The sequence below is a fragment of the Lactuca sativa genome, chromosome 7 (assembly GCF_002870075.4).
Source record: "Lactuca sativa cultivar Salinas chromosome 7, Lsat_Salinas_v11, whole genome shotgun sequence".
NCBI lineage: Eukaryota > Viridiplantae > Streptophyta > Magnoliopsida > Asterales > Asteraceae > Lactuca > Lactuca sativa.
Window position 1 is genome coordinate 200,372,824 of NC_056629.2, and position 71,941 is coordinate 200,444,764.

The 71,941-nt window shown below is 33.5% G+C and overlaps 5 protein-coding genes and 1 long non-coding RNA gene across 13 annotated transcripts in view; 4 read left to right on the forward strand and 2 right to left on the reverse strand.

Moving 5' to 3' along the window:
- The window catches only part of LOC111905685 (probable LRR receptor-like serine/threonine-protein kinase At1g56140), a 14,119-nt gene extending 8,032 nt beyond the window's left edge, over positions 1-6,087 (forward strand). For 2 of the 3 annotated variants that reach the window (XM_023901384.2, XM_023901385.2), the window contains 6 exons: positions 1,336-1,534; positions 1,628-1,804; positions 1,911-2,029; positions 3,573-4,102; positions 4,519-4,669; positions 5,487-6,087. In XM_023901384.2, the coding sequence (XP_023757152.1) occupies positions 1,336-1,534; positions 1,628-1,804; positions 1,911-2,029; positions 3,573-4,102; positions 4,519-4,669; positions 5,487-5,873 (1,563 nt within the window). In that variant the 3' untranslated portion in view covers positions 5,874-6,087. The remainder of the gene's footprint in view (positions 1-1,335; positions 1,535-1,627; positions 1,805-1,910; positions 2,030-3,572; positions 4,103-4,518; positions 4,670-5,486) is intronic. The other variant, XM_023901386.2, reaches the window with a different exon arrangement.
- Positions 6,088-9,542: 3,455 nt separating this feature from the next.
- On the reverse strand, positions 9,543-13,392 carry LOC128127086 (uncharacterized). Its single transcript, XR_008225142.1, has 2 exons — positions 13,259-13,392; positions 9,543-9,702 (listed from the first exon to the last, which is right to left on the reverse strand). It is a non-coding gene; the product is annotated as an uncharacterized LOC128127086 (long non-coding RNA).
- Positions 13,300-26,023, forward strand: LOC111905684 (probable LRR receptor-like serine/threonine-protein kinase At1g56140). 4 transcript variants are annotated; one of them, XM_023901382.3, is made up of 23 exons: positions 13,300-13,436; positions 15,143-15,335; positions 15,439-15,510; positions 15,634-15,705; positions 15,813-15,884; positions 15,990-16,061; positions 16,201-16,272; positions 16,556-16,627; positions 16,706-16,777; positions 16,865-16,930; positions 17,029-17,100; positions 17,196-17,267; positions 17,354-17,419; positions 17,525-17,590; positions 20,432-20,520; positions 20,750-21,117; positions 21,611-21,809; positions 21,909-22,085; positions 22,182-22,300; positions 22,621-22,831; positions 22,921-23,152; positions 23,516-23,666; positions 25,482-26,023. In XM_023901382.3, the coding sequence occupies exons 1-23, from the start codon at positions 13,358-13,360 to the stop codon at positions 25,848-25,850; spliced, it is 3,033 nt and encodes a 1,010-aa protein (XP_023757150.1). In that variant the 5' UTR covers positions 13,300-13,357; the 3' UTR covers positions 25,851-26,023. The 4 variants fall into 4 exon arrangements, with proteins under 4 accessions (XP_023757150.1, XP_023757151.1, XP_042752233.1 ...); XM_023901383.3 differs by lacking the exon at positions 25,482-26,023 and adding an exon at positions 24,424-24,642; XM_042896299.2 differs by lacking the exon at positions 25,482-26,023 and adding an exon at positions 24,431-24,642.
- Positions 26,024-30,999: 4,976 nt separating this feature from the next.
- On the forward strand, positions 31,000-42,693 carry LOC111905683 (probable LRR receptor-like serine/threonine-protein kinase At1g56140). The gene is made up of 23 exons (XM_023901381.3): positions 31,000-31,158; positions 33,027-33,219; positions 33,306-33,377; positions 33,495-33,566; positions 33,659-33,730; positions 33,827-33,898; positions 34,024-34,095; positions 34,313-34,384; positions 34,458-34,529; positions 34,639-34,704; positions 34,795-34,866; positions 34,955-35,026; positions 35,113-35,178; positions 37,379-37,444; positions 39,069-39,157; positions 39,375-39,778; positions 40,251-40,449; positions 40,540-40,719; positions 40,795-40,913; positions 41,423-41,633; positions 41,730-41,961; positions 42,047-42,197; positions 42,280-42,693. Exons 1-23 carry the CDS (start codon positions 31,074-31,076, stop codon positions 42,610-42,612), a joined length of 3,042 nt encoding a protein of 1,013 aa, XP_023757149.1. The 5' UTR covers positions 31,000-31,073; the 3' UTR covers positions 42,613-42,693.
- A 22,015-nt stretch (positions 42,694-64,708) lies between these two features.
- On the reverse strand, positions 64,709-65,638 carry LOC111905682 (uncharacterized). Its single transcript, XM_023901379.3, has one exon. The coding sequence runs from the start codon at positions 65,551-65,553 to the stop codon at positions 64,927-64,929; it is 627 nt and encodes a 208-aa protein (XP_023757147.1). The 5' UTR covers positions 65,554-65,638; the 3' UTR covers positions 64,709-64,926.
- Positions 65,639-68,347: 2,709 nt separating this feature from the next.
- LOC111905681 (uncharacterized) lies at positions 68,348-70,476 on the forward strand. Of its 3 annotated transcripts, none has more exons than XM_023901377.3 (4): positions 68,348-68,633; positions 68,705-68,916; positions 69,097-69,285; positions 69,790-70,476. In XM_023901377.3, exons 2-4 carry the CDS (start codon positions 68,752-68,754, stop codon positions 70,162-70,164), a joined length of 729 nt encoding a protein of 242 aa, XP_023757145.2. In that variant the 5' UTR covers positions 68,348-68,633; positions 68,705-68,751; the 3' UTR covers positions 70,165-70,476. The 3 variants fall into 3 exon arrangements, with proteins under 3 accessions (XP_023757145.2, XP_023757146.2, XP_023757144.2); XM_023901378.3 differs by having other exon boundaries at positions 68,348-68,602; XM_023901376.3 differs by having other exon boundaries at positions 68,348-68,916.
- The last annotated feature ends 1,465 nt before the right edge of the window (positions 70,477-71,941 follow it).

Below are 71,941 nucleotides of genomic sequence, written 5' to 3' on the forward strand. Positions count from 1 at the left end.
TAAAATACGTTCTCATAATTACAATATTTGAAAGTCTAACGGCTTGAGTTGTTAGATGACAAAATTGCAAGAATTGTCCTTGTGGTTAGCTGAAAAATGTCACTTTTGTCCAAACAAGTTTGGACTAGCACTAGATGTCCAAAGTTTTCATTTTGTTACGAGTTTGGTCCAAAGCATTTTTAAAATTCTTCAAATGACGAATTCTCCCTTTCTGTTTGTTTTTTTCCATTTTTTACTTTACTATTATTTAATTACACAGGGTTCCACCTGTGTGTGTGTGATTGATAAAAGCTACCATTTATCTGGGGAAGAATCTTCAACCTCATCTTCCACATTTTATATTATTTAACCAAATTGCATGGACTATCGCATCAGCAATTAAAGATTTTGTTTTTTATTTAATGTTTGTGCTTTGTATCCATCATCTGAGTTAAACTCATTTCTTCACCTTCATCTAGAATATAAAACCCATATTTCTTCATCTTCATCAGAAACCCCGGTTGTTTCAACCCATTTCACATGACAACAAATATCGTCTATCTTTCTTTCTGCTAATCGAACAAGCATACACACCAGACATCGGAACTCAACTAGAGATTGCATTTGATTATACGATTCCATCCACAAAATTTAACCGGGTCTGACATTTGATCTGGTTATATCGTATGTGTGTGTGAGAGAGAGTGTGTGTGTTTTCTTTTTTCGTTTTTAATTTCTGTAATAGAAAAACTGAAAAAGAACATATCAAGGGCAAAATCGTCTTTATGAAAAAGTTAAAATCAAATTTGACCGAACTCTCAACAAAATGAAAGATTTGGACCTCTGGTGCTAGTCCAAACCCTCTTTGGACCAAAGTGACAATTTTCAGCTAACCATAGGGATCATTCCTGCGATTTTGTATCGTTAGATTGAACGACATAGGGATCAAGTTTGCAACATCAACCAAAATTGGTCCCCGAGTATAGCCAATATATGCAATTTTGGTCCCAAAAAAGTTTTCTCTTGCAATTAAAGTCCTTGTTTATGGTTTTCATATTGTTTTGGTTCCAGTACCAAATAACATGCCTATATTTTTTGGACCAAATTTGCAAGATCGGTTATACTCAGGAAAAGTAATCGTTTTACTTGTAACATGGACTAAAATGTTACAAAAACCTCAAATAAGAACCAAAGTTGCAAGAATAAACTTATTGGGACCAAAACTTAAAAAATCAACGGACCAAAAAACAAAATTTATTCAAATTAGAGTAAATTGAATTTTTGGTCTCTGAGTATAACTGATTTTTTATGCCCTAATTTCTATATGTTAGTTTCTGAAATTTTGTGTTTTTCAAGGGAAATCGGGTGTTTGAAGATTTTGATATAAAAAGGGAAGCAGGGGGAGCTTCATTTAGTCCTGTTTCAAGGGAAGTAACAGTCCAGGTGTCACATAACTACCTTGAGATACATTTCTTTTGGTCTGGAAAAGGGACTTGGGCTGTACCTGACCAAGGAACTTTTGGACCACTTATCTCAGCAATCAGTGTCACCCCAAGTAAATATTCTTTCTTGAAATTTGTTGTTAGTTTTTGGTTTATCTTTCTACTTAACAAAATGACAAGATCGTCCTTTACTTGTTCTTGTACAGATTTCATACCTACTGTGAGCAACAATCCACCTTCCAACAAAAAGAAGAATAATACCGGTTTGATTGTGGTGGGGCTTTTGGTTCCGATTGCAGTTGTGAGCTTGTTGACGTTATTAGCCATTTATATTCTTCGTCAGCAAAGGAAAAGGAAGGATAATAATGACAACTATGATGAAGGTGGTTTTATTGACTCTTTTTTTATTACATAGATGAAAAATGTTTTTCATTGTTGATTTATTTCATTTTGCATTTCTTTATGACTTTTTCTTTTCTCGAATTGCAGATTTTTTGGGAATTGAGGCAAGACCATATACTTTTGGTTATGGAGAATTGAGAGATGCAACAGATGATTTTAGTCCTGCAAATAAGCTTGGGGAGGGTGGTTTTGGACCTGTTTACAAGGTAGTTTTATACTCTTTTATCAAAAATCTAATATATGATTCTTGAAGTCGGACTAAATTATTATTGGTTGGATGGAATGGAATGAGAAAAGAATGGGATGGACCCAGTAATGGTATAAGCAAAGATAACGGAATGGGTCATTACATTCCTTTCTCATGCTTGGTTGGCCTTTATGATTAGATTGAAATTTCATATGATTTTTTATAGTATGTGTAAATACAATGTATTACTTTAGCTCTACTCTATATAATACTTTAAGAAATAATCACTAAAGAGACCAACATGGGTGGTGCCCTATCACAAAATGACCATTTTTTGAACAATTATCACAAAAACCACCGATTTTGCAAAATTGCTTTATGAATGATACGCTAGAATAACAAATTGAGGTTTTTTTAGTGGGGACATTCATAAAGCAGTTTAAAAAATAATATTGAAAAGTCCATTTCGCAAAAAAGGGATCTTGCAAAATATAAAAAACTTAATGTTTTTGTAGCAGGGAGCTTTCATAATGCAATTTGAAAAGTAATATTGCAAAGTCCATTTTGCAAAATATGTGGTTATTTTGTGATAAATATTCAAAAAAAGTGGTCATTTGGTGACATGATACACCCATGTTGGTCACTTTTGTGATTATTCTCTATTTGAATTAGATTAAATTACATTTTTGGTCCCTGTGTACAACTGATTTTGGCAATTTGGTCCCAAAAAGTTTTCTTTTGAAATTGTGGCCCTTATTTGAGGTTTTTTGTAACTTTTTTGGTCATCATATATAACTAATGTTTGCAATTTTGGTCCAAAAAATATTTTCATTATACTTGGAACACCGACCAAAAACATTGTATAAACCTCAAATAAGTAGCAAATTTGCAAAAGAAAATTTTTTGTGAATAAATTTAAAAAAAAAAAAAAAAAAAAAAAAAAATCAGCTATGGAAATTGAACTGCTAGAACAAAAACTGAAAGATTGAACTAGAAAAAGAAAGATTCCAAATGGTTCTTGGCATCCGGGAGGCCAAGTCTCTCCCAGAAGTGTGACTTCCACCAACTTTTTCAAATGATGCTCACCGACTCCCACCATACCCCCATTTGCTCGCCCTATCTATTAGAATGTCCAAAATGCCCCTCCTTAGCTCCTTTATTACAGATATTGTACTTCTACTTATTTCCTATCCTTAGACTACAAAAATGAAAAAATTAAAGATAGTGAAAGCTCTTAAGAATCGAAATTAACAATAATTAGTTATTCTAAAAAGTATAACTAACATAATATTTTTTAAAGTGCTTGTTTTTTTAAAAAGTACATAAATAAAAATGGGTTATATTTACAATTCTTCATTCCATATTCCAGGATGGAAAATAAAATAAAAACCATCTAAAATGGAACAAAGAATGTTCTCATTTTTTCTGAAATGGTCCATTCCATTCGATCAGGCAAAACAAAGAGGTCTTTTTCATTCCTATGGAATGAATTCACCATTCCATTCCTTCCCCAATTTCATCACACAATATCCTATCTTAAAATTCTCTTTGATGAGAAACAGGGAACACTTGCTGATGGGAGAGTAATAGCTGTAAAACAACTATCCATAGCTTCCCACCACGGTAGGAGTCAATTTGTGGCAGAGATTGCTACAATATCCGCAGTCCAACACCGTAACCTCGTGAAATTATTCGGATGCTGCATCGATGGAGCAAAACGACTTCTTGTCTATGAGTATCTTGAAAACAAGAGCCTCGATCAAGCATTATTTGGTATAAAAAGTTACATATTTTTAGACATCAAATATAAGGTACTAAAGTATAATGCTATAATGTTACATTTTTTGGTCTATGATGTAGGAAGGAAAAAATTGTCACTTGCATGGTCTACCCGTTTTGATATATGCATGGGGTTAGCACGCGGTCTCTCGTATCTCCATGAGGAATCTCGCATACGGATTATACATAGAGATGTGAAATCCAGCAATGTTTTGCTTGATTCTGATTTGAATCCTAAGATATCGGATTTTGGTCTGGCTAAACTTTATGACGACAAGAAAACGCACATGAGTACTCGTGTGGCAGGCACAATGTAAGATTATATACTTGATATAATTTTGTATAAATTACATTTTTGGTCACTAGTTTAGCTGTTTTTTTCAGTTTTGGTCCGAACGGTTTTCTCTTGTAATTTTTGTCTGAAGGGGCTTCTCTTCCATTTTTGGTCCTTATTTGAGGTTTTTATAACATTATTGGGACATGTTCCATGTAAAATGTCTATATTTGGTCCATTAGTATAGTTGATTTTTGCAATTTTGGTCCCAAAAGTTCTGGTGCAACTTTGGTCCTTATTTGAGGTCTTTGTAATTTTTTTCGTCCCGTTCCAAGTAAACTGGCTACAATTTTTGATTAAATCTGCAAAAATCAACCATACTCGGGGACCAGAAATATAATTTACACTTAAAATAAGAAGCTGACAAAGTCTTATTGATTCACTATCATATGTAGTGGGTATCTGGCACCAGAGTATGCAATGCGTGGACACCTCACGGAAAAGGCTGATGTGTTTGGGTTTGGAGTTGTTGCTCTAGAGATCATCAGTGGAAGGCCCAATTGTGATTCAAGTGTGGCAGATGAGAAAATATATCTTCTTGAATGGGTATGTTTAATCTTCATCTTCTTCACAAATGAATTTATGCACTCAACAAAAGGGTTGATGTCATAGAATGGCATCCAATTTACTAGTTAAGTATTTTTAAGGCCCTAATCATTTAATTCTACTTGGTAAGTCACTAAACATCCAAACCGTATTCAATTACACCATTGGGATCAATTTCAACAAAGAGTTGATCACAAAATTTACCAAAAGAGGTAAACATATAACACCAAATGATCGTTTTCATTAAGAAGACTTATTTCGTGAAAAAATTCGCAAAATTTTATTCTTTTTTCGCAAAAAGTGATGTTTGTTTCTTTAAAAAAAAACAAGTAGGTTTTTAAAATATGGTTTGGACTTTCCAGAGGGCACATCTTTTTCTAATGCAAAGTGTTCATCAAGTTCCCAACGTGTAATCACTAGCCACTTGCCATTATTAGATTTTCAAAAAACTTAAGTTCATCAAATTACCAATACATAACATAAACATTTTTTTAGTAATTTTAAACAACCAGCCATACTTAATTTTTTTATTTTGCAAAATTAACATCCTTTTTGGGAAAAAAAATTGTTAGAAAAAGCAATTTCATGAATTTGCATTTCTTTTTGCGAAGTAGGTGGTCATTTTGTGAAATATGTTGAAAATGTCATCATTCATTTGGAGTTATGTCTCTATCTAGGTGATCATTAGCTCTCTTATAAATCCCATGTGGCATCTACATGGCAAAAAATGTTCCTATGTCCACATGGTGTTGACATGGCATCCACATAGACTTTTACACGTTCGCATAAAAGGTAACTGACTTTGGTATGATTTCAGGCATGGAATTTACATGAAGCGAACCGTGAACTCGAGTTAGTGGACGAAGAACTGTCTGAATTTGACAAAAACGAAGTGAAAAGAGTAATAAAAGTTGCCCTTTTATGCACACAAACTTCACCCACATATCGACCATCAATGTCGCGTGTGGTGGCCATGATTTCGGGTGACATTGAAGCAAGTGGTGAAATTACTCGGCCTGAGTATTTGACTGGTTTCAGTTTTAATGATACTACAACTTTTAAGAGTGCAGTTCCTGCTTCATCTACAACTTCGGGTGGTGATGGTATGGCTAGTACGAGTAACTCAACAGCTTCACCATCACTGCTTTCCCCACTTGATATTTACCGACCCATGCTTTATAATATTAAGGGAGAAGGTAGGTGATGTGATCACCTAAATTCCATTCATGGTATATATGTAAAGTTCCTTGATTTAGATTTTAGACTTTAACTAGTGGATGGCTCGCGGGTTTATTAATCCTATATTTTAGACACAATTACTATAATATTCCCTTACACGGTGGGACCATTTCTATAAGTTTTATGAAACACATGGACCATTTCTATAAATTTATAAAACATAGGAACTATTTCTGTTATTTTTCTATTAGGTAGGGACCATTTATGTAATTTTGTGAAACACATGGATCATTTCTATAGTTCTCATATTGGAAAGAGACAATTTCTTAAAATTTGTGAACATAGGGACCTCTTCTGTTATTTTTCTATTAAACATGGATCCTGAAGGTGCACACGACTTTATGAACGATATTAACTGTTATAAGTTGGTGAAAATATAAATAATAATGTATAATAGATGTGTGAAAAAAACGAAACGGAAAAAACAACGTTTGGTGCCGGAAAATACAAAAATATGAAAAATTCTTAGCTAATATATATATATATATATATATATATATATATATATATATATATATATATATATATATATATATATATAGGGTTAGGTTATTTTGTTTTTCGTAACTATTGTGTGTCCGAATGCACATATCTGAACCATTGGATGGAATATAATCAAAAATCATAATCTGAGGGTCTATGATAGTAAAATAGGATAACATATACCATATAATCACACAAATTTGAGCATAAGGGCATTTTAGTCAAATTAACCTATATTAGAAAAGGAAATTTTCGAATTTTTAAAGATAATTAATTCCTTTATTTTTAAAAATCTGAATATTTTAAATTAATTTAAAATTAAAAATCCGATTTTATTCTGTCAGAATGATAGAATTTGAACCATAAACTAGTAAATATATTTTTCGATTTTATTCTGTCAGAATGACAGAATGTCAACCATAAACTAGTAAATATATTCTGAAAGAATACACAAAATCGATTCTTGAACTAATAATATACCAAATAATTACATTGTATGATTGTGATTCATTGAATAATAACAAACATTTTAAAAGAATAACAAGTATAATTCTTAAAAAATAACAACATTCCTTAAACAATGAGTGTGATTATTCTTTAATTCATTCTTCAAGTCTTTCCCGTCAGGTCTTCAAGCCATTCTTCAAGCCATTTCTATCAGAAATTCATTGCCAAGTAATTTGTGGTGATACACTTGTGTTTGCATTCTGATATGAAAAAAAAAAGAATAAAATTCGAGTTCATCTTAGAGAACAATCATTGTAAAAGAATAAAATTAAAGCTTCCCTGCCTTTTTTGGTTGTCTAGGTCTTATCAATTTGCAGGATTACATGTGAAGAATATTTCCCTTCTTCATTCTAAAAGAATAGTAGCCTTCTTCAAACTAAAGCCCTCTTTATACTAAAAGAATATTGCCGTCATTCTGAAAGAATTTTTAGGTTAACATTCATCTGGTAAAGCAAACAAGTTATATTACTGTAGGTGAAAATCAAAAATTATAAAGTTTGAAACCATTTAAAGCTAAAGTTTGCAAACCTTTAAGTATTACTCAATTAACTATGTAGCACCTAGTTCCTGGTACGTAAAATTTATCTTAGTGTTTTTCATTTTTAGCCTTAGACTCGACGAGTTGCAGGTCCGACTCACCGAGTAGAGACGGGATCCGGAACACGTTTAAGTTGGCGACTCGGCGAGTCCCCGCTGTCTGATGAAACCCTAAATTTCAAGGATTTGCACCCTATTTAAACCCTTTTATCCGCCCCCAAGCTCGCCCCCATTCACCCTCAGAGCTCTATACTTCGTTCAAGCCTTGTTCCTTGTGAGTTTGAAGCTTTTTGGTGTGTTTTCTTGAAGATTTGTTGAGGGAAGGAGTGTGGATCAAGAAGAGAAGAAGGAGACCATGCATATTTGGGTTATCTCAGTGATTTCCTAGAGGTATAACTTAGTTTCCCTCTGTTTTCATGCTTATTGTCCTATGTAGCTTCATGGAAGTCCTTCTTGAGCCTTCCCCCAAGCTTGTTTGTGCATTGTGGGTTGTAATAAGTTGTTAGCCTCCAGATCTAGGCATGATTGAGCTCCAGGAGCTTGGATCTACTGCCTTTATGGAGCCATATTGCATGAAAGCCCTAGATCTACTCTTTTGGTACATTTTGAGCCCTAAAACCCTCATGGGTGTTTATTTACACGTAAAGTTGGAAACTTTACGTGTTAATCAGGCCCTAGAAACCCAGATCTATGATTAACATGAGTTGGATTCAAGTAGAATCGCGTGTATAGTATTTGCATGTGGCCGACTCGGCGAGTCGAGTCGCGAGTCCCCGAGTTTTCCCCTTTCGTGTTTGCGGGGTGGAGTAGTGAGTCATGGGTGTGACTTAGTGGGTCGGAAGCCAGACTCACTCATGAAGTAACTCGGCGAGTCAATGCCATGACTCGGCGAGTTCAAGGCAATCTTCTTGCCTCAAGAACAACTCGGCGGGTTGTTCATACAACTCGGCGAGTCACAGCATAGAGTGTTCTTCGAATGAAGATGAACTCGGCGAGTTGTTCATACAACTCGGCGAGTGGGATGAAGGACTATTGGCCTTGGGTTTAGAAGGAGAACTCGTCGAGTCAATGCCTAACTCGACGAGTAGAGACGGATTTATGGTCAGACTAAGGGACAGGGACTCGGCGAGTTGGCAAGCCAACTCGGCGAGTCAGGTCAACTGGTAGTTGACTTTGACTTTGACTCTTGACTTTGACTTTGACGAGGAATAGGAAGTAAAGCAAAGATCCACAGATTCTGAGTCTATGACGTCTTAGATACATATAATTTTTAATGTATCCACTAAGCAACTATTGACTTACTGATAATCTATTTAGTTCTCAGATAAGTAATTACAGTAGCACCAAATACCTCTATGGTATTTCATTGTGGTAGTGTTGGTAAGTTTTTAGACTTGTTGCCACATCACAACCATTCTTGGGCATATGCTAATCACTCCCCGGACCAGCATAGTTGATCAGGATATGCCACTCCCAAGACTGACCATACATCCCCAAGCTTACTTGTGATATTCAACAATCGTAATACTTTTGTTCTTGTTGTTGTGACACTGATTTTAGTATGAATGCAGGCACGTATACTTTATTAAATATTTTATTATTTAAAAGTATTAACTCTTGGTTAGAGTGTTTTAATCTCATTGTATTTATAGTATGAATGCCACTCCCAGGACTAACCTACCTACCCACTCCTACCCCCCCCCCCCACACACACACACACCCAAAAACACATACCTCCCCCAACCCCCCCCCCCACACACACACACACATAACGACAAACATACACCCACAAACACACATGCACACACCCACGCCCATAAACACACACACACAGCACCACTACCACAATCACCGACCTACCATCATCATCACCATCACCACCACCACTACCCCATCACCAGCATCACCACTGTCGCCATCATCGACACCACCACTGCCCCCCCCCCCCCCCGGTCGCTGCCCCCACCTCCACCCTACCATCGCTACCGTTTTCTAAAAATAAAAACCGATACAAATATACATATCTGTCACACCCCAAAACCGAGAACGGCGGAATACGTTCTGAGGTGGAGGACATCATGTCAAGTATCACAACAATGTAAAGTAGTAAACAAGCAACAACATCATCCATTGCATTAATAGTATAATTTTTATTACAAGTGTGTTCTTTCATAGCATAAACAACATAATGAGTACTTAAAATAAAAGACGAGTCTTGACTGCTCCGTCTTCTCTAAACCTTGCATCAGTACCTGTCTATTTGTGACCTGAGAATACAAGTTATTTTGAAAGCGAGTATCAGCAATAAAGCTGGTGAATTCATAAGTATTTTAGTGTCATTTCTTGTGAAAAGTTGTTATGAAAGATTCGTAAAGTTTGAGAAAATCGCTTTGTATAAGTGTGAAAAACCCTAGAAAATCCCATATGTCCTATTAGTGTAAAAAGTAGTTTTCTACCAAGACTCGAGTGTTTTGAAAACATGAACCTCTACTTAAGTGGAAGTTTACATTGTACAACTATTATTATTCAAATCTAATCTACCTCATCGATTATGTGAAAATGACACACAGTAAAGGTAATAAAGAAAAATAATATAATAACAGATAGAGTATCCTTTTTACATCAAGATATTCACGGCGTGGAAACTCGCCGAACAGTACACCTGTAACTATGTGAATGTGACACACAATAAGGGTAATGGTATCCTTGGGTACTAGGATATTCACGGCATGGAAACTCGCCGAACAGTACAACCGTAGCCATCTGCTGATGTGCCTTTTCCCTACTGTAGTTAACAACTTTGGGGCGGAATGGTAAGTCCCATAGTGTATATAATAGTGACCACCCATACAATATATAATAGTATCTAAGCATATAGAATCTATGTAATCGTATCTATGTACAAGTATCCATGTAATAGTATCTCTACATACAGCATAATAGTATTTCTATATACAACATATAGGTAATCGTATATAGGTAAAGGTATCCATGTAATAGTATCTCTACATACAACATAATATTATTTCTATATACAACATATAGGTAATCGTATCTAGGTAAAGGTATCCATGTAATAATATCTCTACAAGCAACATGTATTCGTATAGACTGATGAATGAACTGACTCTAGTGTTATCCCTTGTACTAGGAATGGCAAGTAGTATCTCCTAACTATACCTATTATAGTTACTAGTAATGTACGAGTATAATCGGAAGTACCCAAAGGTACTGAACTGACTGAGGGGACTTCTATGACTATATATGTATACATGATATATAACTAATAGTTAAACGACCTTCGGACAGATAACCGAAACCTTAAACCACATCCCAACGAGGAAAAGGAATTTCAGCGGGTTAGCCTTCCTAAGTCCTTTAAACATTACTTATATAACTATACATATACAGTCATGCATATAACAATATAAAAGTATAAAAGAAGTTTTTGTAAAACCTTTGAAAATTTTAAGAACTAAGAAAAATGACTTGATGTCAGTTTATAAATGATTTGAAAACGGTTTGATAAGATAGTTTAAGTGAAGAAAACCTTTGTTTGAAACACTGCTGTAACCGGTTCTGAAGGAAAACATACAGCACGAAAGACAGTTTGAGAAAAAGATCTAAACAAGTAAAAACGTTTTGGAAAACCATGTGAAGTAATATATTTGGTAAAACAGATGAAAGTGTAATAAATCCTTTTGCATGCGGGTTATTAATCACATATGATTGATATGATAACTAGCATGATTCAACTTGTATCCCCTCCATAAAAGCATTTAAAAACATTTAAAAGGTTGATTAAGGGGTATGAACTCACCTGTAGCGAGTGGATTGGATGGAAATGTCGGGTAGGACGCTAGGTGTCAAGTGAGGACTTGAACACACACACACGGATCCTATGAAACATGTAGTGACACATAATGGTGTCTAATTAGTCATTTAATCACCAATTAAGTAAGTAAAGACCCTCTAATGCATGAAAACACCTTGATTCAAGTGCTAGAAGTGCTAATGGTTGTATCTAAGGAGTATATGGTCTCACTATGGAGTTTACACGTCAAATGGTCACCCCTAAGGGTGTTTACGGTTGGAGGACCATTTCCCCCATGATTTTACGGCCATAAACTCATGGGAATGGTGTGTTTGTGTGTTTTAAGGTCTCATGTTTCACAAAGAAGTGTCCTAGGGTTGATTCAAGGGCTTAGGAAGTGGTTAGGGCTCGAAATGGTATACTTTTTGGTGTTTACGGTTTATGGTCCAACCTTGAGTAGTTTACGGTCGTAAATACTAGGGTTTACGGTCGTAAACCCAAGTATGCTTCACCCTTTTCGTGTTTTGTGGCTCCTAGTTCGTTCATGCAAGATCCTAGTCCATAAGTCATGCTAGAAAGGGAGTTTGGGGCATCAAAACACCCTTTAGGGGTGTTTACGGTTTTGGGAGATCCCCAAACCGTAAACACTTGTTCTTGGATGATTTTGGTGTTTAATCCATGGTTTTCTAAGCACACTAAGTAAACAACTAGATAGGAAGAGTATACTTACTTCTAGGAAGCTTATAGGAGTGTTTAGGACCCAAGAACACTAGTGTGTATTCTTGGTGTTTTGAAGAATGCTTGAAGATCTATGTAAAAATCGAGAATTCATGGATGAAAAGATGTATAAACACTAGATTAAGTGTTGTGGGAAAGAATCTAGGCAAGAAAACTTACGTTTTTGGCGGATTTGGAAGAATGGACTTATGATACTTGAGAGAAAAAGTCTTGTGTTCTTGAGGTGGAAAATGGAAAGTGAGCAAAAAGGGTGTAAACTCATGCTATATGTATGAGTCCCTTGGAAAGGGGTGTTTACGGCCCAAACACCAATTGTTTGGCCGTAAACTCCTAGATAATGTGTTGGTCGCTCGGTTTGTTACACCTTACTAATAACGACACTTTATTTTATTAAATCGTTTGACGAAAAATAAAATAAATTACCAAACGGGCTTAAATCCGGCCAAAAATGTACGAAAATGTTTTTGACTATTATTTGAAGTGTTATGACTGAAAGAATTATACAATTGAAAATTTCGGGTTGTCACAATATCTAAACGCGTTTTCTAATTTTCTAAAACTGAAAATGAAAAATGAATATGTTTTAACTAAATGCATTTTCTAAATTTTCTAATGAAAAATGAAAACGAAAAACAAAAACTGGAAAGGAAAAACGAAAAACAGAAAATAAAAATTATTTTTCCATAATTAAACACAACCTTATATTGTCGGTCACATAGATGTGGACATTAACGACGGCAATTGGTTGTTGACCAAATTATATTATTGGGTAATATGGTCTTCTTTTATCATTATGGTAAAATCTAGATATGCTTATAATATAGAAAGGGCACTAGTTGCATGGTTGGATCCATCCATGTTGATTATATGATAGGCGCCTTCTCAACACCTTTTAAATAGTCATTACAAATTCACAATTTGCCAAAGTTTCATTTAAACCCCTCCAATTTGTGTAAAACCTTTAGCCAGTAGCCGTGAATGATTCAAAGTTATAGCATGTTCCGCTTCTATAATTGTGTTGATTGGGTAACATCTATTATATTGTTTAGGCAAGATGTAGGTGGTAAGTTCGAAATGTGAGGTTATTTTCCTAAATCACAAAAGTTTAGGTCGTTTTGATCAACAGCCTCATTCCTGGGGGTTAGTTTCGTCAAAATCCTTTTTTCTTTTTAAATTATAAATATCACAAAAATCAACTTAGAACACCCAATAGTGTTTTGAGAATAATAATTATAAAAACGGTCGAGAGTTTGAAATAATGGAGATGTGACCTCTGGGAAGAAAAGTCTGTTCACACAGCAAACACGGATACATGTTCAGTGTACATACTATTGCACACATCGCCGCCGTGTAACAGAGCTCTGAGCATTATGGCATCTCGGCTGTGGTTGTGCTTGACGATCATCGCCACCGTAGCTCGAGCTCAAACCACCACCGATCCAGCTGAAGGTACTCTCTCTCCAATTATTTATGATCTCCGATTCTCCACAGATGCCATACGTTTCTGCTCTGTGTGCTTGTGTGTATGAGAGAGAGAGAGAGAGAGAGAGAGAGAGAGAGAGAGAGATTAGTTCCCATTTCCCAAGAGTTCAATTAAAACGGTCTGTTTGGAAAATCAAGTTGTTTAATGGTTCTAATCTTTGAATTAGTGGCTAAAAGAATATAAGATTGCTTAACAGTTCATAAACAATTTCGATGCTTTTGATTCATTCAAGATCGTTTAGAGTTTGCATAAAATGCTATGAATGATGAATGGTTTACATTTATTGGGTGTGTTAAAACGAAGTGAGGTATCATAAGTAAATTTTAGTTTTTGATAAATTTCTATTTTATATGTAAAAAAGAATAACTTGTTTAAAACTCTTTATTAGTACTTCAAGTAACTAATCCAAAACACCCCTACAAAGATTACCAAACAACCCTTATTAGTTTACATGTTCGCCTGTATTGGAAGATGTTATTACGCACATCCACCTAACAACGAAGCTTTTGCCAAATCATCCAATAAAAAGTTTAATTAAAGTTCGCAGTCGCCATTTTCAACTTGAAAAAGTTCAAAACAAACATTGTTTAGTTTCTTAGGCGGTGCGAGATTTAAGAGTTTTTAACATTAAAAAAACTTGAACAACAGAAAAAATAATAATAATAATAATAATAATAGTTAGGGAGTACGGGTTTAAAACCTTTTATATTAAACTAGTTTAAAACCATGAAACCATAATTATAAAATTAATTAAATTTTTATAATAAAAATTTATAATTATTAATCAATTATTTTAAATAATTCATTTTAAATCAATTATTAATTAAGAGATATATATCAAAATTTTAAAGTTATTATAACTTCAAATTTAACATATAATTAGAAAATATAAATTTGAATTTTGAATAAATTGTCTAATATATCTACATGACACATGTCATAGTTTTAATAAGAACTTATATTAAAGTGACATTTGATAAAATAAGATTATAACTATTTATTTATTTGAATTAGAATAGGAATGAGGATAATTAACAATTATAATAAGTTGATTGAAACTTATTTATTTTCCACATTTAAGTTTTTTTTTTAAGATGGATAACGCATGCATCTACAAATTTTACTTCTAAATCTATATTTTTTAAAATTTACTTCTAAATTGTATCTTTTATCTTCTACAGAACTTAAACAAGGAACATCTTTCTATTTTAATACACCTAATACCGGCCATATACCATTTGGTCCCTAAATATAAATAATTTTAACCTTTATTACCTATTGTCAAAACTCTTTAGAAATAAATTCATAACCCTAATTGAGGGTCTTTTTAATAACTAACTAAAAGTAAAGGGTTGGATTTGACAATTTGTGAAGTAAATATCCACCGACCACCGTCCACCGACATTTATTTTCCCGCTCGAATGGGCAAACGCCGGTAGCAGCACGGCGGTTTATTGGAACGACAGTCGTAGATTTTGGCATACGAATGATGTGAAACTCTGTACGAAAATTTGAATTGTGGCCATTCAGTTAAGTAACATAGTTTTGAAGACGAAGATCTCGACCTCGCTGGTGAATTAAGTTTTTGGTTTTGTTAATTTGAGGATTAGGGTTACTAATACCATGATTACGATTTGATGTTGAATGTAACTGAAGAAAATTGGTGTTACAGCGCGAGTTATACATGCAATGTTCAGCCAATGGGGGATACCAGAAAGTGCAGCAACAGCGAGGGGATGGAACCTAAGCGGAGACCCATGCACCGGCGCCGCCGTCGACTCTACCAACTTCAATGACGGCAATTACAATCCCGGTATCAAATGCAACTGTAATTTCCCCAATTCTACTTGCCACATCACTGCACTGTGAGTGTTTCTCTCTGTTCTTTCCCCTTCAAATGTCTCCGAATAAACTTTAGGAACATCATCTTTTTAACAATCATTATTTCAATTCCCCTTAAATCATCAGGAAAGTTTATGCATTGGATGCTAGGGGCACAATCCCTGAAGGACTCTGGACTTTGTTTAACCTTACTATTCTGTATGTATTCAGCTGTTTCTTCACTCTGTTAACTACTATTGGAAGTTATATCCTAAAAGTATCTATCCATGTTAAGAATATATATGCTTGTATAAAACTAAATAATCAGATTGTTTGCTACAGAAATTTGGCCCAGAACTATTTGACAGGTCCCTTGTCACCTTCCATTGGCAATTTAACTCGAATGCAGTACATGTAAGGCATCTCTTTTTGATAATTTAAACCCTCTATGTCTTTGAAGTTACATCTGAGATTTCAGATTTAGAAGTTATATAATGATGAATTTTGAATCCTTTTTATAGAACTATCAGCATCAATGCATTATCAGGGCAGGTTCCACGAGAGATAGGACAGCTTACGGATCTTAGATTACTGTATATACTTTCTTCCTACTTTGTTTACCTTTCTGCAAATCTGCAATCAATCATCAACTTCTTTTTAATTATTTGTTGTATTATCTTTACCTTTTTATGTTGCAGCTCATTTAGCGGAAACAATTTCAATGGTTCCCTGCCACCTGAAATTGGAAATTTGAGAGAATTACAACAAATGTAAGAACTAAGAACACCCATCTTGAACTCCTCTTTCATTACTATTGTCTCACTGTTGCTTTCTGTTGTGCATATCAGTAAACAATATCATTGGTTACATCATCTAATATCATCTTCATATATGTTCATTTTTTGTCAGTTACATTGATAGTTCTGGAGTTACTGGTGAAATACCTCCTTCATTTGCTAATTTACGGAACTTGCAGACAGTGTAAGAGAGTTTATATTTAATGATATTTCATGGAACTTCATCCATCACATGGTCCTTTGGCAATGCTTAATTAGAAGTTCCATTCTATTCCTCAACAAAGCTTAGAAGTTCTATGAATAAATCCACGATACTGTTTATCTTCCAAAAATAATATTCATTGCAACAAAATCCAAAATTTAGGATGTTACACAATTTTCTTTGAAAAGGAGCACCATATGTTTATTCTTATCAGCCTTCAATAATTTGTATCATTTATTGTGGAAAACAACTCTTGGTTTCTCAGATGGGCTTCTGATAATGGATTCACAGGCAGAATACCAGAGTTTATAGGGAATTGGTCACAGTTACAGGCATTGTAAGCAAACATCTAGATTATTTACATGTTTTTCACTTGGAAAATTTTCAGTATAAGTTATTGTTGATGTTTCTATAGGAGGTTTGAGGGAAACTCTTTTGAAGGTTCAATACCATCTTCATTTTCTAGACTGGCCTCTTTGCAGGAGTTGTAAGCCTTTGTTTTCATAAGCATTCATTATTATATTTTGCAAGTTTCTATTTTTGATCTTTTAATTTGCTTTCTATAATGTTACAGGAGGATAAGTGGTTTATCTAATGGAAATCTTGATTTTATTCAGAATTTGAAGTCCTTGAGTGTTCTGTAAGCAAGTATATTGATCTTTTTTTTTTTAAAGAGTCTACCCATGCTTCCTTTATTATCCTGGAGCTTAATATATAACAAGATGTTACCTCTTGCAGAATGTTGAGAAATAACAGACTTTCTGGCTCTATTCCAAATGACATAGGAGAACATGTAAACTTGACACTACTGTGAGTATTGAGTAATGGGAATATATGGATTTACTTTCATAATATGAATATAAACTAATAAAGAAAAGCTCTCCAATTGGGTGTCTTCTTTTCAGGGATTTGAGTTTCAACAATTTGAGTGGGGAGATTCCAAGAGGATTGTTCAACTTGAGTCAAATGTCTTTCTTGTAATACACATATTCTCCTTCTTTGATAAATAGTATTTGGTCAATAGGTCTCGATATTGACTAGATTTACATGTCATCATTCTCAGATTTCTTGGAAACAACAGTTTAACCGGTACTCTTCCCAATGCAAAGAGCACAACTCTCCGCAATATGTAAGTGGATTTTGTATTTGCAAAATTGGTTATAGGTTAGTTAATCAAAAAGAAAATGATTTTTTTCTTCTAATTTCCTTACAATTGTCTTCTTGGCTCTTGTAGTGATTTGTCATACAATGAACTATCTGGGACACTTCCTTCTTGGGCCATTGACCCAACATTACAACTGTACGTGCTTCGTTTTTATATATCTTTGTGCCTTGTCTATTTTCTATTAAAAAGTGGCAAACATGCATTGCTTTTTAGCATAAATTTTAAAACTAATTTTACATTTCTCATTGTTAGATATATACCTTTCTGATTAAATTGTAATTATCTAGTTGTATTAGATTAGGATTCCACTTTCCATAGATAGGTCTCATCTTGTGTATAAAATGAGAGTTTTGAGATTGTAAATATCATCAAGGAACTTAATTAACTCTTACATGGTATCACGCCTATAAGATCACCCCTAGCCACAGATCCCTATTTCCATCTTTGGCGATCAACTTTCCCCTATTCTCACCTCTCTCTCTCTCTCTCTCTCTCTCTCTCTCTCTCTCTCTCTTTTCTTTTTCTTTTTTTGCGATCAGTTCATTAATGATACCAAATTTCACCCCACCATCATTGTTTTCAAATATCAAGAATCTGGTACCTATCGCTTTGGAGATTGGAAAAGAGTCGATATACTTCTTGGTCAAAACTATTCAAGATTCAATGTTGTGGCTATCAAGTTATCGACCGTATCATTCCATGCGCTACCCTCCCAAATGTTGTTACCAAAGAAACATGGACTCGTCTGGACTCTTGATGCTTTTGTTCTTCAATGGATTTAGTGTTGGGAAATATGTATCCAAATGAAAGAACAAACAATCAACAATATCGATTAATGAGAAGTCATCAACCGAAATACCCAAAACCCTTGGTCCCTAAAAGGAGGGTCAACTCACAACCAAAATGGAACAAATAGGATGTGGAATAACAAAGATAACAATGTCTTAACACAATCTAAACAAACAATATAACAATAATCAAACAAAATGAGATTTAACGTGGTTCCATGACCGAAGAGATTATGTACATCCACAAGGGAGAGATGGCATCTTGTACATGCAAAATCTACGTCTTGTGCTCCCACGGATCTTGCACAAACCATGCAAGCTATGTCATTCAACGTTGTTGATGATAACCAAAGTGTTGATAACCAGACATAGACATAGACATAGACATAGACATAGGAGCCTTATCACTTGAAAGGAACTCAAGGTAAGCTTCATGACTTTCAATTTGAGCAACTTAAATAAGCACATAATCGTCGATAATAGACATAGGTAACCTTCTAAATTACGGATATGAACATTTGTCCATCCTCCTCATCCTCCTTTTCGATTAAACATCTTATTTTCTCCTCGTCTTGCTAAAAACTTAATATTTGTTTGTCGTCTAGCCTTTGATAATAATATCTCTCTTGACTTTGACTCGTTTGGTTTTCTTGTGAAGGATTACCCGACGGGGATGCCTTTAGTGCGATGCAATATTACCAAGGACCTTTACACGCTTTTCTCTCCTACTCTCCAACAAATTCAAACTCCTCAGGCCTTGCAAGCGTTAAACAACCTCTAGTATTTGTTAGTTGTGTATTTATGTGTCTTTGGGAAAGAAGTAAAGTTACCTTTTTAGGATTCAATGTCGTTTATTTCATCTCCTCTCGATATTATTCATGGCGACTTGGAGACATCACTGGTTTTGAGTTCCAGGGACATCTCTACTATATTTTATATTTTGACGACTACTGATATTCTATGGACTTTTCCCCTAGGCTATAAATCTAACGTTTTTTTCGACTTTCATAGGATTCGATTATTTTACTCGAATACTTTACAAAACAAATTAAAACATTACAATATGACAATGGTATGGAATATAATAATCATTAGTTTCACAATTATTTTTCACAAAATGGAATGGTCTTTCGTGTTTCTTGCGGACATATTTTTCCCCCAAATGGCAAAGCCAAACAGAAAATCCATGCCATAAACATCATTAGAATTCTTCTTTCTCATTCTCATGAACTCGTCAAACGTTTGGCACCATGCCCTTCAAATGGCAACATACCTCTTCAACATCCTTCTTAGCAAACTATGAACATTTATCTCCATTACCCAACTATTCTATCATAGACTTCCCTTTTATCACCACCTTCGGGTATTTAGATGCCTATGTTACCATCTCATACCCTCCACCACTGCCAATAAACTTCAATCCCGCTTTTCACCTTGCATTTTTTCTTGGCTGCCTCAATAATTATAGCAACTTTAAATGCTATAACCATGTCACTAAGAAAATCATTCTTTCTCATCATATAATTTTTTATGAACAAAATTCCCTTTTGCCAACATAACATATCCAAACCCACCTAATTACACCAACCTTCATAACAACATTAGTACCACTAAGCTATATTTTAGGAGTATCCGTAAACCAAACTAAAAATAGACTCTTTTTCCAATAAACACAATATGCCAAGAACATCATTGAAGGGTAGTATGACTTCATGTTGTTTCCGATTCTTGTTAGCTCTGTGACCTACTTCTTGAGTTACATTGCCCTCTCATAAAAGCCACTATAGTATACTGTGATAATGTTAGTGTCATTTTTATTTCGGAGAACCCGATCGGTTCAACATCAATGGACTAAGCATATTGGATGGATATGCATGTTGTACAAGGTTGCTTATGGAAGGGTCCACGTTTTACATGTACCTTCTTGTTATTAATTTTCCGATATGTTCACCAAAGATCTATCCTGGGTTCTCTTTGATGATTTCAGGGACTGTAGCATCCATCCACATCCAGCTTCTACTGTAGGGGGAATATAAGATATACCTATCTGATTATATTGTTATTATTTGGTTGTATTATATTAGGGTTTCACTTTACATGGATATAGGTCTCATCTTTTCTATGTATTGATAGGATTCTAAACATCAAGGAAATTAATCAACTCTTACAATAATTTGTGTACGTGCAGTAACATAGTTTCGAACAACTTCACTTTGAACAATTCGGGATTAAATTGTCTCCAAAGGGGTTTCCCTTGTGGTCGTGGATCGCCAGTATGTAAGCCAAAAATACGAAGTTTTTCTTGTTATTAATAATTGTTCGAGTAAATTACATTTTTGGTCCCAAAAAGTTGTCTCTTGCAATTTTGGTCCTCATGTGAGATTCTTGTAACGTTTGTTGGTCTCTGTTCCAAAAAGTAAGCTAAACTCATGGCTTCTTGGGACCAAAAATGTAATTTACTTTAATGTTTTTGATTTGTATGATTTATGGATTATTTGATTTACAGATAGTGACTTTGGAATCAATTGTGGTGGCCCACGGATTACATCCTCAAGTCGATTAGTCCACGAGCAAGAAAACGAATCTCTTGGACCAGCAACATACTATTTGACCCCGGAAAGGAGGTGGGGTGTCAGCAATGTGGGAAGAAGGGACAACCCTGTGAATATCGTGTCCTCCCAACGCCAATTCACAAACACATTAGATTCACAACTCTACCAAACAGCAAGACTCTCTGCTGGATCTTTAAGATATTACGGTTTAGGGCTTGAGAATGGTAACTACACTGTAAATCTCCGGTTTGCAGAAATTGAGATTGAAGATGGTCTCACTTGGAGAAGCCTTGGAAGGCGTGTATTTGACATTTATGTCCAGGTCTGCACTCTGTTAAATAGCATTCTTAGGGGTTGTTTCTTTTTTACTTAATCTGGATAGAATGACTTAATGGATTAAGCCAAAAAAAATATGGCTTAATTCATCAAAACTCTTTCCCTATTTGTCTTCTTTTTAGTTTTTACTCCCACTTTAAAATGGATGAATTATATTGATAAAATTAATGAGTAATGTGGAATTTGTTTTTTTTTTTTTTTGGAAATGGTCATATAAGTCCCATTCAAAATATGCAACACTTTATCCAGACTTAAATCATTACCCGTTAAGCTGCTTCTTCATACAGGACCTTGTGAGTAAAAAAAAGAAAAGAAATAGTCCCTTAATTGAAAGAGGGAATTATAGAAATAGTCCCTATGGTTTTGTGGAAGTAGCTGATTCAGGCAAATTTCGATTTTTGTTGCATGGCTAGTCCTTGTGGCTACACTTTGTTGCAACCTTGGTCCCTGGGTTCTTAAACATTGTCTTTTATATTCAGGGAAACATGATGATTCAAGATTTTGATATCAAAAGGGAAGCAGGGGGAGCTTCAAATAGACCTGTTACAAGGGAAGTGATAGTTGAGGTTTCAAATAACTATCTTGAAGTACATTTGTTTTGGGCTGGAAAAGGGACTTGTTGTATACCTACTCAAGGAACTTTTGGACCTCTTATATCAGCAATCAGTGCTACCCCAAGTACAATTCTTTCTTGAAATTTATTGTTAAAATTTTCTCTTGATTCTTGACAAAATGACAAGAACGCCCTTCACTTATTATTATTATTTTTTTTTACAGATTTCGTCCCTACTGTGAGCAACAATCCACCTTCCAACAAGAAGAAGAATAATACCGGTTTGATTGTGGCGGGGATTTTGGTTCCGATTGTAGTTGTGAGCTTTATGGTGTTATTAGCCCTGTATCTTCTTCGTCAGCGAAGGAAAAAGAAGAATAATGATGACAATTATGATGAAGGTGATTTTCTTGAATCTTTCTTTATGAGTTAAGATAGAGGAAAAGTGTTTTACATTGTAACAATTTGAAATCTTTTTGACTTTTGATAATTTACAGAGTTTCTGGGAATTGAGGCGAGACCATATACCTTCAGCTATGAAGAACTGAGAGATGCAACAAATGATTTTAGCCCTGCAAATAAACTTGGTGAGGGTGGTTTTGGACCCGTTTACAAGGTACTATTTTGTACATCAAGAATCCATTTTTGCTTCTTGAATTCGAAATAAACCATGATTAGTTGGATGGAATGGAATGAGTCATTGCATTCCATGCTCATGTTTGATTAGAGTAATGGAATGATAAAAGATTGAATTTCCGTATGATTTTTGGTATTGTGTAAGTACATCGTATATTTTTAACTCTACCCTATAGCTCATCTTACGGGATAATCACTAGAATGACCATGTTTATTTCACAAACAAGTTTATTTCATTCCATTCCTTCCCTTATCTCACAATACCAAACACTCCCTCAAAATCTCTTTGATGAAAAACAGGGAACACTTGCTGATGGGAGAGTAATAGCTGTTAAACAACTCTCCATAGCCTCCCAACACGGTAGGAGTCAATTTGTGGCAGAGATTGCTACAATATCCGCAGTCCAACACCGTAACCTTGTAAAATTATATGGATGCTGCATCGATGGAGAAAAACGTCTTCTTGTCTATGAGTATCTTGAAAACAAGAGTCTTGATCAAGCATTATTCGGTATAAAAACTTACATATTTTTAGACATCAAATATGAAGTACTAAAAAAGTATAATGCTATAATGTTACATTTGGGGTTTATGATGTAGGAAGCAACAAATTGTCACTTACATGGTCCACCCGTTTTGACATATTAATGGGGTTAGCACGGGGTCTCGCGTATCTCCATGAGGAATCTCGCATACGGATTATACACAGAGATGTGAAATCCAGCAATGTTTTGCTTGATTCTGATATGAACCCTAAGATATCAGATTTTGGTTTGGCCAAACTTTATGATGACAAGAAAACGCACATGAGTACTCGTGTTGCAGGCACAATGTAAGATTAATTGATCGACTTTATTTGATTTAGAGTAAATTACATTTTTGATCCCTAGTATATATAGCTGATTTTTTTTTTTTTTTTTTTTTTTTTTTTTTTTTTAATTTTGGTCCTTATTTGAGGTTTTTGTAACACTATTGATCTCTTTATCAAGGAGTTGGCAAGGGTGCCCCTCCCCCAAGAGGTTGAGGGTTCAAGTCTCGCTAGAGACATTGATGTGGTTTAGGATCTAAAATAAATGACTATTTTTTTAGACTAAAATTGAAAATATCAACTATACTTAGGGATCAAAATGTAATTTGTTTACTCTTTAGAAAGTTATAAGTTGACAAAGTCTTATTGATTCACTATCATATGTAGCGGGTATCTGGCACCAGAGTATGCAATGCTTGGACACCTCACGGAAAAGGCTGATGTGTTTGGATTTGGAGTTGTGGCTTTAGAGATTGTGAGTGGAAGGCCCAATTCTGATTCATTTTCTGAAGATGAGAAAATACATCTCCTTGAATGGGTATGTTTTCATCTGGAATCTGCTCAAATGAATTTATATACGCAATCTACTCCTAATAAACCAAAAGTAAAGATTCATATAATAAACCAAAGGGAAATTTTCATAAAAGGTAACCATTTTTGGTCATTTTTCTCTTTAAAGTAACCAACATCTTTTGCCACAACTTATGTTTTTTTAGTAAGAGTGCTTATTAACTTATCTGGTGTCCAAACGGAGTTTTAAAAATAGTGTTTGGATTAGCTTATTCAGTACCAAAACGAAATAGTTGAAAAGCAATTTGTTAGTATTTGGCAAATTCTGCTTATATGTGTGAAAAGACCAAAAAGAGCATCTTACATATTATTGACATTGTAAAAAGAAAAAGAGGGGGGGAAATAGAGTAATTAGGTTTCCACATGTGATAAGAGATTTAAATAAGTAAGAAGGAAGTGACTTATTAGAAACTCTTTATTAAGTCAATAAGTGCTTCTAAAACTCTCCTATCCCAAACACGTAAAATAGTTTATTAGAGGTGTCAAACTGCAATAAGTCAATAAGCACTTTAGCATCCAATTTATCAACAAGTCATTAGTACCCAAAATGACATAAATTAAAGTTGGCTACCTTCTTTTTTTTTTTTTTTTTTTTTTTTGAGGTCAGACAAGTGGCCAAAGTTGGTTGCCCATTTATGCATTTTTTTTTCTAAATTAAAACCTAAACATGTTAATACTGTTTTGGTCCTTAGCCAGAAAATATTCATTAAGAATTGTGCATTTAGATGACAGATTACAGATGCCAGAGAGAGAAGGGAGGAAAAGATACAATTTGATTATTGATTGCCTCACTCTAAACCTGAAAACAGAAGGAATGTAAATACTAAATAATGTAGGGCCGATTTACAGCCAAAAAAGCCCCAATATATGTGACACTTCTGCCCTCAAATTATGATAAAATAGAATAGACTTTAATAACATAAATCGAAATCTTCCATTTACAATATGTATTGGTTCAAAACTTATATAGGTAAGAAACTATGCTCCATAAACAAAATTGGACATTGTCGTATTAATTGTACACAATAGATCCTTAATTTAAATATTTTTGTATAAAAAACACCATAATTACTGGCTAATGTCTGTTAAACAGGTAATAATGGTGTTTTTACGTAGTAATATTTAGTTCAGGAATCTATGGTATACAATTACGTAGTAATATCTTGACTAAAATCCCCTTTACACGGTTTGATAAGTTATAAACCTAAATGAAAACCAATTTCTCTTGAAATATAAACTAAGAAAACTATTTGGCTATTCGTTAATCATTTAAATTATATATCAATAAAAACAATGTTCTTTCTCATTGTTTCTATTAAAAGGGGTATGTTGGTCAAAATACATCATGTACAAGAATGGTCATGGTTTTTTTTTTTTTTTAACACACAATTGATAGTAAAACTATATATATTTATGTACAAAAAATGCCATAGTTAGCGGTGATGTTTTATACAAACATATTGAGTTTTTGGATTTATTGTGTACAAATTAATAAAACAACGCCCAATCGTTTTCATGGGGTATAGTTTCTTATCCACATAATGGTAAATTTTATCAAACATGGAGTTGGAAGGATTCTGACAGAACTGAGTTCCGTCCATTTGGCAACCAAACTCACTATGGAATGGAATCTTGAATTCCGATCCCGTTATTCTGTCAGAATCTGTGAACCAAACACGGTGTGTCATATAATAAAAGATTTTGACGACCAAACTCACTAAAATTTATTCAATGATTTTGAAACTTCATGATAATCCTTATTTCCATGTGGAACGGATTTTAGTCATGGAACCTACACGAAGGGAACCGTGAACTCGAATTAGTGGATGAGGAATTGTCTGAATTTGACGAAAACGAAGTGAAAAGAGTAATAAAAGTTGCCCTTTTATGCACGCAAACTTCGCCAACATCTCGACCATCAATGTCGCGTGTGATGGCCATGATTTCGGGTGACATTGAAGCAAGTGGTGATATTACACGGCCTGAGTACTTGATGCGGTTAAAATTTGATGATGCTGCAATTTTTAAGAGTTCGGTTCAAAATTCGGTTAGTGATGGTGTGACAGGTACGAGTAACTCGACTGTTTCACCATGCACGCCAAATGATATTTCTCGACCGATGCTTAGTGAGTTTATTGGAGAAGGTAGGTGATGTAATTACCTAAACGCCCTTGATGAGTTGTTCTGGACCTTAATTTGTTTATTTGGAAGACTGTTTAATGAATAGACTTTAATTTGTTTATGTGGAAGATTGTTGAAGAACATGTAAATTGTTATGGTTGTGATGGTATAAATAAAATTACAGTAGTTTTCTTTTGCGGTTAACTTATGCAATTAGTTCCAAACCTTGAAAGTTTTGGATACACGGTCCTTTTGAGCATTTTTTTTTTTTTGGATTTGGTCCCCACTAAACTTGAAATGTCTATTTTTACCCTTTTAAATATAATTTTTACATTTTTTTATCATTTACTTAAATAAATACTATATATCACTAAGGCTGGAGGGAGTGGTGCCATATTTGTCACGATCGACGTATACGTCAGATTTTCAAACCCCTTCAAATTTTTTTCATTTACATGGCACTGGTTGCCGCACTTGCCATGGTATTTTTTTTTAAATTGAATAATTTAAAAAAATAAACATTTCAAAGATACTATTTTTTTTTAAAAACTAAAACTTCATTAACTTAAAAAAAAATCACACACTTACACTTAAAAACCAAAACACATTTGAAATTAAAATAATACATACTTAAACTTAAAAAACATAACACACTTGAAATTAAACTAATACATACTTAAATTTAAAAAAACATAACACACTAGAAAAAAAATTAAAATACGAGTTTAAATTTAAGCAAATTTTGGGGAGTGCCTCACAAATTTTCAAAGCTCATCAAATCGGAATCTTTGCTAGTTTCAACACGGTAAGCCTCAAGAGCATTCTCTAGCAAAGTATTTTCATTGTCACCATTTTCAGTTTCATGCACCACCCTATGAAACGCACTGTTAAACCATTGAGTTGTAAGTGCGTTTGCGTGCCTCCATTTGGAGTGGATTTCTTTTTTACCTCGAGGGACCGAGGCTTCACGATTGTATTTTCGGTGAGGCTCCTCCAAAAGGTTGTCGTATGGAGGTTAATGTGGATTAGGTCATCTGTAACATTAACCCATGAACGAGCCAACAACATCTTTTCTTCAGAGGACCAAAAACGAACCACACGAGCCATTAGCGATAAGGTTTTGAAGAAGATGAAAAATAAGAAAGATGGGAGAATTTAATTAAGAGATGAAGAATGGGATGAAGAATGAACAAGGATGATGGTATTTGTAGTTGAAGATTGATGGTTTAAAATTTAAAATTTTGAAGAAAAAAACGGTTATATTTTGAAATTGAGTGTTCTTTTACAAAAAAATGTATTTTTTTAAAAAAATGAATTTAAATTAATGGGAAAAAAACACTTTCTCTCTCATCGGTAAAACATTACCGAGTTCTCAAGCCAAGCTCGGCATGCCTCGGCCTCCTCGGCCGGTGTTTGTCGAGATTGTTGAAGTCAATGTCGAATCCGCTCCGATTAGCCTAAATGAAAGTAACCCACGACTAAACCCTACTCCCTTTGCCACCCACCTCCTCCTCTACATATATACGTTCGTCGGACATCACCCTATTCCATTCCACCAAACACTCGCCACCACCGCCCTACCCTTCCATGATTGTCTTCTCCATCTCATCAGCCTCAACCATTGTTGGGTTTCCACCCCTTTATATTGCCCCTTCCCTCTACCAGAGACCTTATAAGCTTCCGCTACAACCATTATCGCTTAAGAAACCAATGATAACTATGGAAATCAAGCCATGGACTAGCTTTGGAGTTTTCCTCATCGCCATCTCTAGAAAACCATAAACTTCGCCTTTCGATATCTCGTCCTGACTCTTGTTTGTGTTCCCCAACGAGATTGTTGGTTACCATTATCGATCTTGAGATATTGATTTTGTGCAAATTAAATTCCAAAGCAGATCCACCTAATTATGGTTATTGTGAAATTACTAGTTGGGAAGATTGATGAACAAAGAACCCTAAAAAATCACTAGGTTAGGGATGAGACGAAATTACTTGTTCGGAATTTAGGTTTGGGATTAGTTTTTTTTTTTTTTTTTTTTTTTTTTTTGCAAGTTTTGGGTTGGCTTTCAACATCTATCTACAAAGCTTTCTAGGTTAATTTTGTTCAACTTTGACATATTATGATTTCATCGGTGGTTTATGTAATATTGTGACATTTATGGGAAATCCAAACCTCATTTTATGTATTAGATTGGGTTCTTTGGAGAAATTGAATTGGTTTCTATTATAGAGGGGTTGGAGAAGAAAATGATGTAAAACAGGGAAACGTTGAAAATTATGGAGCAAGTTGGTGATGGTCAGTTGGGTTCTGCAAAGGGGTTCAAAATTATGGCAAGAGTGTTTGGTGGTGGATTATAATAGTAGAAGGTGGCAAGAAGGAGGCGGTGACTAAGTTTTTGAATGACTCTTAAAACCGAGGAACGGCTGGGTGTGGGTAATTTTCCGGCAGGCAGTGGTTGGGTTGTTTCCGAAGAATTGGAAGAAGGCTTTAATAGAGTCGCCAAATATATAGAATTGTCGGGGTTGTGGCCTCTTTCCCCAAATATATAGATGAGCGGTGGAGAAGATGAAGAAGAGGTTTGTGGGGTGAGGGTGAGGGAGGGGTGGGGTAGGGGTCTTATTTTGCTTTTTCTTTTTATTTAATATATTCGATAAAAATGAAACATAATAGGAAAAGGAAATTAAATGGGGTAATGCAGTCTTTTTAGTTTTAGTTTTTCGAGAGACCAAAAATGCACACAAACATTATCAAAATGACCATCAATCCAAAAGTTTAGTAGTTTGGATATTTTTATTAAAAAAATACATAATATAGGGACCAATTTTGCAGTTTTGTCTAAATATTAAAGGGATAATGACTTGAAAGGGTAACGAACTTTCGACTTTTGTCACATTTAGTCACTAAACTTTTTTTCGTTATCTATTTGCCACTGAACTATTGAAACTGTTCACATTTTACCCTTATGACCGGTAAAACCGGTCATAAGGGTAAAATGTGAACAGTTTCAATAGTTCAGTGGCAAATAGATAACGAAAAAAAGTTTAGTGACTAAATGTGAACAAAATCGAAAGTTCGTTTCCCTCTAAAAAGTTCAATGACTAAATGTGAACAAGCTTCTTATTGTATTATGTTTTAGCAAAATTATTTATTTTTGTTTAATTGTAGCAACATTTGTTGATGAAGAAATCTATGAAATAAAAAAAACAAAATGTATAGAAACAGAGCTACCGAAACGGAAAAAATCTTTAAAAACATGTATAAAATCGAAAATGTAAAAAGTTGAGAAAGTTGATTCTACAAAGAACATATTTGTAAAAACAAATTCGACAAAATAAGTAGTTGTAACTTGTAACCTTAAAGGAAGTCATAACTGAAAGAAATATAAGAAAAAACTTAATTTTAAAGAACTTAAAAAAGAAAATAGAAAAAAAAAGTAGGGAAACTGTAAACAAAGTTTGGATGGGTTCGTAATTGTAAGTTTAGAAAAACGTATTCACTTTATTCAAAGATCATATTTATAAACTAACAAAAGTCGGAGGGTGGAAAATGAACAAAAGAGGAATTATGAGCTGAGAAATAAAAAAGTAACTTTTAAACTAAAACAAAAGTTGGAGGGTAGAAAATGAATAAAATAGGAACTATGGGTAATTGTAATGTTTAAAAAAGTTTCAATAAGATTTTTCTGAGTTTTATGTTTATCTGTTATATTTTTGTGCATTCAATATAAAAGAATGCAAATTTTCATGTAATTACTTTTTATACTAAAATTGTTATTTACCGACAGCTTAGCTACGGAAATCATAGCTAATCAAACGAGATTTTACCAAACATATTTTGGTCCGTCGCAAAATTCATTACCGACGGATACCAATGGATTTGGCCGTTTGTAATGCCCTGTCAGTGTGTACTAAACGTCTAAACCCAAACAAACTCTCCTTCATATCCATAAAAGTCTCATTTAAAAGTCTCATTTGACTTCTATATGTACTCTTCATACCTTCATATATCATATTTAATGCTAATGTAGTTATGGTCTATGATGCATGGAAACTTCTCTAAGGTTGCCGTTTCCGTTTCCGAAACTCCATGGAAACTCCTTGAAAACGTTTCTTGGAAGTATCGGATATCATGGAAACGTTTCTGCGAAGTTTCCTTAAAGTTTCGATGAAGTTTCTTAACCGTTTTTATTTTATTTTAAGGTTTACATGAGCTTTTTAAGTTTAAATCCAAAAAAGACTAATGGGCTGCTGTTTTTAAGGCTCAAAACGTATTTGGTATTCCCTTAAGTCCCTAAACGATTGTCAGTCAAAGTCTCTCCTGTCGTGAGTCGTCTCCTGTCTTCTCGATCAAAGACGATTAGTCGATCACAATTCACTAGGATCGTCAATCATCATTCATCACCATTCTTGATTCTCTTAATTCGTGATCACATCATCGATTATGGCTTCTCAAGAAACACAAGGATCATCAACTACATCAATAGATCAACCTCTATTGCGGGACTTGACATCAATATATATATATATATATATATATATATATATATATATATATATATATATATATATATATATATATATATATATATATATATATATATATATATACACACACACACATACACACACAATTTTATATTGACGTATCTCTGCCTATCCATATTTTGATTTTTTGGGTTTTGCCATTTCCCGTTTCCGTTCCGTATCCGTTTCTCATTGTCATATCCGTTTCCGTGCAACTTAGGTTATGGTGACTTAGAATCAAATAATCAGTTGCGTATATGATCGAAGAATCTGAATCATAGCTAGTTTACCTCAACATCTAAAACTGATTATTACTAACTTGGAATTGAAATAAATAGATTAAGCATGCATCCAAATACTCCCAAATGTTTTAGGGATTGTGAAGATGATCGGAGATGAGCTTCTGAATCTGTGCCTGAGTTGAAGATGCTCTAGAATGAGTGAATGATGGAAGGATATGAGAGAAAGAAGTATTTTAAAACTTTGCTTTTTGTATTTTTTCTAATACTTACTTTTTTATACAAATTACGGAGTATTTTTTTTTTCAACTTTTACATCTGGTATTATTGAGACAGACCCGACCCGACCTCTGATATTTTAAAACTTTGACTTTTCTACGCATTTATTGATATCAAGAAAAACTGTGTATGTATTATATAAATTAATAATATGATGTGAAACGGTATTGTTAAACGGAGGAAGCTACGACTGACGGAGGCGTGTATTGCAGATGGCATCGCCGTTGTGGTTGTGTTTCTGCTTGACTATCACAGCCGCCATAACTCGAGCTCAAAACACCACCGATCCAGCTGAAGGTACTTCTTCATCCTCCCTCTCTCTCTCTCTCTCTCTCTCTCTCTCTCTCTCTCTCTCTCTCTCTCTCTCTCTCTCTCTCTCTCTCTCTCTCTCTCTCTCTCTCTCTCTCTCTCTCACTATGTCTACATGTTTTGCTTTCCTCTACTCAATTTTATCAAGATCTCCGATTAGTGGTTGTGTGTGTGTTTTATCCAGAGAGAATTTCGTTCGCTCATTTATTCAGAATTCGATTTGAGTTTCATTTTCATTCGCATTAAAAGATGTTATTGATTAATGATTAGATTAGATGCTCTAACAAACCCAGCTTAATTTTATCAAAATTTTCCAACAAATCCAGCATTTATTAGAAAAACTCAATATAATAATAAAATTAAATTAAAATTTTCAATTGAAATATTGATTAGTTTTCTTATTTGTATTTTCGAATCTAATGTAATAGTATAGAAAAGCTATCCAAACTCACAAGTCGACTAGCTTGAGGTCATCATTGAGAGAGAATCGATCGGCTCATTTTTGAACGTACTATTGACTTTTAATTTTGTTACTGCGTTACATGTGTTTTCTCTACAATTAGCATATGTAATTTTAACAGAATATATAAATATGAGTTATATTTCATTTTTTATTATATATAGTAAAATGTAAAAAAAACTAGACGAAAACGTTTCAATATGTTAATATATATAACATTAACTGGAATTATTATTTGCATTTAAGAAACTAATTGTTTTCAAAAATAAAAATAAAAAATAAAAAATTGTACACCAACCAAAGCCAATCCATAATATTTTGATCCATACCCAATACCCAAAAATAATAAATAAGTAAATTTGACTTGTGAAATCAGGTACTACCATCAGTTGTACCAATTCTAATTAATATCGCAAACTTTTGTATATTACTATTGGGATGCTTGTGTTGTATATTCTTGAATTATTTATATGATTTTTCTTTCTAGATTATATATATGACCACACACACTATGTATATAAAGTTCATACGATTATTATAAATCTCTGAAGTTATAAAAAACTACTCGAAGAATTTAATATTTTTCAATTTAACCATTGAAAGTTTTAAATTTTATAAAACATCTTTAACCTAAAAAATAATTGTCCAGTTGTGTTTTGCAACTCATTAATAGAAAAATAACTGGAGTGACTTAAAAGAAAACACATCTAAGGGGGTGTTTGGAATTTGGATAAATTAATTTGGCTTATTAGCTTATTTGTGGTGAGAATAAGCAATAATCAAATAAGAAGACGTTTATTAAAATCAATTTAGTTTATTTAGTCTATCCCTACAACAATAAGCTGATATTTAAAGATTTCTATCAAAACACTTAAAGTTAGTTTATTGTGGTGGGAATAAGTAATAAATAATAAACATTATTTTTTTTCCTATCCAAACACCCCTATATATGTAGATAAATTAATTGGAAAAAAAAAAAAAAAAACTTTGCATGGTTAAATAAAAAAACCAAATTACATTGATCTTTGTCAAATCCTAAATTTTATATCGTACGGTGAATGAGAGCTCTTTAGAAAAACAATTCATAACCCTCAATCGGTAATTTGTTAGGATGGCTAGGGGTCATTTCGTATTTAACTAAAAAATTAAGGTTGCATTTGACAATTTGTGAAACAAATATCCACCGACTTCAATTCATCAAATTCCTTTCTTTTTCCCGCTTGAACGGAGTAGCACGGTGGTTTATACGAAAAACTGAGATTGTGGCCATTAGGTTAATGTTATCAAAATCAATGTCACAACTGTTGAATTTAGTTTTCGATTTTGTTAATTTGAGGAATAATAGAGTTACTAGTACCATAGTTATGAATGAAACTGAAGAAAACTGGTGTTGCAGCGAGAGTTATAAATGCAATGTTCAGCCAATGGGGGATACCAGAAAGTTCAGTAACAGCGATGGGATGGAACATAAGCGGAGAATTATGCAGCGGCGCTGCCGTTGACAATACCAACTTCGATTACCATATTTACAATCCCGGTATCAAATGCGACTGTAATTTCCCCAATTCTACTTGCCACATCACCCACCTGTGAGTGTATTCTTTCCCTTCAAATATAAAACTCTGTTATGTTCGAATTAACTTTAGGAACATTATCTTTTTGTCACTTCGATCAGAAACGTTTTTGCAATGGACGCAGTGGGCACAATACCGGAAGGACTCTGGACTTTGACTTACCTTACCAGTCTGTATGTATGCGGCTATTTCTACAGTAGCTATATTGTTAACTACCATAGAAAGTTAAAACCTAAAAGTTATGAATATCTATGCTTGTATTCTGCTAAACTATCAAACTTTTGCTACAGTAGTTTGGTCAAGAATTACTTAACAGGTCCCTTGTCACCTTCCATTGGCAATTTAACCCGGATGCAGTACATGTAAGTCATCCCTTTTTGATATTTTAAACTCAAATAATGATTTTGACCTCTATGTCTTTAAGATAATATATAATGATGATTTTTTTTAATAGAAATATCAGCTTCAATGCGTTATCAGGGCAGGTTCCACGTGAGCTAGGACAGCTTACTGATCTTAGACATCTGTATACTTCCTCCTATACTTTGTTAACCTTTATGCAAATCAGCAACTTCTTCTGTTTAATTCTTTGTTATATTTTCTTTAATTTTTTATGTTGCAGGAAATTTGGCACAAACAATTTCAAAGGCTCTCTGCCTTCTGAACTTGGAAATTTGAGAAGATTAGAAAGGCTGTAAGAACTAAGAACACTCATCTTGAACTCCTCTTTCATTACTATTGCACCCACCAATGCATTCTGTTGTGCATATATGTAAACAATATCACTGATTACATATTAATGTATGTTCATTTTGTCAGTTGGATCATTAGCTCTGGAGTTGGTGGTGATATACCTTCCACATTTGCTAATTTACAGAACCTACATCTAGTGTAAGAGAGTTTATATTTAATGATGTTTCAAGGCACTTCATCCATCATATAAAAAATTGTGAATTGTGATACATACACCCTTATAAAAATACATCTCATTTTCATTCTACATTTCTACTTCATAAACAATTTTCGAGAAGGTGCACCATATGTTTATTCTTCTCAGTTTTTAATAATTTGGGTCATTTATTGTGGAAAATAATTCTTGGTTTCTCAGAGGGGCTTCTGATAATGGATTCACAGGCAGAATACCGGACTTTATAGGGAATTGGTCACAGTTAGTATCATTGTAAGCAAGCATCTAGATTATTTACATGCTTTTCATTTGGAATTTTTTTAAATATAAGTCATACTTGATGTAGGAATTTTGAGGGAAACTCTTTTGAAGGTTCTATACCACCGACATTTTCAAGACTAACCTCTTTGCAGAACTTGTAAGCCTTTGTTTTCTAAAGAATTCATTATTATATTCTGCAAGTTACTATCTTGATCGTTTAATTTGCAGAGTAAACTCTAAACTGCGTTGGTTCTATAACGTTATAGGAGGATAAGTGGCTTATCTAATGGAACTCTGGATTTTATTAAGGATTTGAAGTCCCTGAGAGTTCTGTAAGCAAATATTTGATCTTTTTTTAAACCTACCCATGCTTCCTTTATTATCCCGAAGCTTAATATATAACAAGATGTTACCTCTTGCAGAATGTTGAGAAATAACAAACTTTCTGGCTCTATTCCAAATAACATAGGAGAATATACAAACTTGACATATCTGTGAGTAATCGGAATATATAGATTTACTTCCATTAAATGAATATTATCTAATAAAGAAGAGCTCTCCATTTGGGTGTCTACTTTTCAGGGATTTGAGTTTCAACAATTTGAGTGGACCGATTCCAAGGGGATTGTTCAACTTGAGTCGATTATCTTTCTTGTAATACACATATTCTTCTTGTATGATAAGTAATATGTGGTCAATAGGTCTTGTTATTGACCAGTTTTACATATCATCATTCTCAGGTCTCTTGGAAACAACAGTTTAACGGGTACTCTTCCCGATGCAAAGAGCACAACTCTCAGAAATATGTAAGTGAATTTTGTATTTGCAAAATTGATTATAGGTTGGTTAATCAAAAAGAAAATGTGATACAAATTCAGATATGTTTGGCCAAAATACAATCAAACCAAGAATATTATGTGTCTATTCTAGAAGGGAAAAAAGGGCAAATGTGGAAAGTGGCTAAATGAACAAATCTGCTGCCATCCATTCTAGAACTTTGTAACCCCATCCGTTCTTGAACTCTGTAACCCCCCCATTTTATTTCTTTAGTTTGTGCCTTCTGTTCATGTTCAAGTTCCTGGAAGGCTAGTTGAAGCCATGCACAACTTCAACTTCTTTGTAGTCACCACCTTGGTAAATATGCAAAGAGCACAATGCATTACACAATCTTCTTGCTGCATCCCAAGTTCTGATAGGAAGTTCTTCAACCATATAAGCTTCTTTCTTGTTTCAGCAATTGTTATGTACTTTGCTTATGTGGTTGAAAGAGCAACAGTCTTTGTAACCTGATTGTTGTATCCCTCATCATGAACATAACCGGTTGCGCTCTTTCCCCAAATCCATACAACCCCCTAAATCTACATCAGAAAAACCTTCTAAGACTATCCATTTTCTTCTGAAGCATAAGGCAACCTCGGAAGCACCTTTCAAGTAGCTTAGCAACCACTTGACTCCTTCCAAATGCTCTCTCCCTGATTTTGACATAAAATGACTCACAACACCCACTACATGAGCGATATTTGGTATGGTGCACACTATAGCATACCTCTAGCTGTCAACTACAAAAACATAGGGAACTTTAGCCATCTTCTTTGTCTTTATCCTTTTTGGGGGACTATTTCTTTGAGAATCTCAACTGACTTCACAAAGTTTTACTCTTGGGTATTGTATCTTTTATACTGAACTTCTCTAGAAATTTCTTGATGTATTTTTTTTGACAAAAGGGTTCAACTTTTCTTCCACGACCTTCTTCCACTGTATGGAGTATTTCATCCTTAAAAGCCTTTGAATAATATTCAAGTTTACCATTCTCTATCAATAACAAATAGTTTGTTGATGGAGAATACATGATTGACTTTCTGTGATGTATCTCCGAACAACAGGAGATTTAGACTTTTCCTCGTTTAGCCTCTGGACTCCCTTATCTCCAGGTTTATGTGAGTTCCCACTACCTCCTGAATCTTCAGCTATCTCATGAGTACCGATAGGTTTTGCAATGTTGTCTTCTGAGATTTCTGAACTCAATTTGATCTTGCTTTTTTGGTTTCTTTTCTCCGTGGGGGCTTATTGCAATCTTATCCTTGTATAAGGTACTCTCGTTGAACACCACATTTTGACTTTTGATAACCTTTTTGTTTTGGTTATCCCAAAAACAGTAACCCTTGGCATCCAACCCATAGCCTATGAAGATATATTTCTTTGCCTTTTCCTTGAGTTTGTCTCTTTTAAAATCCTTGATCTTCATATAGGAGACACAACCGAGTACATTCAAATAAACCTTCCGACTAGCCATTCCTTTTCTGGAATTCAAAACCCAGGGGATTGAGGGTTCTCCATTGATTAAGTATGTTGTGCTAACTGGATTTGCCCATAACATCATCGTGGGCAACCCTTCATTTAATCTTATGGTATTTGCCCTCTCGTTCAGTGTACAGCTTATCTCTCAACCACACCATTCTGCTGAGGTGTTTCAGGAATCGTTTTCAACGTCTTGATTGCATATTCATCACAATAATCATCGAATTTTTTAGTGTTGTACTCATCCTCATTGTCCGACTTCAAACATTTAATCTTCTGACATGTTTCGTTTTCCACAGCAACTTTCCATTTCTTGAAGATACTAAATACTTGAGATTAGCTGTTTGTGAAATAAACCAAACTTTTATACTGCATTTATCAATGAAAGTAACATAATACATGGAACCTCCCACCGAATACTAAAGTGAGACAATATATATATTTAAATAAACTAGCTCTAACTTCCCAAACTCCCACCGTCATTCTCGGGGATCATTAGTTATTTTTGCACACATTGTATTGACTCTAAGCCTTGTCAATGTGAGAGAGAGGAAAAATCCGTGGATGGACTGTGTAGTTCCTTTCATTTACATCATTCAGATACATCTTCTCTAAATTTTCTATGTTCTTTTAGTTTCATTACATCGTAATTTTTCTTCTTATCAAAATGTTTCTTTTTCTGATTTTCATATAATTATCTTCTTGCAGTGATTTGTCATATAATGAACTATCTGGGACACTTCCTTCTTGGGCCATTGACCCAACCTTACAACTGTACGTACTTTACTTTTTATATTTCTTTTAAAATTTTAATTTGTACCATGTCTATTTTCTATTAAAAAGTGGTAAAATATACATTACCTTATAGCCTAGTTTTAAAGCTAATATCACATTTCTAATTATTAGATATTCCTATCTAGTTATATTGTAATTATATAGTTGTTTTAGATTAGGATTCTACTTTCCATAGATAGGTTTCATCTTCTATATATATATTGAGAGGTTGAGATTGCAAATATCATAAAGGAACTTAATTAAGTCTTACATGGTATCAAGCCTAAAAGACCACCCTAACCGCAGATCCCTAATTCTTTCTTTGGCGATCAAGTTTCTCCTATTCTCCTCTCTTTTTTCACGATTAATTTTCCTTCTCCTTTCTCGATGAACTCTAGATACCTATATGGAGCAACCACATGGGTTTGCTGCTCAAGGGGAATTTGGAAAAGTTTGTAAATTGTGTAAATCACTGTATGGTTTAGAGCAATATCCTTGGGCTTGGTTTAAGATGCATTTTGCTTGTGGTGTCTATTGATGATATTGTGAATTGTGATTACTAGGAGTGATGGAACTGAGATCAAGAAACCGAAATATTTCTTTGCATCTCGGTTTCAAACTAAGTACTTAGGTACTTTAAAATATTTTTTGGAAATTGAAGTCTCATACTTGAAAAACGAACTATTTGTCTCAACGGAAATAACTGCTTGGGCATTTTGAAGGATTATGGGATGATTGAAACAAAACATTGGGAGACCCTAATAATTCCAAATGTGAAATTGAAACCAGACAATGGAGATCCACTTGAGGATCCAAAGAAATACAGAGGAATTGTGGGAAAGCTTAAGAACCTCACATTGGGATGTTTTTAGTCTTATTCTAACGTATCTATAGTGAAGTTGGCTACAATGGTATCCTATATCAGAATCACAGTCATCATGTCATCCAAGGGTTGTCAACTACAATGGGATCCTACAAACCTGCAATCTACTCCATGCTATTATGTGTTTGTTGGGAGGGAATCTAGTTTCGTGTAGAAGTAAGAAACATAATGTCATTTCCCAGTCAAGTGCACTTGAATAGACTAAATATGGTTTGTTCAATCTAGACCAATGAATTTGTATTGTAATAATGAGGCGGCTATTAATATTGCAAACAATCATGTGTTTCATGAAAGGACTAAACATATCAAAGTATACTGCCATTTCATTCGTGAATAGCTAGAAGATGGAACTATCTCTACTCCCCATGTTCGAAGTCAACTTGTTGATGTCTTCACCAAAGCATTACCTAGTTTGTTGACCTCTGCTATTTGTAACAAGTTGGGCATGATTAACATCTATGCTCCAGATTGAGGGGGAGTGTTAAAATGTAAATATTGTACTTATTATCTTTGGCCCAGTTAGCCCATGGGTCATAGGATTCCCAGCTTTCAGATTTCTATAGTCGTGTACAACTGTACATTTTCCTTGTATAACACACAACAAATAAAGTATTTTCAGCCTCCATCAATTCCTTCTTTACGCTATAGATAGGTCTCATCTAACTTATATGTTGAGAGATTGAGATTGTAAATATCATTAAGAAAGTTAATTAACTCTTACACTAATGTGTGTACATGTAGTAACATACTTGTGAACAACTTCACTTTAAACAATTCAGAATTGAATTGTCTCCAAAGCGGTTTCCCTTGTGGTCGTGGATCACCAAGATGTAAGCTAAAAACGAAGCTTATTTTGTTAATAATAATTTTTTAAGTAAATTACATTATTGGTCCAAGTAAAATGATTATATACTTGGAATAAGGACTAAACCGTTACAAAGACCAAAATTGCAAAAACCAGTTATATTCTTGGACCAAAGATGTAATTTACTCTAATGTATTTTATTAAATTGATTTGTGGAGTACTCTTTTCATGTTGATTTACAGATAGTAACTTTGGAATCAATTGTGGTGGCCCACAAATTACATCCTCAAGTCAAATAGTCCACGAGCAAGACAACAAACCTCTTGGACCAGCAACATACTACTTAAGCCCCGAAAAGAAGTGGGCTGTCAGCAATGTGGGAGGAAGAGGCATCTTTCATAAAAACACAGAGTCCACCCAACGCCAATTCAACAACACATTAGCATCCACTTTACGCCAATTCACAAACGCTATAGATTCAAAACTCTTCCAAACAGCAAGACTCTCTACTGAATCATTAAGATATTACGTTTTAGCCCTCGAGAATGGTAACTACACTGTAAAACTCCAGTTTGCTGAACTTGTGGTTGAAGATGGTCCCACTTGGAGAAGCCTCGGAAGGCGAATATTTGACATTTATATCCAGGTATATATGTGTTAAATAACATTTCCTTTTGACTTAATGAGATTAATGAGTTAAGCCAAAAATCTGGCTTAATGTATTAAGACACTATAACTCTTGACCTATTTGTCATTCTTCTTTTTCCTTTTTTTTTTTTTTTTTTTTTTTGGGGGGGGGGGGGGGGGGGGGGGGGAGAGAGAGAATGTAATGTTAAATGGTCATATAATCTCATTCTGACAATTTATTACGTCTAGAAAAGAAACAAGCTTTATGTATACAACACTTTATTAGGGCATATATCATTACCCATTTAGTCGTTTTTTTCATACAGGACTTCATGAGAAAAAAAGTAGTCCCTTTATTGAAACAGTAGAAATGGCTGCTATGCATGGTTTGGTGGAAATAACAGATTCCATCAAATTTTGATTTTTGTTGCATGGTCCTTGTGGTTTCACTTTGTTGCAACCTTGGTCCCTGGGTCGTTATTTTTTTTCAGGGAAACCAGGTGTTTAAAGATTTTGATATCAAAAGGGCTGCAGGGGGAGCTTCATTTAGTCCTGTTACAAGGGAAGTGACAGCTGAGGTTTTAAATAACTATCTTGAAGTACATTTCTTTTGGGCTGGAAAAGGGTTTTCTTATATACGTGATCAAGGAGATCTTGGACCTCTTATCTCAGCAATCAGTGCCACCCCAAGTAAGTTTTCTTTCTTGAAATTCGTTGTTAATTTTTTGGTATTTATTCTTGACAAAATGACGAGAACGCCCTTTACTTGTTTTTGTACAGATTTCATACCTACTGTGGGCAACAATCCGTCTTCCAATAACAAGAACTATAATACCAGTTTGATTGTAGGGATCTGGACTCCGATTGGAGTTGTGAGCCTTTTGACATTATTAGCCCTATATATTATCCGTCAGCAAAGGAAAAGGAGGGATACATCTGGAAATTATGATGAACATGAAGGTGGTTTTTTCTGGATCTTTCTTTATGACAGGAGGGATACTTTTGGATTTCTTTTTTACATTTGATAATTTTCAGAGTTTTTGGGAATTGACACAAGGCCATATACTTTTGGTTATGGAGACTTGAGAGATGCAACAGATGATTTTAGTCCTGCAAATAAGCTTGGGGAGGGTGGTTTTGGACCTGTTTACAAGGTACTTTATACTCTTTTTTTTTTTTTTAATGAAGAGTCCATTTTTGCTTCTTATAAATAAAGTAAACCATAATTGGTTGGATGGAATGGAATGACGAAAAAGGGAAAGATTAGTTAATGGAATGAGTCATTACTCATTACATTCCTTGCTCATGTTTAGTTGTGTCGGAATGGAATATGATTTTTCATGAGTTTTATAGTATGTGTAAATACAGTGTATAATTTGAATTATACTTTATAGATTATTTTAAGGGATAATAAGCTAAAATGACCAAAATGGGAGGCTTCCTATAACATTCTTTTATTTGTTTATTTATTAGTTTTAACTTATTTTGTTGTCTATTTATTAATTAATAACAACATCATGTTTGAATGACTCATTCCATTCCTCCAGCCAACCAAACATGAAAATGGGATGTAATGATCCATTCCATTCTCAACCCCAATTCCATCATACCAAAACACTATTGCTAGTTGCTACAACCTAAAAATCTTTTCAACAATAAACAGGGAACACTGGAAGATGGAAGAGTAATAGCTGTTAAAAAACTATCCATAGCCTCACACCACGGTAGGAGTCAATTTGTGGCAGAGATTGCTACAATATCTGCTGTCCAACACCGTAACCTTGTAAAATTATATGGATGCTGCATCGATGGAGAAAAACGTCTTCTTGTCTATGAGTATCTTGAAAACAAGAGTCTCGATCAAGCGTTATTTGGTATAAAAACTTACATATTTTTAGACCTTTGGATATAAAGTACTAAAAAAATATAATGCTATAATGTTACATTTGGGGTTTTCATCTGTGATGCAGGAAGCAACAGATTGTCACTTAAATGGTCCACCCGTTTTGATATATGTTTGGGAATAGCAAGAGGTCTCGCATATCTGCATGAGGAATCTCGTGTACGAATTATACACCGAGATGTGAAATCTAGCAATGTTTTGCTTGATTCTGATTTGAACCCTAAGATAGCAGATTTTGGTCTAGCCAAGCTTTACGATGACAAGAAAACACACTTGAGTACTCGTGTTGCAGGCACATTGTAAGATTTAATTACTTGACATTTCAACTTTTTCTCATTGTAAGTAACACATGAATCGACTAAGTCTTACTGATTCACTGTGTAGTGGATATCTTGCACCAGAGTATGCAATGTGGGGACACCTTACGGAGAAGACTGATGTGTTTGGGTTTGGAGTCGTGGCTCTAGAGATTATCAGTGGAAGGCGCAATTCAGATTCAAGTTTGGAAGATGACAAAATCTACCTTCTTAATTGGGTATGCTTCATCTTCTTCTTGATGCATGCCAAAACCTGCATTTTTTTTTATGATGTTTACTGGCCTTTGGTATGATTTTTAGGCGTGGAAGCTACATGAAGATAATCGCGAATTAGAGTTGGTGGATGAAGAATTGTCTGAATTTGATGAGGGTGAAGTGAAAAGAATGATGAGAATTGCCCATTTGTGTACGCAAACCTCACCAACACAACGACCATCAATGTCACGTGTGGTGGCAATGCTTTCTGGAGATATGGAAGTAGCCGGTGTCATTACTCGACCAGAGTACTTGTCGTGTTTCGAGTTTTATGATTCTACAACATTTAAGAGTGATAGTACACTTTCAATAGTTTCACCACGTTCACATGATGATTCCTTACCGATGCTTCACAATATCGTGGGAGAAGGTATGTGACATAAATGTGGAAGATGGTTGAACGCAAATGTAATTGTTATAATATTGATAGTATAAATGAATTATAGATAAAACCTTTTATTGTGATGCGTAAAATGATACTGTCTCGACAATAACTTGCTACCAAAAAGGCTTTTATGTTAGGTACAGTTAAGTCGAACCGAATTGTTTCTTCACAAGAGCATCATATGAGATCTATATTACATACATAGTGGCTTGTTGGGAGGATCACATAACGCCTCATTACCAACAAGTCAAGCCAAGGAACTTAATCCACATTGGAAATATAGCTCCATGCTAGACTGAAAACCTTCGCCATTTGTAGTCTAGGGATGAACATGGTGCGGTACCGGGTAATACACTAGAGTATGTATCAGGTTTTTTTGTTCTTTACTAAAAATTGTATTTGTCACTTTTTTAACTTATTAATTAACCTTTTAGTTTTTTAGTTTAGTGTGCTAAATGCCAAAATGATGATGACTGATGTGCAACTTGCATTTGAAAATTGAATTGGAATATATATATATATATATATATATATATATATATATATATATATATATATATATATATATATATATATATATATATATATATATATATATATATATATATATATATATATATATATATGAGAGTTAGGTTCAAATGTTTCTAGCAACTATTGTGTTCCTAAATGCATCAATCACAATTTAGCAAATAATTAAATAATTAATTAAATCAAAAAATGTATTTCTGGTTTTTTGTATTTGCAATTAAGGAAACAAAATAAATATATGTTGACCTAATAATATCTTTAATTAAAATTCTTAATTTAAAACCGCCACTTACGTGCTTAATCTCTTTCTTTCTTCCTCTGCAAATCGAAAAGTCCATTAGCTGCCGATCAAAAACACTACTACTATTTCTCTTGAAATTTTATTTCAGCCGTCACTCATAGTGTTTCAATGAACCCCTAATTTTATTTGAAAATTAAGGTATCGATATTCAAGAAAAATAGGAGGTTTGAAGCTAATGCCAATGGTGGTGGAAAGAAAATCATGACAGGTTAATTTCTATATCATCTCTTTATAATTTATTATGCTGTCAATTGAGATAAATGTATTTAGATCTCTTTGAATTTTATTAGTATTTGGTTTTTGTTTTTAATAAATAACATTAATGCTTTTTGAAAGTTGTAAGAATCGGTGAATGTAAATCGCAATAAGATTTGTATATATGCAAATTAATATAGTCATTAATGCTTTTTTCATTATCGTCTTCATTTGGTATCTTCAATTTGTTATTTGATTTGTAGTTAATGGGTTGATTCATTAAAATTAGGTTTTAATTGTATTTTTCCAATCTCGTTGTGTAGTTTTAAAATTTCATTTAATTTAATCCATAAATTATTTAAATTACAGTAAAGTTATACTATATTCTAATTATATCTCAATGATAATAATATTTTCTTGACGTTTGCATTTTGATATGGAAAAAAACATGAAAAACGAATTAATGTTTTTGTTAGATTTTAATGGTTTTTTATATTTTATGTTTTAAAGAGGCATAGATTGATGTGATGAAGAAAACAAAACATAGAGAACGAATGTATATTCTAACAAAATTTGTTCTACAAAAAATATATAAAATGATTGTTAACAATTAAAATGGATTAGTGTTTTTGTTAAATTTTATAGGTTTATTCTTATAGAATATACTAAAAGTTTTAATATTTTAAAGTTGATTATGTTTTTTTTTTTTGTGGATATAGATTTTGAAGAGACTGTCATTGATATGGAAAAAGAAGAAAACATGGAGAACGAGAGTATTCCAGCAGAATGTATTCTGCCAGAATGTATAAAGTGTTTCTTAACAATAATATTCTTTCAGAATGGATTAGTTTTTTTGTTAAATTTTGATGTTTTTATTTTTATTTTTTTAACCATTCTTTGTTTTAATCTTTAAGAATAAATGTAAGTCTTATTCTTTACGAATTAATGTAATTAGGGATTCTTAAAAAATAAAATCAATATTCATTAGAAAATGTTATTCTTGATAATATGTTGTATAATTCTTTAAACATGTTAACTATAAAAACTATATTGAATGAACCATATTCTGCAAAAATAAAATTGAAAATATATTTACTAGTTTATGTTTGACTCTGTCATTCTTTCTGCCAGAATAAAATCGGTTAGTATTAGAAATTATAATTGAATTAAATTTGAGTTAATTTAAAAAATGCAGAATTAAAAAAAAGTAAATTAATTATCCCTTAAAATCCAAAAATTTCCTTTTTTAATATAGGTTAATTGACCAAAACACCCTTCTGCTGAAATTTGTGTGATTATATGGTACATGTTACCCTATTGTAATATCGTAGACCCTCAGATCATGACCATTGATTTTATTCATCCATTGATCCAGAATTGTTCTTACGGGCACACAATAGATATAAGAAACAAAATAACTTAGCCTATATATATATATATATATATATATATATATATATATATATATATATATATAATAAATGAAAGTTTTTTTTGTCACTTGTCACACTCTCATTCAATTTGCCAAATGTCATTTTGTGGTTATTTTGAATTAATTTTTGTTCTATATGTTATTTTATGAGTTTTCTATTTTATTAAATTTCACATAATATTTTAATGTAATAATTACAATAAATCATTTTTAATAAATTAAGGTTTTTTTATGCCACTTGTGACACTCTCATTCAATTTGTCAAATGTCATGTTGTAGTTATTTTGAATTAATTTTTTTTTCACATGTCATTTTATGAGTTTTTCTATTTTATTAAATTCCACATAATATTTTAATATAGTAATTACAATAAATGTATTAATAAATGAATATTAATTACACTAATAAACTTACCTTTTAATTTCAAAATTCTTAAAACTAATGCTCATTATTTCTTTTCTTTATTTAAATTATTTATTTAAATTGAAAAGATAAAAATATTTTCATTATAATAAATCATTATTTTTCTTACTTTTTTATAAATTGAAAGTTCTCAAATATTTTGATATTTATATTAACATTTATGACCTTTATATTTAACATTTTCTATTTTATTAAATTCTACATAATATTTTAATGTAATAATTGCAATAAATGGATATTAATTTCATTAATAAACTTACATTTTAATTACAAAACTCCCAAAATTAAAACTCAAATGTTTGTTTTTCTTTATTCAAATTATTTGTTTAAATTTAAAAGATAAAAAAACATTTCCATTATAATAATTCATTGTTTTTTTTTCTTATAAATTCAAAGTTTTCAAATATTTTGACTTTTATATTTAACTCTTTTTTTTAAATCAACTCATGTAATATGTGGGTCTCACAACTAATGTGTGTGTGTGTGTATATATATATATATATATATATATATATATATATATATATATATAACTGATTGGTAAGGTACAAACATGGTATTCAAAAGTATGTACTGCTACCGTGCCAAGATTACATAATTGGTACAGTATTACCAACCAATCAAATTGGCTACCAACTTAATTGGTTCTGTTGGTAGCTTGTTTGTTGGTTTCTATTGGTACACATTTGACAACCTTAATCTGTATAGGAATACATGACGTAACTATATACAATTATATGTCCTTGGTTGGATAGTAACAACCTCTTAAATATTAACTTCTTAGATCATTTAATTCGAAAAAGTATATTACTATTTTAATAGTTTATGTAATCATTATTACTACACTAATTATCTTAAAAAATAGACCATATAAAATGTTCTTCACTATTGTTATATACAAAAGTGCCTAGTAATCATCGATGATCAATCATAATTTCCCTATGATTTACTCTTGGATCTTTATGATAGGTTTTGTATATACTTCCCTAGATCATTAGTTGACAGTCGAAACAAGTATTTTAATCTAAGACAAACAAACAACTAAAACTTACAAGGATCTTAACCTAAGTAATATGAACAATTACAAGAGGGATCAAAATTACTAATCTTTAACAAAACCAATTTGCGTGAAGACCTTTGATGTAGAAATCGAGTTCACCGATCCAAAGAAGAATAACCAAAGTAGATCACATCTAATAGTTCACACCCAACAATTCCAAATTATTGATGTTAAAAATTAATTCTTCCCACGATCCGAAGAAGTCACTGTTAGAATATAGGTTTTTGATGACACACAATGATTTATGATATGCAAAAGTGCGTGTCCTCAAAATATGTGGTGATTTCAGAGCTTGGGTTCACGCTCACCCCACATCTCACTACATTATTTGCAAAACTGTTGTAGGAGTTGTTGCTATTAGTGTGTTCATACTCAGTTACTTCTATAAACTTAATAGAAAGTGTTAGATTGATAGATGATATTTTTTATATAATGAATTTATTGAATGTGATTCAGTTTGAATATTAGTACATTTATTTGTTTATTGTATGAAATTGATTGTTTTGTTATATATGTATTTTATATTGTATTATGAGACATTAATTGTCATTTAATTGGAAAATTAGTAAATCTATAATTTTTTTAAACACTTAAAATTATGACATACAAAAATTTAGGTCATCTTCCTTTATGAAAGGGTCTTTAATGACACGTAAAGCGTGTTATGAATATAGAATGTATGACAAAATGGTCTTTTGAGATACATGTTAGGAAAATAGAACACAAGATATAATTACCTCAAAATGTTTTTTTAATGGAATAGATGCAATATATCAATGCAATGTTATGTCTCATTGTATAACTACTTAGGCCAACTACTTGGCAACTAGCCTAGGTGTGACCTTTCATTAAAAAAATAAGTCATTGGACACTTATAATAAATGCTATCACATATATATATATATATATATATATATATATATAGGATTAACCTGATAACTACTCTAGTACCTAAACACTTCCTTGATCTCTGCTAGATAATGAACAATGCACACGAGAGACCACCACCACCAAATTAACCAAGATTAGATCAAGGGGATAACAAATCATTATGTCATCAACTTTAAATAATGTAACACCCCGCCTATGTTGTCCAATTTGGGACATCCTTAAGATAATCAAACATGTGTTCCAATTGTAGTTGGGAACCGAACAAAGTTCTATATCCAAAGTGAAAAAAACTTTCGAACACTTCTACCAAAAACTTGGCATGACATTCAGGAAAGGAAAACTGGACAAATCCACAAACAATCATATATAAATAAATCAACCTAAAACCATGTATAGCGTCTATGTGGCAAAATTTGTTCATATCATGTCCACATGGCACTGCTATAACATATATGTAGAATTTTACATTTTCACATAAAAAAGGCAACAAAGTGTGTTATAATTCTAGGCATGGAACCTACATGAATTGAACCACGAAATCAAGGTCGTGGATAAATAAATGTCTAAATTTGATGAAAACGAAATGAAAAGAGTGATGATAGTTGTTTTATGCATGCAAACATTGCCAACGTGATGATCATCAATACCATGTGTCGTAGCAGTGATTTTGGGAGATATTGAAGCAAGTGGTGGTATTACTCGACCCGAGTATCTGAGTGGTTTTAAGTTCAACGGTGCTACAACTTTTAATAGTACATTTCCACATTGAAGTACCAGTGTGGCAAGTACGAGTCATTTGACTAATTCATCCATGTTTTACACATGATATTTTCGTATCGATGCTTCATGATATTATTAGAGAAGGTAGGTAACATAATTACCTGAATGGCCTTGATGATTTGATAGTATATATGTAGAGTGCCTTGATCTAAACTTATGATTTGTTTATCGGAAGATGGTTGTGTTGGATTAGGTGTCTAAGCTCATAACTATAATTGGTATGTACTTGAATTGATAGCAGCACAGTCCTTTTGGGTTGCCCTCAAACCTAGCAACCGGACAAGGAAATTATGAAAGGAGAGATATTAATTTATTATAAGATTAATAAATTAATATAAATGAATTTATTAATATGTTAAAAGATTAATATATTAATAAGAAATCATTTTGTTTAATTAATTGTTAGCCATAAATTAATCAGAATTAATTTTGGGGTTAAAAGAATTAATTATAAAGTGCAGGGACTAGTTTGCAATTATCTAATAGTTGAGTGGAAGGCTCCAGAACCTCCTTGGAAGGAGGTGGACGAAATCTATAGGGGAAACCCTAAGGATTTCGTCCAAGGGGGCTTGGATAAGGCCTTTGGCTTTGCTTAGGCCCTAAGCAAGGAGCATTAGGGTTTTTCCTAAACCCTAGATCCCTCAACTATATAAGGAGCCTCCTGGTTCACATTTTGGTCACTCTTTCTTTGGAAGAAACCCTTAGGGCCGAAAAATTGCATACTCCCTCTCTCTCCTTCTACTTTCCTTCTTGCTAGTTTGGGTGTGATTCCATTAGAGGCATTACACTTGTGGTGCTAAGCTTCCAAGAAGATCAAGATCAAGATCAAGGGAATTATCAATTGTTTACTACAACAATTGAAAGGTATGTAATTTCTAAACCCTAGTTTGTGAATTTCGAAAATAGCCTCTCTCATCTAGGGTTCTTGTTTTGCAATTCAAAGTTGTATGTTCAATAGATAAAACATAGATCCAAAGTAGGTTGCATGTGAACTTAGGAATTGGTTTTCTAGTTTATTTGTTTTACCTAAAACCCATCAGTGGTATCAGAGCCATTGTTGTTTTAAATTGAATTGCTATAATAGTTGAATTGCAAATTAGGGTTTATAGCCATTAAACCCTAAAGGCCAAAATTTTCGATTTTAGGGTTTTGGTGCAAAGGGTTTTCGAAAACCCTAGCCTCCATGAACCCTAGTCGAAATTAGGGTTAGGGTTTCCAAAACCCTAGCCTCCTCCCCTTGTAATTTCGAAATATGCTCCCCCTTTTAAGGTTTCTTTGTTTTGGATAATAGTTGCCTTATTGGATTATTGAGATAAATAAGGAAATTATCCTATCCCCATGTTTTTGAAATCTAGAAGGGACATGGATTAGGATTAAGTTAATTGTTTAATTTAATTAGATAATCCTTAAAAGATTTAATAAATTAATTAAAAGTTAATTAATAGATAAATATTAAATCTAATTAATTGGTTTACTTAAATTTAAAATTTAATAGTTTAAATTTCGAAAAATTTATATAAACCCTTGGAGTTTTAAAATGTTTTAAAACACACCTTATATGTATATTATAATTAAAAGTTAAATATTATATATGTATAAGAATATGGTCAGTCTTACCGTTAGTAGGCCTCATTCACGAAGCTGGTCTATAAGGGGTGTTTAAGGAAATTGCCTATAAAATGGCGATTGAATGGGTATCCACTCTTACCCACCGCACTCTTGACTAGTGGAGGGTCGTTAGCCGAACGGGTAGGATAGGACAGAAACCTTCCATTATAAGTATAATGAAGTACAAAGTAACTAAATGCTTTTTCAAATTCCCAAATCATAGTTACTTTAGGAAAAATGTGAAATTGTATGCTAATCCATAGAATTACACTTCGTACCCCTATCAAACGTTAGTGGAGCGTGTGTGGTTAACCGGCACACTAATTTGGGGATGACATTGGTAGCGAAGGGTGACTCCATGTTTGTCATAGATCAATGGAGTGTGTGTGGCTAACCGGCACATTGATTAGGTGATTGTAGCATTGGGTGCACCACGTGATTCGTATGGTTATTCACACCTTATTTGTGATCCTCGGCATCCCAGTCACAAATAGTAGGGCATAATCGAGATTAAACATGCCATTGAAAAGTTCAATGAATCTCAAAAGATCTAGGAGTTTCAATTCCTTTAAAACTTAATCTTCTTTTTTGTTTTTCATGGTGGAAATTGGTAAATCGTCATTTACCTACCTTCAAATATTCTGCAACTAGATTACGGCATCCCTCTTCTAGGTTGTAGAGTATTGTGTTGGATCCTAGCTTGATGTTTCATTTGGGTGTTGCATCAAGAGTTCTAATCAACTTAACTTGAATTTTCTCCCGTTTTGTAGATGTCTACATCTTACAATGGTCTTCCCAAATCCTTTGGAACAAGCTTTCCAAATGAAGATGACGTTCCGAGATACGATCAAGGAAATGAGAATCATGCTTCACTTCCTCCACCTCCTCCAGTCATTCTCCCTGACCCACAAGTTCAAAGGCTTGAAAAGTTCAAGCTCACTCAAACCCTTTTGGCAAGTAAACACGAAGATGGGAAACCTGTGTGTGCGCACGTCTTAGAGATGAAGTCACACATTGATAGGTTAAACATGTTGGGTGTCGAGATTTCAAGTGAGTTGGTTGTTGACTGGGTTCTTCAGTCACTTCCTGAATCATATAGTGAGTTTGTTAGAGAGTACTATATGATGGACCACGACGTGACCCTAATTGATCTCACCTATTTGCTTATAGTTGCTGAATCAGCAATGATTTGGCGTGCTGGTCAAGCAAATTTGTCTGGTGAATCAAACTCCCAAACTTCAATGGACACTGGCAACATTGGAAGTCCAGAAAGAACTAAGTCTGTGATTGTCCGATGTGCTGTGCCAAAGGAGTCCATTTGCTTTTATTGCCAAGAGAAAGGGCATTGGAGACGAAGTTGCCCTAACTACGTGAGAGATCTAAGAGATGGGAGAGTCAAGACGTTTGGCTCTACTTCAGGTAAAATCCATTATCTAACTCTTTTAAGTTCCTATTCTAGATTCTTAATACATGATGTGATAAGATTGCATTTTGATGTTTTGTAGGATCGAAGAAAAGAGAGGAAGTTTAAGGGAAGAAGTGAGCTGAATCTAATCGTGAAGAAATGGATTTCGATCGCATTACTTGAAGAATGGATTCTTGAGCTACTACTTGGAGTTAGAATAGATTGTTAAGAAATATGTAATAACATAGTTTTTCAATTGAATTGCATTGTAAGGACAAATTTTTTCCGCAATAAAATGAATTTTGACTTTATCTTATTTATTTATCCTTGCAATGGCATGTATGAAAAAATTGATGTTTGAATGTTTCTATTATTAGCGACAATGGATTTGATTCTTAATTATGTTATTTGTGGACATATCAAAAGTTTACCAAATAGGGAGAGTTTCTCATCACCCAAGTTTCAATTGGACAGAAACTTGGAATCATGCAACGTGTGTTGTATGATGAATGAAAAACTTTCACATTTGGGAAATTTAGACTAATTCTTTGACAAAGTGTCAATTGAAGGACTAGGAGATCGAGTACACTAGGTCGTACGTTGATCAAGTCTACCACAAGAGTGATTAAGATATTCGTCATGATTTACTAAAGTTTAGTAAATATGGTTATACTTATAAGATTGAGTATAATTCTGAGTTAACTGAAATAGTTTCAATCAATGGCAGAACGAATAAGAAGAATCAAGTAGGCAAAAAGATAAAAGTATCTCTATTCTAAGAAGAAGGGAGAGTAACTTTTATTGTGTTTTATGATAAGTCTTAATGATTAGGAACCATATCTCAATTGATCCTCTAAGTAAGTCTTAGTACATTTGCATGTCTAAGAAGAGGAATCGAGAATAGTGGAAATGGTTAAAATCAAGAAGTCAATCATACTTCGTTCCAACATCAAGTCTTAGAGTTATACTCCAAGATTGTGAATTGAGTGACAAGTCTCAAGAAGGTTTATAACACTCATCAAATGTGGAATTTGGAAAGGTTTTCTTATTCTTGCACATTTAAAATTTGTAAGTTGTGATGTCTTGGATAAGACAAAGACCAACTAGGACAAATATTGTGAAGTGTTTTGTCTTGATAAGAACCACACTAACTCTTGAATATTTGTTTTGTCGAGGAAAGTTTCCTGACAAGAGAATCGTATATGTCAAGAGGTCAGTGGGAGTTTTAATGATCTTGAAAAAGGTTTCAAGAACTAATCAAGAATAAACCTTATCTATCATCACTAGCACACGACTTGAGGTTTATAGCCTATCGTGGATGACATACTCCTTTTCTATGCCATTCCAATTGAATTAATTATGCAAGTGAGTTCTATGAGTTCTCATGTGAATGCATAAAGACATAGCACCTTGATCAATGGAAAGTACATTGATAAGTAAGGATGAGTTGATAAACCACTTGGAAGACATGGTGGGCACCCGTGTTACCATGGGGCAAGAAATCGAGATTGAGAAAGTTCAGTCCATATGAGTTTGGATTTGTCACAAACTTTGGTTTTGACAAATTCACATGGATAGGAACTTATACACCACAAAATCTAAGTGTCATAAGATTACCTCCTTCATGAAAATGACTGTGAGGAAATGCTTTCACTAAGAGAGATTTTAAGAAGATAGCAATTGTGGAAATTGTATTCTCAAATTCGATTATGGTTACAGCATCCCTTTCCATAGTTCGAATTATGAGATTTGACAATTTGTCTGAACATTTGGGACTTAGTGACATAAGTTCTGAATTTGTCTAGACACACATATGAGCTTTCTAAGGAAAAGGTATATGATTTTAAGAAGCTTTGATAAAGGCTTATCAAAGCGTTAGGTATTAGAAATATGAACTTAAGGAATTCAATAAGCATTGTTCTCTGGAAGTTTAATTGTTTTCTGAATACATGTCAAAGCTAGTGGGAGCATAAGTGTTATGCTGGTAAGAAAATAATCATCATGTTAGTGGGAGCATGATTATTATGGTAAAGTATTGTGAGTTAGCAATATTAATTATAGAAAACAAAGATTCACTTTGCAAAGTTGTAATGTTTGAAAAGTTGTTTTGCTATAATTAAGGGAGAGAATATTATACTTCATTTCAAAATTCTAAAGCTTAGATCGAGAAAAGTTAATAAATTTAGTCAAGGATATATATAGTGCATTCTCAAATTCGATTATGATCACGGCATCTCTCTTCATAGATCGAATTGTGGGAACAGGACACATAAAATATTATGGCAGAAGGATGATAAAGTATCACGTCTTTATATGAGACATTATGCATTGTGTCCAATACGCTTCGGGTATAGGATTGATTGCATATGCTGTAATATTTTACCATTCTAAAATTTTCCAAATGCCTAGGGCATTAAGAGGGAAAAAGGAAATAGAATCGGTTTTGACTAAAATAATTAAACAACTATCAAAGGAAAATCTGAGGTTCACTGAGGATTTGTCGTTTGTGAGTAGTTAGAAGTATAGTACTGAATGAGCTATATTGACATTATTATGAATAGATAAGATTCTATTAAGAATAAGCTGTCATATGGTAAATATGGAAATGTCTCCATATTGGGAGTTGGATGTTGAGAGTCTATGTCTAGATTAGAAACTTTTATGCAAGAAGGATATTCAAAGGAATGTACTTTGAATGTGAGACTTCACGTCTGTGGAATTATCTTGTAACAATTTCCGATAGAGTACTTTGTAATTTCATTGTCCAAAGTCTTGGTGACATTTGTGCTATGACTTTGCGAAAGGATTGTTGCATAAAATGTTAGAATCTAGCATATTCTCGTAGTTGCAAGAACCTTGTGTTCTAACACTAATAATAGGGATTGGGAATTGTGAAATGAGCATCATTGGAAAGGTTTTTCAATTGATTTATTTCACAAAGTATGGACCATAGGAAACCAAAGTGTGCATGCTTGGAGCATGGGACAATTGTGGTTATAATTCAAGTAATAAGTTGATTTTCTGAAACTATAAGCAATGAATAATGAGTAATCAATATGGTGTTTAAATAAAAGTGTTTTTGTTTACGCTCAAAAGCTTTGGGGCCATATAGGATTAATATTATTATTGTGTTTCACTTTGCATGTTTTGACTTCCCAAATAATAAGATTATTCAAACTCCACAGTCGCTCGTACTTTTGGAAGTAAGTAGTGAATCAAGACTGTCATGAACTGGATTGTAGATTGTCTAAGGATAGACATGGCAATAGATTTGCTGCAACGTTCATGAGTACTCAGAAATTGAGATTTGAGTATTGGATAAACCCACGCTCAGAGTATTACTTCATGGAATTCATCACGAGTAATACTGAGACGATAATATCTATGATCTTGAAACAGAGATATATGAGTTGTAATTTGCAAGTCGGCTATACATTGGTGATACGAAAAGGCATCAGTAACTTGGTGTTATAAAACGTATTGTCATGTATGGTTTGATGAGTAAAAGATACAAGCATATGAGTCAATGTTTATTCGTTCCTTTTGCCTTAACCGGAAAAGCGATATCTGTGGGCCCCTCGATGATTTGGTGTTGACTTATGTGCTGGGCCCAGCCAGGACTAATTGATGTGTTCGATTAGAAGTCCTATATCATCACAAATCAGAAATCGAGAAACATAGATTCTGGACAAAGAGATTGATTGTATTCCATGTCTTATGTCTGGGGATATCTTGCAGAACGAAGGATTATATGATCACTTATCTTAGGACTCGTAACTGACTGGGTCAGAGTTCGGCAACAGCTTTTTGGAAGCTACAATTTGCTGGTCAAATTTAGAAGGCATACTAGCAATTATAGTTACAGACTTATCCAAGTGGGAGACTATTGGATTAGGTGTCTAAGCCCATAACTATAATTGTTATGTACTTGAATTGATAGCAGCACAGTCCTTTTGGGTTGCCCTCAAACCTAGCAACCGGACAAGGAAATTATGAAAGGAGAGATATTAATTTATTATAAGATTAATAAATTAATATAAATGAATTTATTAATATGTTAAAAGATTAATATATTAATAAGAAATCATTTTGTTTAATTAATTGTTAGCCATAAATTAATCAGAATTAATTTTGGGGTTAAAAGAATTAATTATAAAGTGCAGGGACTAGTTTGCAATTATCTAATAGTTGAGTGGAAGGCTCCAGAACCTCCTTGGAAGGAGGTGGACGAAATCTATAGGGGAAACCCTAAGGATTTCGTCCAAGGGGGCTTGGATAAGGCCTTTGGCTTTGCTTAGGCCCTAAGCAAGGAGCATTAGGGTTTTTCCTAAACCCTAGATCCCTCAACTATATAAGGAGCCTCCTGGTTCACATTTTGGTCACTCTTTCTTTGGAAGAAACCCTTAGGGCCGAAAAATTGCATACTCCCTCTCTCTCCTTCTACTTTCCTTCTTGCTAGTTTGGGTGTGATTCCATTAGAGGCATTACACTTGTGGTGCTAAGCTTCCAAGAAGATCAAGATCAAGATCAAGGGAATTATCAATTGTTTACTACAACAATTGAAAGGTATGTAATTTCTAAACCCTAGTTTGTGAATTTCGAAAATAGCCTCTCTCATCTAGGGTTCTTGTTTTGCAATTCAAAGTTGTATGTTCAATAGATAAAACATAGATCCAAAGTAGGTTGCATGTGAACTTAGGAATTGGTTTTCTAGTTTATTTGTTTTACCTAAAACCCATCAGTGGTATCAGAGCCATTGTTGTTTTAAATTGAATTGCTATAATAGTTGAATTGCAAATTAGGGTTTATAGCCATTAAACCCTAAAGGCCAAAATTTTCGATTTTAGGGTTTTGGTGCAAAGGGTTTTCGAAAACCCTAGCCTCCATGAACCCTAGTCGAAATTAGGGTTAGGGTTTCCAAAACCCTAGCCTCCTCCCCTTGTAATTTCGAAATATGCTCCCCCTTTTAAGGTTTCTTTGTTTTGGATAATAGTTGCCTTATTGGATTATTGAGATAAATAAGGAAATTATCCTATCCCCATGTTTTTGAAATCTAGAAGGGACATGGATTAGGATTAAGTTAATTGTTTAATTTAATTAGATAATCCTTAAAAGATTTAATAAATTAATTAAAAGTTAATTAATAGATAAATATTAAATCTAATTAATTGGTTTACTTAAATTTAAAATTTAATAGTTTAAATTTCGAAAAATTTATATAAACCCTTGGAGTTTTAAAATGTTTTAAAACACACCTTATATGTATATTATAATTAAAAGTTAAATATTATATATGTATAAGAATATGGTCAGTCTTACCGTTAGTAGGCCTCATTCACGAAGCTGGTCTATAAGGGGTGTTTAAGGAAATTGCCTATAAAATGGCGATTGAATGGGTATCCACTCTTACCCACCGCACTCTTGACTAGTGGAGGGTCGTTAGCCGAACGGGTAGGATAGGACAGAAACCTTCCATTATAAGTATAATGAAGTACAAAGTAACTAAATGCTTTTTCAAATTCCCAAATCATAGTTACTTTAGGAAAAATGTGAAATTGTATGCTAATCCATAGAATTACACTTCGTACCCCTATCAAACGTTAGTGGAGCGTGTGTGGTTAACCGGCACACTAATTTGGGGATGACATTGGTAGCGAAGGGTGACTCCATGTTTGTCATAGATCAATGGAGTGTGTGTGGCTAACCGGCACATTGATTAGGTGATTGTAGCATTGGGTGCACCACGTGATTCGTATGGTTATTCACACCTTATTTGTGATCCTCGGCATCCCAGTCACAAATAGTAGGGCATAATCGAGATTAAACATGCCATTGAAAAGTTCAATGAATCTCAAAAGATCTAGGAGTTTCAATTCCTTTAAAACTTAATCTTCTTTTTTGTTTTTCATGGTGGAAATTGGTAAATCGTCATTTACCTACCTTCAAATATTCTGCAACTAGATTACGGCATCCCTCTTCTAGGTTGTAGAGTATTGTGTTGGATCCTAGCTTGATGTTTCATTTGGGTGTTGCATCAAGAGTTCTAATCAACTTAACTTGAATTTTCTCCCGTTTTGTAGATGTCTACATCTTACAATGGTCTTCCCAAATCCTTTGGAACAAGCTTTCCAAATGAAGATGACGTTCCGAGATACGATCAAGGAAATGAGAATCATGCTTCACTTCCTCCACCTCCTCCAGTCATTCTCCCTGACCCACAAGTTCAAAGGCTTGAAAAGTTCAAGCTCACTCAAGCCCTTTTGGCAAGTAAACACGAAGATGGGAAACCTGTGTGTGCGCACGTCTTAGAGATGAAGTCACACATTGATAGGTTAAACATGTTGGGTGTCGAGATTTCAAGTGAGTTGGTTGTTGACTGGGTTCTTCAGTCACTTCCTGAATCATATAGTGAGTTTGTTAGAGAGTACTATATGATGGACCACGACGTGACCCTAATTGATCTCACCTATTTGCTTATAGTTGCTGAATCAGCAATGATTTGGCGTGCTGGTCAAGCAAATTTGTCTGGTGAATCAAACTCCCAAACTTCAATGGACACTGGCAACATTGGAAGTCCAGAAAGAACTAAGTCTGTGATTGTCCGATGTGCTGTGCCAAAGGAGTCCATTTGCTTTTATTGCCAAGAGAAAGGGCATTGGAGACGAAGTTGCCCTAACTACGTGAGAGATCTAAGAGATGGGAGAGTCAAGACGTTTGGCTCTACTTCAGGTAAAATCCATTATCTAACTCTTTTAAGTTCCTATTCTAGATTCTTAATACATGATGTGATAAGATTGCATTTTGATGTTTTGTAGGATCGAAGAAAAGAGAGGAAGTTTAAGGGAAGAAGTGAGCTGAATCTAATCGTGAAGAAATGGATTTCGATCGCATTACTTGAAGAATGGATTCTTGAGCTACTACTTGGAGTTAGAATAGATTGTTAAGAAATATGTAATAACATAGTTTTTCAATTGAATTGCATTGTAAGGACAAATTTTTTCCGCAATAAAATGAATTTTGACTTTATCTTATTTATTTATCCTTGCAATGGCATGTATGAAAAAATTGATGTTTGAATGTTTCTATTATTAGCGACAATGGATTTGATTCTTAATTATGTTATTTGTGGACATATCAAAAGTTTACCAAATAGGGAGAGTTTCTCATCACCCAAGTTTCAATTGGACAGAAACTTGGAATCATGCAACGTGTGTTGTATGATGAATGAAAAACTTTCACATTTGGGAAATTTAGACTAATTCTTTGACAAAGTGTCAATTGAAGGACTAGGAGATCGAGTACACTAGGTCGTACGTTGATCAAGTCTACCACAAGAGTGATTAAGATATTCGTCATGATTTACTAAAGTTTAGTAAATATGGTTATACTTATAAGATTGAGTATAATTCTGAGTTAACTGAAATAGTTTCAATCAATGGCAGAACGAATAAGAAGAATCAAGTAGGCAAAAAGATAAAAGTATCTCTATTCTAAGAAGAAGGGAGAGTAACTTTTATTGTGTTTTATGATAAGTCTTAATGATTAGGAACCATATCTCAATTGATCCTCTAAGTAAGTCTTAGTACATTTGCATGTCTAAGAAGAGGAATCGAGAATAGTGGAAATGGTTAAAATCAAGAAGTCAATCATACTTCGTTCCAACATCAAGTCTTAGAGTTATACTCCAAGATTGTGAATTGAGTGACAAGTCTCAAGAAGGTTTATAACACTCATCAAATGTGGAATTTGGAAAGGTTTTCTTATTCTTGCACATTTAAAATTTGTAAGTTGTGATGTCTTGGATAAGACAAAGACCAACTAGGACAAATATTGTGAAGTGTTTTGTCTTGATAAGAACCACACTAACTCTTGAATATTTGTTTTGTCGAGGAAAGTTTCCTGACAAGAGAATCGTATATGTCAAGAGGTCAGTGGGAGTTTTAATGATCTTGAAAAAGGTTTCAAGAACTAATCAAGAATAAACCTTATCTATCATCACTAGCACACGACTTGAGGTTTATAGCCTATCGTGGATGACATACTCCTTTTCTATGCTATTCCAATTGAATTAATTATGCAAGTGAGTTCTATGAGTTCTCATGTGAATGCATAAAGACATAGCACCTTGATCAATGGAAAGTACATTGATAAGTAAGGATGAGTTGATAAACCACTTGGAAGACATGGTGGGCACCCGTGTTACCATGAGGCAAGAAATCGAGATTGAGAAAGTTCAGTCCATATGAGTTTGGATTTGTCACAAACTTTGGTTTTGACAAATTCACATGGATAGGAACTTATACACCACAAAATCTAAGTGTCATAAGATTACCTCCTTCATGAAAATGACTGTGAGGAAATGCTTTCACTAAGAGAGATTTTAAGAAGATAGCAATTGTGGAAATTGTATTCTCAAATTCGATTATGGTTACAGCATCCCTTTCCATAGTTCGAATTATGAGATTTGACAATTTGTCTGAACATTTGGGACTTAGTGACATAAGTTCTGAATTTGTCTAGACACACATATGAGCTTTCTAAGGCAAAGGTATATGATTTTAAGAAGCTTTGATAAAGGCTTATCAAAGCGTTAGGTATTAGAAATATGAACTTAAGGAATTCAATAAGCATTGTTCTCTGGAAGTTTAATTGTTTTCTGAATACATGTCAAAGCTAGTGGGAGCATAAGTGTTATGCTGGTAAGAAAATAATCATCATGTTAGTGGGAGCATGATTATTATGGTAAAGTATTGCGAGTTAGCAATATTAATTATAGAAAACAAAGATTCACTTTGCAAAGTTGTAATGTTTGAAAAGTTGTTTTGCTATAATTAAGGGAGAGAATATTATACTTCATTTCAAAATTCTAAAGCTTAGATCGAGAAAAGTTAATAAATTTAGTCAAGGATATATATAGTGCATTCTCAAATTCGATTATGATCACGGCATCCCTCTTCATAGATCGAATTGTGGGAACAGGACACATAAAATATTATGGCAGAAGGATGATAAAGTATCACGTCTTTATATGAGACATTATGCATTGTGTCCAATACGCTTCGGGTATAGGATTGATTGCATATGCTGTAATATTTTACCATTCTAAAATTTTCCAAATGCCTAGGGCATTAAGAGGGAAAAAGGAAATAGAATCGGTTTTGACTAAAATAATTAAACAACTATCAAAGGAAAATCTGAGGTTCACTGAGGATTTGTCGTTTGTGAGTAGTTAGAAGTATAGTACTGAATGAGCTATATTGACATTATTATGAATAGATAAGATTCTATTAAGAATAAGCTGTCATATGGTAAATATGGAAATGTCTCCATATTGGGAGTTGGATGTTGAGAGTCTATGTCTAGATTAGAAACTTTTATGCAAGAAGGATATTCAAAGGAATGTACTTTGAATGTGAGACTTCACGTCTGTGGAATTATCTTGTAACAATTTCCGATAGAGTACTTTGTAATTTCATTGTCCAAAGTCTTGGTGACATTTGTGCTATGACTTTGCGAAAGGATTGTTGCATAAAATGTTAGAATCTAGCATATTCTCGTAGTTGCAAGAACCTTGTGTTCTAACACTAATAATAGGGATTGGGAATTGTGAAATGAGCATCATTGGAAAGGTTTTTCAATTGATTTATTTCACAAAGTATGGACCATAGGAAACCAAAGTGTGCATGCTTGGAGCATGGGACAATTGTGGTTATAATTCAAGTAATAAGTTGATTTTCTGAAACTATAAGCAATGAATAATGAGTAATCAATATGGTGTTTAAATAAAAGTGTTTTTGTTTACGCTCAAAAGCTTTGGGGCCATATAGGATTAATATTATTATTGTGTTTCACTTTGCATGTTTTGACTTCCCAAATAATAAGATTATTCAAACTCCACAGTCGCTCGTACTTTTGGAAGTAAGTAGTGAATCAAGACTGTCATGAACTGGATTGTAGATTGTCTAAGGATAGACATGGCAATAGATTTGCTGCAACGTTCATGAGTACTCAGAAATTGAGATTTGAGTATTGGATAAACCCACGCTCAGAGTATTACTTCATGGAATTCATCACGAGTAATACTGAGACGATAATATCTATGATCTTGAAACAGAGATATATGAGTTGTAATTTGCAAGTCGGCTATACATTGGTGATACGAAAAGGCATCAGTAACTTGGTGTTATAAAACGTATTGTCATGTATGGTTTGATGAGTAAAAGATACAAGCATATGAGTCAATGTTTATTCGTTCCTTTTGCCTTAACCGGAAAAGCGATATCTGTGGGCCCCTCGATGATTTGGTGTTGACTTATGTGCTGGGCCCAGCCAGGACTAATTGATGTGTTCGATTAGAAGTCCTATATCATCACAAATCAGAAATCGAGAAACATAGATTCTGGACAAAGAGATTGCTTGTATTCCATGTCTTATGTCTGGGGATATCTTGTAGAACGAAGGATTATATGATCACTTATCTTAGGACTCGTAACTGACTGGGTCAGAGTTCGGCAACAGCTTTTTGGAAGCTACAATTTGTTGGTCAAATTTAGAAGGCATACTAGCAATTATAGTTACAGACTTATCCAAGTGGGAGACTATTGGATTAGGTGTCTAAGCCCATAACTATAATTGGTATGTACTTGAATTGATAGCAACACAGTCCTTTTGGGTTGCCCTCAAACCTAGCAACCGGACAAGGAAATTATGAAAGGAGAGATATTAATTTATTATAAGATTAATAAATTAATATAAATGAATTTATTAATATGTTAAAAGATTAATATATTAATAAGAAATCATTTTGTTTAATTAATTGTTAGCCCGAAATTAATCAGAATTAATTTTGGGGTTAAAAGAATTAATTATAAAGTGCAGGGACTAGTTTGCAATTATCTAATAGTTGAGTGGAAGGCTCCAGAACCTCCTTGGAAGGATGTGGACGAAATCTATAGGGGAAACCCTAAGGATTTCGTCCAAGGGGGCTTGGATAAGGCCTTTGGCTTTGCTTAGGCCCTAAGCAAGGAGCATTACGGTTTTTCCTAAACCCTAGATCCCTCAACTATATAAGGAGCCTCCTGGTTCACATTTTGGTCACTCTTTCTTTGGAAGAAACCCTTAGGGCCGAAAAATTGCATACTCCCTCTCTCTCTCCTTCTACTTTCCTTCTTGCTAGTTTGGGTGTGATTCCATTAGAGGCATTACACTTGTGGTGCTAAGCTTCCAAGAAGATCAAGATCAAGATCAAGGGAATTATCAATTGTTTACTATAACAATTGAAAGGTATGTAATTTCTAAACCCTAGTTTGTGAATTTCGAAAATAGCCTCTCTCATCTAGGGTTCTTGTTTTGCAATTCAAAGTTGTATGTTCAATAGATAAAACATAGATCCAAAGTAGGTTGCATGTGAACTTAGGAATTGGTTTTCTAGTTTATTTGTTTTACCTAAAACCCATCAGGTTGAACTAAGATGCAATTGATAAAGTCGAGATACAACTTTTTTTGTGATAAGAAATGAGTTTTGTTTATTGTACTTGGTGAGTTGGCCCACACCGTTTTGCCCCAAGAGCATGGTGTGAAATGCAATCCAGTTAAACAATGACTAGATTGATGGAGCTTGATTCCCACATGGGGGATATTTTACACCACTCCATAAACCATTTACCAAAGGATTTGGCAATATGGATCATATTTAGGGTTAATTACAAAATAACCGAAATGGGAATTGTCTACTCAGTGTTAGACTATCTAGAGGTTGTTTATCTTCATTTTTTTTCCTTTTGAACAAATATTCCAAAATAACCACCAATTTCTTCAGATGGACTTCTCATAACTCCTATTTTTTTTCAACATGCATTTTTTCAATTGTATTTTGGTAAATGTCAATCTCATTATACAAAAATATGATGTCATCCCGCAAAAGAAATTTTTGCAATTCTTTTATGATTATTGTGGTGGAGACGAATAGTACAATAACTAAAAAATAAGTTTATAAATGAGTGAATATTATATGATATATATTATTTAAAAAAACGATTAAAATGACACTTTATAAATGAGTGGTTATTATATGATAAATATCATTTAAAGAAAAAAAGATGGCTAACTATAATGTATCATACCACAAAACTGATGATGCTACTCCACTTTTTTTTTTTTATTTTTTTTTTTTAATTGGTCACAAATTGTTAAAAGTCACTAAACGAAACAAAGGAGGTGAGGTAAGCTAGCTGGCCATGGTGCAGTGGAAATTGGAAGGTGGGTGCACACTGCACCAGGAGCGGAACACAAGCCCTAAAACTGGAGGGGCCGAAATAAAATTTTCAATACAAACCATATAAAGATAGATTGATTTTTTAGTGATATACACTACATAAAAAGTTAGCAAATAACTACATTTACATAATAATGTGATCTAAATACAAATATCTACTAACAAACAACCATATTATAACAAACAAGCGATTTTAACAAATACATATTAATATAATTAATAGATACATTTATATTATAAAATTATAACAATACCTATCAATTTCTTTATTATGTTTGCTTGATTTATATTTTATGATTTACTCATAAGATTCTAGTTACTCATATTCCATACTAATTACTTGCATATATACTGTACTTCTTAATGATTATTTTTATTGTCTTTCATTTACATTTTAAGAGAACAAAAATAAAAAGAATTAATAAATAAATTTGTTTATTCAATAAAATAAAAGTTGGTTTTTGCAGCTTTTAGACTCTAAGGTGCTGTTTGTTTTTTCTGAGGCAAAATGTCTGTAGTCTGCGGACCACATCTGTAGACATCTGCATTAGAAGAGGTGGAACAAACGTCTGCAGTCTGAAAAAAGAAGACTGTTTGTTTTTTTAACATCTGCGGGCTACTAAAATAAACTGAAATCTAAATAAAGTGATTTTTTAAACTTGAAAGTGATTTTTTAATATTTTTATGATTTTGTTATAAATAATTAACGAATATAGATCAACTTTTATGTATTATTGTATAAAAAATAAAAATAAAAATAATATGAATTAACGTATATATTTGATAAAACCCAATAATTTTTGTTTTAAAATTATAACTAAACATTATAATTAGTGCTCAAAGAATTTGATACATAAATTGATGAAATACCCTACAATAATTAATCAGCTAAAAATTAATTGAGCAATTATATAATAATTAATTAGAAAAATACCCTACAAAGAACGTTTGACAAGTAGCCGTTTTGATTGGTAATTAAAGAATTAGCCGATTTTTGTCCTTATTTAATCATCGCATAGAACCATTTTATCACCACCTCTAGAGTTCCAGTAAATATTTACGATCCATAACTTTAACCAAATGATTATGTATACAAGATTCCTAAAATCGTATCAATCACTTTAAAACAAAGTAACAAACATTTAAACACCTTCATCCTAAATCAACAAAATCAAACTTGGACAGCAACTGAAATAAAAACATTATATTATTATTATTACTGTGTCTGAATCTGATCCTTTGTAATTTGCTATTCATAGATAATTATGCAATGTCAAACCAGAAACCAAAAGTTTCCGTTAACACCACCATCAAAAATCAAACATCTGTAATCCCCAATCTACTGAAAAAGAACCCAAATCCCACTGAAGTAATCAAAAAATTTAAAACCCATATCACCATTTTGGATCAATTGCAGAGAATGACCCGAGTAAGAGCAAGAACCAAACAAGAAACAGTGAAGAAAAACAGAGTAACAAAGTCTCTCGTTGACCATTTCTTCACAGCTTTACCTTCAACCCTCAAACTTTTAGCCCTTCGAAGTGCATCAACTTCCTTCAACAAATCAAACTCCAAACCTTTCTTCTTCAATTCCTCCACACACTTCCCCAATAACTTCCCATCTTCTTTCTCCCTCTCCAGTAATTTCTCCAGATGCGATTCTGTGTCTGTCTTGTAACGAACGGCCCAGATTAATCCCAGAGAACAGAGGAGCGAACAGAGAGATGGGATCCATGATCGGTTGCATGATCCAGATGTAGACGAAGATGCGCTGCTGAAGAGGAGCATTAGCGAGATCGAGTGAAACAGGAAGAAGAAACAGTAGATGTGAGTGATTTCCTTTCGAACAGCATCGATCTGGGTTTCTTTGAGAGCGATTCGATTCAGGATCAGTTCTTCTTCTTTAAGCCATTGCTTTAAGAGAAGCTTGTGGGTTGGAGTCATGGCGATTTCGTGAAGTGGGTGGAGAAATGTTTTTGACGATGATTCCATGATCGCTGTAGTAATAGCAGTGTCTTTGCTCTCATCCGCCATTAAATCAGTTTAGAGAGAGAGAGAGAGAGAGAGAGAGAGAGAGAGAGAGAGAGAGATGGTATTGATTAAGGAGAGAGATTAACGGTGAACAGAACAGGAGCGTCGTTTGGGTATTTGAAATTTTCTCCCAACGGTCAAATTCCAAATGTTTCACTCTTTACCCTTTAACAACTTTATATTAGCCAAGTGTTCCTTCAGGATACAGAAGTGACAGCTTGACCCCTTTTCTTTACTTTTTCTTACAAGATATGGTGTTTTATAAACAATATTACGGGAAGGCAAAAAAAATTAATATCAAAACAAAGTTATTTAATATAACTATTGATAATTAGATCTGACAATTACAATTTGTTTGTATGAAAACTGATTAATGCAAGTTTTATAATGATTAAGTTGATTAAAAAAGGTTAGATAAACAAAACAAATATTTTTTAAGATATTTAATGTATTAATTATTTATAAATCGATACGTATCGATGGAAGGCAAACGCACAACAAGCTGCACCACTAGCCCTTTTTGGATAACAAAACTAATTCTTTTGAAAATTAATTCTTTATAAATTAAAATACAAATTCACCCATTCTAAAAACTAATAATGTGGGTGAACCTCTTTTAAAGTTTAGTTTTTCTAACGAAACCTAAAACACAAAGTATCATCTTTGAATGCTCAAAATAAACATCAGGTAATATTTTGTATATTAAAACCACTTTATATTTTAATCTTACCTAAATACGTGCTTCATGATCATTTTATAGAAACATATCTTCATTCAAATCACAATACAGTAACATGCTTTTATTAAAACTATTAAGATGAACTTGTATCCATATGATGCGATCCTGACGGTTGAAATGTATAATTCTATGTGTGAAATCTATAATAAAGATCTGAGTAAATTATATCATTCATCCCTTGTGCATGTATCCAAACACATGTTTAGTCCTTATTTTCAAAAATTAATTCAGACCGTCTCTGGGTTTGTGTTTTCTTTCATGCTTTAGTCCATCCAAACATAAAAAGACTAATTTACCCTTAACAAATTATTTTTTAATTTTCTATTATGTATTTATCAGTTTTTAAAATTAGAAAAATGAAAATAAATATCCCCACCCCTTCCTTTTCCTCGGTTCCTTCTTTGTCTTCTGGTTTTCACCCACTCTCAACAACCGCCCGTCCTCTTCTTTTCTCCGATAAAACTAACCAGCCAAAAATCGTTTGTTTCCCCCTCCTTCATATCACCATCATCCGACTCAAGCAACTCTCCATAAACCACCAACAATAACAAGCCCTCTTCACCACCTGCAATTATTGTCAATCTCCACCAACTCCACCATTGATGAACCATGTCTGATTATCAGACATCAAATATTAAACCCAAAACTTGCATTCATATATATATATATATATATATATATATATATATATATATATATATATATATATATATATATATATATATATATAAACCACCGCCTCTCTTTCTCTTCACGTGATAGTTAGGGTTTCAGGTGACGATGTTAGGGTTTCTGCATAGATGTATGGTGGAGGGGTGGTGGTAATAGTCGAACGGAGTGCAGATTTGGGAATCTCCTTCTCCGATGAAATTGTAGGTCTCATAACGAGTGATGGTAAAGAAAGCTCCAAGGAGATATGTACCTGCGCATCACGATCGTTGCAATGAACCCTTACTGCCTCTCATTTTTTCTTACGAGATGGTAGCGGGTCTGCACTCCAACTCGAGGTTAACGAATTTGCACTCCAGCTCGAGGTTAACGAATCTACACTCCTCCCTAACCTTCTCCTTACCCTTTAGATTTGCACTCTTGTGTGGATCCTTCATTGGAGGAAATGATGGAAGCAAAACAAATGCTTAAAAAGCTTGAGAAGATCAAACTGGAGGTTGGTTAGATGATGTTGTTGTGGAAGTTACCGAAGTTTTACAAAAAGTGAATGAAAGATTGATTAAGGTGATGGTTGGTGGTTATTTTCAATGGATCGGTTGAGCTTTAAACCTGGGAGTGGGTGGAATGAGTTGAGGGGTAACGGTGGTGCTCCATTTTATAGTGGTGCTCCATTTCCAGTGATGGTGTAGATTACATTACCGATGGTGGTGGTGGTCAAGCATTCTTTAGCAAGATAGAAAAATAATTAAAATACTTTTTAATAACTAAAAACGTAAAAATAAATGAAAATAAAAATGAAAAGGGCATTGTATCCTTTTATGTCTCGGAATGGATGATACGTGCAAAGTTAAACTATGGATGAAGCATACACCTTTTACTGTTGTTATGAGATTAACCCCATCCATTTTGGTATTTGTATCCGAAGAACTTGACATGAACTTCTTAGATGATACAACATACCAATTTTATTTTCTATGAAAACATGATCTCAAAAAAATAAATAAATAAAAGATATAAAATGGCCACAAAGTATTAATTTAGATAAGAGCATGACATAAATGATTTTAATGAAAAAAATATAAAACAGGGAGTTTCTAATATGATAAGATAATATATTGAATTTTTTTAGGTTTTATATTTTCAATATCACAAAAATTAAATAATAGTAATATTTGAAGGATTAATAATAAAATATATCAATTCATATTTTCTATATAATTAAATATTTTTTTTGCTGGCATAATGACTATTTTAATAATTTATGTAAAGTTAGCATAGATGTATAAATATATAAATTAATAGTTTTCATAATAAATTATCAAAAAAAAAAAATCATCTCCTTAACATAATTCAACAAATACGTCGTTTTGCTCATTAACCATTTAAAAACCATTTGAAACGTGAAATTTTGAATCGGTAAGAACAAACACGCAAATGACAGGGGGCAATTTAGGGTTGATGTAGTTGAGAAATTTCCTCAAATAAGTGCCAAATCAAGACGATGGCCGCCATTAACGTCCTCCCTTAAGCAAATTTCATACTCAATTCTTCCTCTGTCCCTGTAACTTATTCTTTCTGTCTTCACCACGTTTACCTTCTTTATCCCATCACGTCTCCAATACCTCGTCAGTTCAATTCAATTCAGTACGGATCAACAACTCTTTGATTTTGATAGGTGATAAGTTTTCCAACTTTCATGAACTTATGGGATCTGCTTATTGATTACATGATATTTCCAATCGATAGAGACATACAAGGGGATCGAAGAACTAGTTGACAGAAGGCAAGAAACAATGAACAAGATAGAAAGAGCGCATCAGATGTACAGAGATGGTAACTATGAAGAAGCGCTTGAATTTTATACAGAAGCTCTTTCGATTGCCAAGACAAACCCTCAGAAGATCGCCCTTCATAGCAATCGAGCCGCCTGTTTTCTCAAACTCCACCACTTTAAAAAGGTGCTTTTATCATTTTCTTTTTAGTATGCAATATCTAGTATCAAAAGCTAATTAACCTTTTTTCCAGTGTTAATTTGAGTTCCAAGACACAATCTATCAAATCTTTGAGCGAATTGATGAATTATCATCGATTGTTTGTTAACTATTGATTGTTGATTAAAGTTTTGGTTATCAATTTAGGCAGCAGAGGAATGTACTTCAGTGCTTGAGCTTGATCATGAACATACAGGAGCCTTAATGTTGAGAGCTCAAACATTGGTCACCCTTAAAGAGTACCACTCTGCACTCTTTGATGTAAACAGGCTGATTGAGTTAAATCCTTCATCAGAAGTATATCAAAATCTTGAAGCTCGCTTAAAGACACAATTGGTACTCCCTCCATACAACATTTCTTGATCATTTTCTCTGCTTTTTTTAGAATATTGTAGGTAGAAGTTTTACCCATTTATCTAAAACGGGTCTATGTGGGTTATATATTTTAGGGCAGAATACTAAAAGTGTTTGTACATTCACCATGTTATCAATTTAGCTAATTAACTATTTTATTTAGTGATCAAACCATTATATACTAGTATTTTTTTTGACAGTATAAACTTTAAAGATACCATTTTTCTCTATTATCTGGATTTCATATTAGGGCAAAATACAGAAAATCATATGTTAGCTTCTCAGTTGTTGTTATTTATTGATTTAGCCACTGAATTATTATTATAATGATCATAAATAACAATAGCTCGGTGGCTGAATCAAGAAATTGGTGAAAAGTACACTTTTTTTTGTATTGGACAGATAAAAAATGGGTAAATTTAAGAAACTTAGTTTTAAAGAAACAATTTAAAGCATTAATTTTTGTATATTTTTGGTCAAGGAAAGTCTCTTGCTCCAATACCCGAGCTAGAAGAAGAAGAAGAAGAAGAAGAAGAAGAAGAAGAAGAAGAAGAAGATAATGAAGAAGATGAACAGTCTACTTCAGTAGAAATAGCAGAAAATGATATTGATGACACAAAGGGACATGAGCCCGATACTGCGGTAAGCAATCTTGAAAATGTGGAAATTACCATTACGCCCCCTCAAACACAAAGCCTGAAAGAGGAAATTCCAAAACCGAAAGGGCATTCACGTCTTGATTATTCAAGATGGGATAAAGTTGAAGATGATAGTAGTGAAGAGGATGAAGATGATGATGAAGATTCTCAACCTCAGTATCGTTTTCGTGTAAAAAATATTGGTGTAAGATCCGTAAAGTAGATAACGTTATAAAGAAGCTTAGTATATTACTATTATACCCCTGGGCCACGGCCCCACGTATGAAAGGGGTCGGAGATGATGCGTTTGTACAGTTTGGTTGGTGAACAGGGTGAATGGTTCAAACGGTGTAGAATATACTATTTGGTTGAAGATGAAAGAGTGGCTGGAAAAAGGGGTCTCTTTACCATAAAATTTGTTTTTTATTTTTTATTTTTTATTTTTTATTTTGTGTATATGTGGAGTATGATGTGGGAAGAATATACTTATGAAGCAGAAAACTTGAAAAATAAAAAGATACCAGAACTTCTATGATGATAGAATTTATCAATAGTGTCATTGTATGCCATTGCTAGTTAATTTTCGTGAATGAGTTTAAAAGGTCCTTACCATTCCATTCCTTGAAAGAAACGAATAAATCATGTGAGCAAGTTATATTATGGGGTGCACTTGTGACTGCGAAAACCAATCATACATACAGTCAAAATGTCACTTATGTCTCCTTCGTCAAAACTATCTTGAACCATATAATACTTCTACCTTTGCTTGTTTTTGACTTACTGTTTTCTTTTCTTTATTGCGGACAATCTCTTTTAGTATGCCCTTGTTTTTTGAGATTTTTTTTAGATTAGGTAGCATTTAACCTTGGATGAAGCTTTAGGCTTGGAACATGACTCCCCTTGTTTCCACCCTCTTCATCTTGTGTTTTTTTCCTCTGCCTACAAGCAGACATGAAACCAAACTAGAACCATCTTTGTTACAAGAGACCTTACGTTTTAGTTCTTTAAACAAAATGACATCCTTCATATCATTGACAATAGTTGTTGTTCTATCATACGAAATGGTATAACGATATTCTCATCTGAATTGGTTACAAAACACAGCAAAATAAGGGGTTGATCTACATCTTTAATTTTAACCTCAACCCCTTCTAAATCATAGATAATATGATTAAAATTATCCATATTATCTTTTACCTGTTTTATCATTCGGATAATATACAAACATTGCTTCTAATACAACCGACTTGTGAGTGAGTTATTGATATTTATGGCAAAGTTTCTTCCGTAGTCTAGCAGCAGTCATTTGATCCACAACCTTGCACAACACTTCCTCACTCATACGTCACAGAGTTGATCTACGCACTTTTTCTAAAGTTTTATTCCGCTAGTTTCACCGAAGTTTGTTTGACATTTGTCTAAAGTGTTTAACTTGTTTTATTGTTATCCCAACAAATTGGTATTAGAGCTATGGTTGAAGATGAGAGAGTTAAGATCGACAAATTCAATGGTCAAGATTTCAGTTTTTGGAAAATGCAAATCGAATACTACATCTACCAAAAGAAGTTAAATGAACCATTGTCTGAAAGTAAACTTGTAGACATGAAGCAAGAAGATTGGGAACTGTTAGATTGGTAGGCACTTTGTGTGGTGAGATTATCCTTGGCAAAGAATGTAACGTATAACATTGCCAATGTAAAGACTACTCGTGGGTTGATCAAGGTGTTATCTAACATGTACGAAACCCCCTAGCAGCAAATAAGGTTTATTTGATTCGGCAATTAGTAAATTTGAAGATGAAGGAGGGTGGCTCAATGACCGATCATGTTAATGAATTTAATTCAATCCTATCAAGGTTGATGTCGGTTGAGATTAAATTTGAAGATGAAGTCATGACATTTCTACTTTTGTCATCTTTGCCTTATAGTTGGTCTGGTATAGTGATAAGGGTTAGCAACTCAGCATGAAATTTGTGATTTAATCATTGGTAAGGATGTATG

Excerpts from the sequence above, each read along its gene's own strand:
- LOC111905682 (XM_023901379.3), bottom strand. The coding sequence starts at position 65,553 with ATGGCGGATGAGAGCAAAGACACTGCTATTACTACAGCGATCATGGAA.
- LOC111905684 (XM_023901382.3), top strand. The coding sequence starts at position 13,358 with ATGGCATCTCGGCTGTGGTTGTGCTTGACGATCATCGCCACCGTAGCT. Across the intron at positions 13,437-15,142 it reads CACCACCGATCCAGCTGAAG|CGCGAGTTATACATGCAATG; the intron begins GTACTCTCTCTC and ends TTGGTGTTACAG. Across the intron at positions 17,268-17,353 it reads TTGAGTCAAATGTCTTTCTT|ATTTCTTGGAAACAACAGTT; the intron begins GTAATACACATA and ends CATCATTCTCAG.
- LOC111905681 (XM_023901376.3), top strand. The coding sequence starts at position 68,752 with ATGAACAAGATAGAAAGAGCGCATCAGATGTACAGAGATGGTAACTAT. Across the intron at positions 68,917-69,096 it reads AACTCCACCACTTTAAAAAG|GCAGCAGAGGAATGTACTTC; the intron begins GTGCTTTTATCA and ends TTATCAATTTAG. Across the intron at positions 69,286-69,789 it reads CTCGCTTAAAGACACAATTG|TCTCTTGCTCCAATACCCGA; the intron begins GTACTCCCTCCA and ends GGTCAAGGAAAG.
- LOC111905683 (XM_023901381.3), top strand. The coding sequence starts at position 31,074 with ATGGCATCGCCGTTGTGGTTGTGTTTCTGCTTGACTATCACAGCCGCC. Across the intron at positions 35,179-37,378 it reads AGCACAACTCTCAGAAATAT|TGATTTGTCATATAATGAAC; the intron begins GTAAGTGAATTT and ends ATCTTCTTGCAG. Across the intron at positions 39,158-39,374 it reads TGGTCGTGGATCACCAAGAT|ATAGTAACTTTGGAATCAAT; the intron begins GTAAGCTAAAAA and ends GTTGATTTACAG.